The sequence below is a fragment of the Aotus nancymaae genome, unplaced genomic scaffold (assembly GCF_030222135.1).
Source record: "Aotus nancymaae isolate 86718 unplaced genomic scaffold, 86718_ANA_hifiasm-v0.15.2.pri h1tg000119l, whole genome shotgun sequence".
Lineage (NCBI taxonomy): Eukaryota > Metazoa > Chordata > Mammalia > Primates > Aotidae > Aotus > Aotus nancymaae.
The window spans coordinates 286,227-358,315 of record NW_026988534.1 but is presented as its reverse complement, the minus strand read 5'-3'; the positions used below and the strand labels follow the sequence as shown (position 1 = coordinate 358,315).

At 43.7% G+C, this 72,089-nt stretch overlaps 4 non-coding genes and 2 pseudogenes across 4 annotated transcripts; 5 read left to right on the top strand and 1 right to left on the bottom strand.

Annotated features, from left to right (window-relative positions):
* Window positions 1–25,669: 25,669 nt before the first annotated feature.
* Window positions 25,670–25,776, top strand: LOC135272640 (U6 spliceosomal RNA). The gene has a single exon (XR_010340645.1). It is a non-coding gene; the product is annotated as a U6 spliceosomal RNA (small nuclear RNA).
* A 3,127-nt stretch (window positions 25,777–28,903) lies between these two features.
* LOC135272637 (U6 spliceosomal RNA) lies at window positions 28,904–29,010 on the top strand. Its single transcript, XR_010340643.1, has one exon. It is a non-coding gene; the product is annotated as a U6 spliceosomal RNA (small nuclear RNA).
* Window positions 29,011–36,186: 7,176 nt separating this feature from the next.
* On the top strand, window positions 36,187–36,293 carry LOC135272641 (U6 spliceosomal RNA). The gene has a single exon (XR_010340646.1). It is a non-coding gene; the product is annotated as a U6 spliceosomal RNA (small nuclear RNA).
* A 2,280-nt stretch (window positions 36,294–38,573) lies between these two features.
* LOC135272639 (U6 spliceosomal RNA) lies at window positions 38,574–38,680 on the top strand. Its single transcript, XR_010340644.1, has one exon. It is a non-coding gene; the product is annotated as a U6 spliceosomal RNA (small nuclear RNA).
* A 17,279-nt stretch (window positions 38,681–55,959) lies between these two features.
* LOC135272633 (UBX domain-containing protein 6-like) lies at window positions 55,960–59,534 on the bottom strand (annotated as a pseudogene).
* An 8,778-nt stretch (window positions 59,535–68,312) lies between these two features.
* Window positions 68,313–69,050, top strand: LOC135272632 (ribosomal protein uL30-like; annotated as a pseudogene).
* The last annotated feature ends 3,039 nt before the right edge of the window (window positions 69,051–72,089 follow it).

Below are 72,089 nucleotides of genomic sequence, written 5' to 3'. Positions count from 1 at the left end.
GGTAGATGAAGGAACTACAGAGAACAGCCTCATGCTGTATTTTGGGAGAGAAAGATAACTGAGAGATGGAGAGGGAAGGCCAGAGAGACCTTGAAGCTACTTTTTTTTTTTTTTGAGGTGGAGTTTTGCTCTTGTCACCAGGCTGGAGTGCAATGGCACGATCTGGGCTCACTGCAACCTCTGCCTCCTGGTTTCAATCTGTTCTCCCCCCTCAGCCTCCCGAGTAGGTGGGATTACAGGCACCCAACACCACACTGAGCTAATTTTTATAATTTTAGTAGAGACGGTGTTTTACCGTGTTGGCCAGGCTGGTCTTGAACTCCTGACCTCAGGTGATCACCTGCCTCTGCCTCCCAGTGCTAGGATTACAGGCGTGAGCCACCACACCCGGCCTACCTTTGTTTTTTGAGACAGAGTCTTGCTCTGTCACCAGGCACCAGGCTGGAGTGCAGTGGCGCGATCTTGGCTCACTACAACTTCTACCTCCCTGGTTCAAGCAATTCTCCTTCCTCAGCCTCCTGAGTAGCTGGGACTACAGGCGCGCACCACTATGCCCAGCTAATTTTGTATTTTTTAGTAGAGATGGGGTTTCACCATGTTGGCCAGGATGGTCTTGATCTCTTGACCTCATGATCCGCTCTCCTCAGTCCCCCAAAGTGCTGGGATTACAGGCGTGAGTTGCTGTGCCCAGCCTTTTTTTTTTTTTTTTTTTAAACCAGTCAAATTTAGCGGGGGTGGAAGGGGGTGTTGTATACTAACTTTAGTGACGTTAATGTTAATAAGTTCTGATAACCACTACCATTGGACTAGCTCCGGCCTACTTCTTTTAAAAAATATTTATTTATTGGTCGGGTACTTTGGCTCATGCCTGTGATCCCAGCACTCTGGGAGGCCAAGGCAGATCTAGACCATCCTGGCCAACATAATAAAATCTCGTCTCTACTAAAAATACAAAAATTAGCTGGGCATGGTGGCGCTCGCCTGTAGTCCCAGCTACTTGGGAGGCTGAGGCAGAAGAATTTCTTGAACCCAGGAGGCAGAGGTTGCAGTGAGCTGAGATCAGGTCACTGCACTCCAGCTTGACAACAGAGTGAGACTCCATCCCCCAAAAAAACCAAAAAACAAAAACAAAAAAATCATTTATTTTTGTGGGTATAGAGTTGGTATATATATTTATGGGGTATTGATATAGGCATGCAATAAGTAATAATTACATCATAGAAAATGGAGTAACCATTCTGTTAAGCATTCATCCTTGCATTACAAATAATCCAATTATACTCTTATAGTTATAAAATGTCCAATTATTATTAACTATAGTCACCCTGTTGCACTATCAGATACTAAGTCTTATTTATTTATTTTGGAGACGGAATCTTGCTCTTTCACCAGGCTGGAGAGCAGTGGTGCGATCTCAGCTCACTGCAACCTCCGTATCCTGGGTTCAAGTGATTCTCCTGCCTCAGCCTCCTGAGTAACTGGGATTACATGCACCACCATGCCCAGCTAATTTTTTGTATTTTTAGTAGAGACAGGGTTTCACCATGTTGACCAGGATGGTCTTGATCTCTTGACCTGGTGATCTACCCACCTCGGCCTCCCAAAGTGCTGGGATTACAGGTGTGAACCACCGCGCCCGGCACTTATTTATTCTTTCTATCATTTTCTTTGTACTCATTAATCATCCGCATTTCTCCTTTTCCACCACTACACTTCCCAGCATCTGGTAACCATTATTCTTTTCTTCTATCTCCCTGAGTTCAGTTGTTTTGATTTTTGGCACCCACAAATAAGTGAGAACATGCAAAGTTTGTCTTTCTTGACTGACCTGTTTCACTTAGCGTATTGGCCTCCAGTTCCATCCATGTTGTGAATAATATTTATTGATATTGTATATTTTATTCATTTCAAATTTATTTATTTCTGCTCTGATCTTTATTGTTTGTTCTAATTTTGAGTTTGGTTTGCTCTTCTAGTTCTAGATGTATTATTAGGTTATTTATTTGAAGTTTTTCTTCTTTTTTGATGTAAGCACTTAAAGGTATAAATTTCCTTCTTAGTACTACTTTCACTGTATCTCATATATTTTGGTTAGTTGTGTTTCCATTATTATTTGTTTCAAGAAATTTCTCAGTTTCCTTTGTAATGGTTTCATTGACTCACTGTTCATTCAGGAGCATATTATTTAATTTTCCTGTGTTTGTATAGGTTTCAAAATTCCTCTTGTTAGTGATTTGTAGCTTTATTCCATTGCAGTCAGAGAAGATGCTTGATATAGTTTCAGTTTTTTTGAATTTTTTATTTAGTTGGTTATATTTAGATGGAGTCTCGCTCTGTCACCTAGGCTGGAGTGCAGTGGCATGATCTCGGTTCACTGCAACCTCCGCCTCCCGGGTTCAAACGATTCTCCTGCCTCAGCCTCCTGAGTAGCTGGGATTACAGGCACCTACCACCACGCTTATCTAATTTTTTTGTATTTTTAGTAGAGGCAGGATTTCACCATCTTGGTTAGGCTGGTCTTGAACTCTTGACCTCGTGATCCACCCACCTTGGCCTCCCAAAGTGCTGAGACTACAGATGTGAGCCACTGTACCTGGCCAACTGTATGTCTTTTGATTAGAGAGTTTAACTGATTTACAATCAATGTTGTTATTGGTAGGTAAGCACTACTACCATTTTATTTGTTTTCTGGTTGTTTTTTGGTTTTCTCTTCCTTCTTTCCTTTCTTCCTGTCTTTGTTTTAGTAAAGATGATTTTCTCTGATGATAAGCTTTAATTTCTTTTTATTTTTTGTGTGTCCATTGTATGTTGGACATGCACACAGTGGACACACATAAAACACAACAGTTAGTATTTAGCTTGCAAATAGTATCTTGTAACCCATTATTTTAAATGGGTGACAACAGAAATAAACAAGCAAAAAAGAAAATGAATAAAATGCTATACACTTTAGCTTTGTCCTCCCCTTTTAATTTTTGTTTCTTTTTATGTCTTTTTTTTTTTTTTGAGATGGAGTTTCACTCTGCCTCCAGGCTGGGGTGTAGTGGTGTGATCTCGCCTCACTGCAGCCTCCAGCTCCCGGGTTCAAGTGATTCTCCTGCCTCTGTCACCTGAGTAGCTGGGACTACAGGCACATGCCACCTTGCCTGGCTACTTTTTTTGTATTTTCAGTAGAGATGGGGTTTCACTGTGTTATCCAGGAGAGTCTCGATCTCCTGACCTTGTGATCTGCCCGACTAGTCTCCCAAAGTGCTGGGTCAGGTGTGAGCCACCACACCTGGCCTCTTTTATGCCTCATTGTACTGTCTGTGTCTTGAAAAGTTGTTGTAGTTATTATTTTTGATTAGTTCATGATTTAGTCTTTCTACTTAAGAGTATTTCATACACCAGAAATTGCCACATTATATTTTGTGTTTTTCTTTGTGCGGTTACCAGTGAGTCTTGTACCTTCAGATGCTTTCTTATTGCTAATTAATGTTTGTTTGTTTTTTTCTTTTTGGTTGAAGTATCCTTTAACATTTTTTGTAGGACAGGTCTGGTATTGATAAAATGTCTTAGCTTTTGTTTGTCTGGGAAAGTCTTTATTTCTCCTTCATGCTTAAAGGATATTTTTGCTGATATACTTTTCTAGGGTAAATTTTTTTTTTCTTCAGCACTGTAAATATGTCATGTACTCTCTCCTAGCCTGTAAGGATTCCACTGAAAAGTGCTCGATGTATTGGAGCTCCATTGTATGCGCCTATGTTTATTACCTGGATGTTGCTGTTGATAATTCAGGGCCCTGGGGCTCTTTATCAGCAGGTAATAAATCCTGCTAGGTTTCCGCTGTGACAGGGCAGCACTGAGTCAAGTGTAAAGTCCTCCAGTCACTGCGATCTCCCTCTCGTAAATGCACAGATTTCTCTCCACCACGTGCCATTACTGGGGATGGGAGACGCATGGCAGAAGCACTCCCTTACTCACCCTGGCTGGTGTCTTAGTAGGTCCTGTGCCCCCTACCCCAGTCCACTGGCTGTGGGCCCATCTCAGCACTAGGACTTGCCTAGGAATTGCAGTCCTTGGGGTCTAAATCGCCCCTCAGGTCCACTTTAAGGCCCCAGAGCACTCTGACTTGCGATGGTGAGGCTTGTGGGAACTCAAGCTCTGACTGCTGTGGTGGGTGATTTTCCTCTGGCTAAGGCCAGTCCAAATGCTCCCTTTGTGGTTAGATGTCATCTTTTTTTTTTTTTCTTTTGAGACAGAGTCTAGCTCTGTTGCCAGGTGCCAGGCTGGAGTGCAGTGGCACGATCTTGGCTCACTGCAACCTCCGGCTCCCAGGTTAAAGCAATTCTCTTGCCTCAGCCTCCCAAGTAGCTGGGACTACAGGCACGCACCACCATGCCCAGCTAATTTTTGTATTTTTTAGTAGAGACGGGGTTTCACCATGTTGGCCAGGATGGTCTTGATCTCTTGACCTCGTGATCTGCCCACCTCGGCCTCCCAAAGTGCTGGGATTACAGGCATGAGCCACTGCGCCTGGCTGGTTAGATGTCATCTGAGTGCAGCCTGGTTCTGCTTTTCACTGACAGGGCAGCACTTTGATGGGCCCAGAGCGAGTTCGAAGCAAAACCTCACAACTGCTGTGCTCTCCCTCTCCCAAAAGCACAGAATCTGACCTCTGCTGGGAGATGGGGGAGTGCTGGAACTGGCACTTCAAGATGGTCTTTCCTATTCTCTTCAGTGTCTCAGTCATATGAAGTTAAAACCAGCTGCTGTGAATGCTCAGCTGATTTTTGGTTCTTTATGATGGGTGTCTTTTGTATGTAGTTAGTTGTTAAAATTTGCTGTTCCTCCTGGGGTGGGTGACAAACAGTGTAGACTCCTATTCCACCATCTTGCTCTGCCCCTGTGGCTGCTGCTTTAGTTCAGCACGCCAAAGTGCCATATTTTGGTGTGTTGTTTTTCATGCCCCAACAGTTCCTCGCGGCAGCTTTTGTGTATGTGTAATCTAATGTTTGTCTCATTGGTTCACGTTTGTTTACAAGGACCAAGCTGCCCTAAGTGCAAGCTCTTCCAGGAATGTCTTCCCATTCCCTTTCAATCCCTCTGGCTAAGCCCTCACCTCCCTAGCCCCTTCCAAAGCTGCCTTTTGTTGCTGACCTCTTTGCTCAGTCTTTCCTTCTCTGCTGTCTTAAGTAGCCCCAGCTTTATGTTTAGAAAGTTCCCTAAAACCTGAATTTCAACACAGACCCACCCAGTTTTCTGCATGAAGCCTGGCTTTCTCCCACATCCCTGATGGCCTGGTGACTCACATGACAGTTGTTCGTCTTTCATGACCCACATATCTCCTGGTTAGGACCTGAGGTCAGCCCTATTAAACTTTCCCTGACTAGAAACAATTTCTCCTGCTTTCACTCTTGTCAGTCACCTCAATTTCTTCACCAAGTTTCTCCTTGTTTTTCTCTGTGTCTACCCTATAGTCCCTAATTCTGTAGTCATCGATTGCTCCTCAAGGGCCTCTCAAAATCCATTCAGGAGATCAATAGATATCGAATAAACAGAAGAACCCCAAACTAGTTGGTACATTTTGGTTCAATGTAATAATTATTTTTTACTTTTTGTTTTTTTAAAGAGACAGTGTCTCCACTCTGTTACCTGGACTGGAATATGGTGGCATGATCATAGCTCACTGAAACCCTGAACTCCTGGGCTCAAGTGATCCTCCTGCTGTGGCCTCCCAAAGTGCTGGGATTACCAGCATTAGCCACCAAGCCCAACCAACGTAAGAATTTTCTACCAATACCATCAGAAAGTGGAGTTTGGGTCTTGCAGTGATCATGAGTTTCTTAATAATGAGGATATTCAAGGAGAGGCTGACTTAGTGGCTTGGTATAGAGCAGACGGAACATGAGATGTAACTCTTTCTGACCTGTAATCCCAGCTTGCGAACTAAGTAACATCAGTGGTACTCAGCTTTCCTTGTGTGTCTACACCATTCGTATACTCCCATCAGCAATGTGTAGCAATTTTGTGCTGGGGTGTATTAGGGAATAATATGCTTACTGTTCTCTCTGAGTATTCATGGACTGTACTTTATGTCCCTTTTAGTTTAACAGTTCTAATTTTCTTGGCATCCTTTCTGATGTTGTAGTGGGGCCTGATTTCACGAGCATGTTGGTCTACAGGACCTGTCTGCTCCTCCACTGAAAGCTGCTAGAATGTTTTGTTACGTTGTCAAGAATGTCTGTTTATCTTGTAGCTTTCTCTATCATATCCCATTTCCACTGTCCTCTCTTCTGTCTTTCACAACGTTTTTCTTCCTCTTTCTTTGTTCATTGTTTTTTCGCTATTGGGACTTGGCTTTTTAGGTCAAGAATTCTAATAAAAGTACTCCTTTCTTCTGCTGTTGACTTGCCAGTCACATACACGGTGCTGTCTCTGGTGGGCTTTGCTTTAAAAACAAAACAAAAAACAAACAAACAAAACAAAAGCAAAACAAAACCAGCTATGCATGTTTAGAAGCTGGATTTTAGTTCCCAGCTTCTATAGGAAAGATGAGACTATAAAATATCCGATGCTTGGAATATTGCTGTACTGTGTTCCATCTCTTTTACTCTCTACTTCATTAAATCTGAAATGTGCATTTTTTTTCACATTTTAATATCTCTGAAATTGGGAGCTTCTTACAATTGATGGTATTTTAAAAATTATATGACGTTGAAATGTAGATTGGCCTAAATTTTAAAATGTAATTGTACAATATTTACTGCAGCTAGATAATAGTTTATTAAATACTCTCCCAGACTATATAACTGAGAAAATACACTAACAAATTCCCTCCTTGCTTCTAAATTAAAAACATACTATATATGAATATCATTTTCATATATCTTGCTATTTCTTTTGCCTTCTTATTTATAAACTTGAGTCAAGCAGCTATCATTTGCTGACTACTTACATATTTAGATGCTGTTCTAAGTGTTTCACATGTATAAACTTACTTAGTAACCGCAAGTGGGAACTATTATCCTCATTGTTCAGAAGAGGAAGCAGAACCCCATACAGGTTAAATAATTTGTCCAAGTTCACATGACTAGTAGGTGGGGGAGTGAAGATTTAAACCCATGCTTTTAATCTCTGTACTTTTCTATCTCATTTAAATTTCTTATTGCCCATTTGTAATATCATTGAACATGAGGATATTGTTTATCTTTAGTAACGGAAAAATCATTTCCTCCTGATACTCTTTATCCAGTTTATCTAAAGTCTAAAAAACAAGGCAACTTTGATTTGTCACAGGGAGAACCCCCAAACTGGGATTCAGCCAGAGAGGCCACATGAAGTGGCTGGTACTGGTTGTTCCTTTCCTTTTTTAGTGCTTCCTTCAGGAGCTCTTGTAAGGCAGGCCTGGTGGTGACAAAATCTCTCAGCATTTGCTTGTCTGTAAAGGATTTTACAGACGAGGATTTTATTTTTTCTCCTTCACTTATGAAGCTTAGTTGGCTGGTTATGAAATTTTGGGTTGAAAATTCTTTTCTTTAAGAATGTTGAATATTGGCCCCCACTCTCTTCTGGCTTGTAGGGTTTCTGCAGAGAGATCTGCTGTTGGTCTGATGGGCTTCCCTTCGTGGGTAACCTGACCTTTCTCTCTGGCTGCCCTTAACATTTTTCATTCATTTCATTTGTTAGTTTTCCTTCTAACAGTCAGGCCCCTCTGCTGTAGGTCTGCTGGAATTTGCTGGAGGTCCACTTCAGACCCTGTTTGCCTGGGCATCACCAGTGGAGGCTGCAGAACAGCAAAGATTGCTGCTTGTTCCTTCCTCTGGAAGTTTTGTCCCAGTGGGGCACCCACCAGATGCCAGCTGGAGCTCTCCTGTATGAGGTGTCTATTGATCCCTGGTGGGAGGTATCACCCAGTCAGGCACGTGGGTCAGGGAACCATTTGAGGAGGCAGTTTGTCCCTTAGCAGAGCTCGAGCGCTGTGCTGGGAGATCCACTGCTCTCTTCAGAGCCAGCAGGAAGGAACATTTAAGTCTGCTGAAGCTGCACCCACAGCCACCCTTTCCCCCAGGTGCTCTGTCCCTGGGAGATGGGAGTTTTATCTATAACCCTTGATTGGGGCTGCTGCCTTTCTTTCAGAAGATGTCCTGCCCAGAGAGGAGGAATCTAGAGAGGCATTCTGGCTACCAGGAGTGTCTTTTAGCATGTTAATTAGTGTATATAACTATCATTAGATATAATTAGCAGTGAGGACAACCAGAGGTCTCCTGTATCGCCATCTTGGTTTTCGTGCATTTTGGCCCGCTTCTTATCCTGTTTTATCAGCGGGGTCTTTGTGACCTGCATCTTGTTGAAACAAATCCTGCCAAATTCCTTTCTCAGGTTTACTATAGTTAATGAGGAACAGAAAAAAAGAAGATGTTTTCAAGGAGAAACAGAAACATTGTTAGAAAAGATTCTGGGCTGGGTGCGGTGGTTTACGTTTGTAATCCCAGCACTTTGGGAGGCTGAGATGGGAAGATCACCTGAGGTCAGGAGTTTGAGACTAGTCTGGCCAACATGGTGAAATTCCAGCTCTACTAAAAATACAGAAATTACCCAGATGTGGTGGCAGATGCCTGTAATCCCAGCTACTCTGGAGGCTGAGGCAGGAGAATTGCTTAAACCTGGGAGGCGGAGGTTGCAGTGAGCCGAGATTGCATCACTACACTCCAGCCTGGGTGACAAAGTGAGACTCTGTGCCTGCCCCCCTTTCCCCCCACCAAAAAAAGAAAATATTCTTCAGGTGGAAACAAGAAATAGTTTCCTGATCTTCGCTGGGCAACCATACTTTTATTGGTAATACTTGATTAACTCAAGTCCTCTATTGTTTTCTAGGAACTTGTTTGACTAGATTATATCATATCTCATTAGCAGGGTGACAGTTACCTACTAAATTTTGAAGTTAAATGAATAATCTTTATTTCCAAGAATCCTTGAAATTTTATATGTTCTGCAAAAACAAGTAAAACTTCATTCCTCTTTTACCCTATGAATAAAACTAATAGATGGAGATATATATATAGATATATATAGATATATAATTGTGTGTGTGTAAAAGTAATATTAATATATCAATATCATGATCTTACTGGTATATGCTGGCAAACTACTTGAATTTTTCTAAGAGAATTAGGTAAGCCTGTCCCACTCTTTTAACATCTTAGTATAATAACAAATTGAGTGAGAGTATTCAATTTGGACAGAGATACTGTCCAAAGTAGAAGAACTAGCTGCTGGACTGGGAACTGACTAGGGTGCTAATTAGAGCCCCTCTGTAGTCCTTTTATAGAAAGTGGTAAACTTAGGCCATTGCCTATGAAAACATTGAAAAGAAGGGAAGAGAAGGGTTCTGGGGGAAGCAAGGAGAAAACTGCCAACGATGGCAGTCATTGTTCCGAAGTCAGTGTGGTGCCCAGTCTAAGCTGATTTTCATTGACAGCGAATGTCCAATTCCAAGTTTTGGAACTGAGTGAACAATGGTATGTTCTTGTTAACCTGGGAGACTTGACGCAGCCACGTAACGGGGATCGGGGAGGTTGAAAAAAGGAATAGGAAATTACCGGTTTTCTTTTTTTTTTTGAGATGGAGTCTCGCTCTGTCGCCCAGGCTGGAGTGCAGTGGTGTGATCTCGGCTCACTGCAACCTCCACATCCCGGGTTCAAGCAATTCTTCCGCCTCAGCCTCCTGAGTAGCTGGGAATACAGGCATGTGCCTCCATGCCCAGCTAATTTTTTGTATACTTAGTAGAGACAGGGTTTCATCATGTTGACCAGGATGTTCTCGATCTCTTGACGTCGTGATCAACGCGCCTTCGCCTCAAGCAGTGCTGGTACTACAAGCGTCAGCCACCGCGCCCGGAGGATTTTTTTTTTTTTTTTTAAGACGGAGTTTCGCTCTTGTTACCCAGGCTGCAGTGCAATGGCGGGATCTCAGCTCACCGCAACCTCCGACTCCTGGGATCAGGCAATATTCATGCCTCAGCCTCCTGAGTAGCTGGGATTACAGGCACGCGCCACCATGCCCAGCTAATTTTTTGTATTGTTAGTAGAGACGGGCTTTCACCACGTTGAACAGGATGGTCTCAATCCCTTGACCTCGTGATCCACCCACCTCGGCATCCCAAAGTGCTGGGATTACAGGCGTGAGCCATGACCCTCGGCCTTCTGTTCCCCAGGCTGGAGTGCAGTGCTGCCATCTCAGCTCATTGCAACCCCCGCCTCCCAGGTTCAAGCGGTTCTCCTGCCTTGGCCTCCTGAGTAGCTGGAACCACAGGCATGCACCAACACGGCCAGCTAATTTTTTTTCTTTTTTTCTTTTTCAGACTGGAGTGCAGTGGTGCGATCTCAGCTCATTGCAACCCCCGCCTCCCAGGTCAAGCGATTCTCCTGCCTTGGCCTCCCGAGTAGCTGGAAACACAGGAATGCACCACCATGGCCAGCTAATTAAAAAAAAAAAAAAAAAAAACGCCGGGCATGGTGGTTCACGCCTGTAATCCCAGCACTTTGGTAGGCCGAGGCGGGTGGATCACGAGGTGAAGAGATCGAGACCATCCTGGTCAACATGGTGAAACCCTGTCTCTAGCAAAAATACAAAAAATTAGCTGGGCATGGTGGCGCGTGCCTGTAATCCCAGCTCCTCAGGAGGCTGAGGCAGGAGAATTGCCTCAACCCGGGAGATGGAGCTTGCGGTGATCTGAAATGGCGCCATTGCACTCCAGTCTGGGTAACGAGAGCGAAACTCCGACTCAAAAAAAAAAAATTAGGTGGCCATGGTGGTGCATGCCTGTGGTTCCAGCTACTCAGGAGGCCAAGGCAGGAGAATCGCTTGAACCTGGGAGGCGGCGGTTTCACTGAACTGAGATCGCACCACTACAATCCAGCCTGGGGGACAGAGTAAGACTCTGTCTCAAAAAAAAAAAAGGCCGAGGGTCGTGGCTCACGACTGTAATCTCAGCACTTTGAGAGGCGGAGTCCGGTGGATCACGAGGTCAAGAGATCGAGACCATCCTGGTCAACATGGTGAAACCCCGTCTCTACTAAAAATACTAAAAATTACCTGGGCACGGTGGCGAGTGCCTGTAATCCCAGCTACTCAGGAGGCTGAGGCAGGAGAATTGCCTCAACTCGGGAGGCGGAGGTTACGATGAGCCGGGATCGAGCCATTGGACTCCACCCTGGGTAAGAAGAGCAAAACTCTGCTCTTTTTTTTTTTTTTTTCAGGCTGGAGTGCAGTGGTGCGATCTCAGTTCATTACCACCCCCACCTCCCAGGTCAAGCCATTCTCCTGCCTTGGCCTCCTGAGTAGCTGGAACCACAGGCATGCACCACCACGGCCAGCTAATTTTTTTTTTTTAGACGGAGTTTGGCTCTTGTTACCCAGGCTGGAGTGCAAAGGCGTGATCTCGGCCCACCGCAACCTCCGCCTCCCGGGTTCAGGCAATTCTCCTGCCTCAGCCTCCTTAGTAGCTGGGATTACAGGCACGCGCCACCGTGCCCATCTAATTTTTTGAATTTTTTGTAGAGATGGGGTTTCACCACGTTGAACAGGATGGTCTCGATCTCTTGACATCGTGATCCACCCACCTTGGCCTCTCAAGGTGCTGGGATTACAGGCGTCAGCTACCAGGCGCAGCCTTTTTTTTTTTTTTAGACAGAGTCTTTCTCTGTCTCCCAGGCTGGAGTGCTGTGGTGCGATATCACCTCATTGCAACCGCAGCCTGCCAGGTTCAAGCGATTCTCCTGCCTTGGCCTCCTGAGTAGCTGGAACCACAGGCATGCACCACCACGGCCAGCTAATTTTTTTTTTTTTTTTGTGACGGAGTTTGGCTCGTTACCCAGGCTGTAGTGCAAAGGCGCGATCGTGGCCCACCGCTACCCCCGCCTCCCAGTTTCAAGCGATTCTCCTGTCTTGGCCTCCTGAGTAGCTGGAACCACAGGCATGCAGCACCATGGCAAGCTAATTTTTTTTTTTTTTTTTTTTTTTTGAGACCGTGTTTCGCTCTTGCTACCCAGGCTGGAGTGCAATGACGCGATCTGGGCTCACAGCAACCTCCGACTCCCGGGTTCAGGCAATTCTCTTGCCTCAGCCTCCTGAGTAGCTGGGATTACAGGCACGCGCCACCGTGCCCAGCTAATTTTTCGTATTTTTAGTAGAGACAGGGTTTCACCATGTTGACCAGGATGGTCTCAATCTCTTCACCTCGTGCTCCACCCGCCTCGGCCTCCCAAAGTGCTGGGATTACAGGCGTAATCCACCACGCCCGGCCTTTTTTTTTGTTTTCTTTGAGACAGAGTCTTACTCTGTCTCCCAGGCTGGAGTGCAGTGGTGCCATCTCAGCTCATTGCAACCCTAGCCTCCCAGGTTCAAGCGATTCTCCTGCCTTGGCCTCCTGATTAGCTGGAACCACAGGCATGCACCACCACGGCCAGCTAATTTTTTTTTTCTTCTTTTTGTTGAGACGGAGTTTCGCTCTTGTTACCTAGGCTGGACTGCAATGGCACGATGTCGGCTCACCGAAACCTCCGCCTCCCGGTTTCAGGCAATTGTCCTGCCTCAGCCTCCTGAGTAGCTGGGATTACAGGCACGCACCACCGTGCCCAGCTAATTTTTTGTATTTTCAGTAGAGACGCGGTTTCACCACGTTGAACAGGATGGTCTCAATCCCTTGACCTCGTGATCCACCCACCTCGGCATCCCAAAGTGCTGGGATTACAGGCGTGAGCCATGACCCTCGGCCTTCTGTTCCCCAGGCTGGAGTGCAGTGCTGCCATCTCAGCTCATTGCAACCCCCGCCTCCCAGGTTCAAGCGGTTCTCCTGCCTTGGCCTCCTGAGTAGCTGGAACCACAGGCATGCACCAACACGGCCAGCTAATTTTTTTTTTTTTTTTTTCTTTTTCAGACTGGAGTGCAGTGGTGCGATCTCAGCTCATTGCAACCCCCCGCCTCCCAGGTCAAGCGATTCTCCTGCCTTGGCCTCCCGAGTAGCTGGAAACACAGGAATGCACCACCATGGCCAGCTAATTAAAAAAAAAAAAAAAAAAAACGCCGGGCATGGTGGTTCACGCCTGTAATCCCAGCACTTTGGTAGGCCGAGGCGGGTGGATCACGAGGTGAAGAGATCGAGACCATCCTGGTCAACATGGTGAAACCCTGTCTCTAGCAAAAATACAAAAAATTAGCTGGGCATGGTGGCGCGTGCCTGTAATCCCAGCTCCTCAGGAGGCTGAGGCAGGAGAATTGCCTCAACCCGGGAGATGGAGCTTGCGGTGATCTGAAATGGCGCCATTGCACTCCAGTCTGGGTAACGAGAGCGAAACTCCGACTCAAAAAAAAAAAATTAGGTGGCCATGGTGGTGCATGCCTGTGGTTCCAGCTACTCAGGAGGCCAAGGCAGGAGAATCGCTTGAACCTGGGAGGCGGCGGTTTCACTGAACTGAGATCGCACCACTACAATCCAGCCTGGGGGACAGAGTAAGACTCTGTCTCAAAAAAAAAAAAGGCCGAGGGTCGTGGCTCACGACTGTAATCTCAGCACTTTGAGAGGCGGAGTCCGGTGGATCACGAGGTCAAGAGATCGAGACCATCCTGGTCAACATGGTGAAACCCCGTCTCTACTAAAAATACTAAAAATTACCTGGGCACGGTGGCGAGTGCCTGTAATCCCAGCTACTCAGGAGGCTGAGGCAGGAGAATTGCCTCAACTCGGGAGGCGGAGGTTACGATGAGCCGGGATCGAGCCATTGGACTCCACCCTGGGTAAGAAGAGCAAAACTCTGCTCTTTTTTTTTTTTTTTTCAGGCTGGAGTGCAGTGGTGCGATCTCAGTTCATTACCACCCCCACCTCCCAGGTCAAGCCATTCTCCTGCCTTGGCCTCCTGAGTAGCTGGAACCACAGGCATGCACCACCACGGCCAGCTAATTTTTTTTTTTTAGACGGAGTTTGGCTCTTGTTACCCAGGCTGGAGTGCAAAGGCGTGATCTCGGCCCACCGCAACCTCCGCCTCCCGGGTTCAGGCAATTCTCCTGCCTCAGCCTCCTTAGTAGCTGGGATTACAGGCACGCGCCACCGTGCCCATCTAATTTTTTGAATTTTTTGTAGAGATGGGGTTTCACCACGTTGAACAGGATGGTCTCGATCTCTTGACATCGTGATCCACCCACCTTGGCCTCTCAAGGTGCTGGGATTACAGGCGTCAGCTACCAGGCGCAGCCTTTTTTTTTTTTTTAGACAGAGTCTTTCTCTGTCTCCCAGGCTGGAGTGCTGTGGTGCGATATCACCTCATTGCAACCGCAGCCTGCCAGGTTCAAGCGATTCTCCTGCCTTGGCCTCCTGAGTAGCTGGAACCACAGGCATGCACCACCACGGCCAGCTAATTTTTTTTTTTTTTTTGTGACGGAGTTTGGCTCGTTACCCAGGCTGTAGTGCAAAGGCGCGATCGTGGCCCACCGCTACCCCCGCCTCCCAGTTTCAAGCGATTCTCCTGTCTTGGCCTCCTGAGTAGCTGGAACCACAGGCATGCAGCACCATGGCAAGCTAATTTTTTTTTTTTTTTTTTTTTTTTGAGACCGTGTTTCGCTCTTGCTACCCAGGCTGGAGTGCAATGACGCGATCTGGGCTCACAGCAACCTCCGACTCCCGGGTTCAGGCAATTCTCTTGCCTCAGCCTCCTGAGTAGCTGGGATTACAGGCACGCGCCACCGTGCCCAGCTAATTTTTCGTATTTTTAGTAGAGACAGGGTTTCACCATGTTGACCAGGATGGTCTCAATCTCTTCACCTCGTGCTCCACCCGCCTCGGCCTCCCAAAGTGCTGGGATTACAGGCGTAATCCACCACGCCCGGCCTTTTTTTTTGTTTTCTTTGAGACAGAGTCTTACTCTGTCTCCCAGGCTGGAGTGCAGTGGTGCCATCTCAGCTCATTGCAACCCTAGCCTCCCAGGTTCAAGCGATTCTCCTGCCTTGGCCTCCTGATTAGCTGGAACCACAGGCATGCACCACCACGGCCAGCTAATTTTTTTTTTCTTCTTTTTGTTGAGACGGAGTTTCGCTCTTGTTACCTAGGCTGGACTGCAATGGCACGATGTCGGCTCACCGAAACCTCCGCCTCCCGGTTTCAGGCAATTGTCCTGCCTCAGCCTCCTGAGTAGCTGGGATTACAGGCACGCACCACCGTGCCCAGCTAATTTTTTGTATTTTCAGTAGAGACGCGGTTTCACCACGTTGAACAGGATGGTCTCAATCCCTTGACCTCGTGATCCACCCACCTCGGCATCCCAAAGTGCTGGGATTACAGGCGTGAGCCATGACCCTCGGCCTTCTGTTCCCCAGGCTGGAGTGCAGTGCTGCCATCTCAGCTCATTGCAACCCCCGCCTCCCAGGTTCAAGCGGTTCTCCTGCCTTGGCCTCCTGAGTAGCTGGAACCACAGGCATGCACCAACACGGCCAGCTAATTTTTTTTTTTTTTTTTTTCTTTTTCAGACTGGAGTGCAGTGGTGCGATCTCAGCTCATTGCAACCCCCGCCTCCCAGGTCAAGCGATTCTCCTGCCTTGGCCTCCCGAGTAGCTGGAAACACAGGAATGCACCACCATGGCCAGCTAATTAAAAAAAAAAAAAAAAAAAACGCCGGGCATGGTGGCTCACGCCTGTAATCCCAGCACTTTGGTAGGCCGAGGCGGGTGGATCACGAGGTGAAGAGATCGAGACCATCCTGGTCAACATGGTGAATCCCTGTCTCTAGTAAAAATACAAAAAATTAGCCGGGCACGGTGGCGCGTGCCTGTAATCCCAGCTCCTCAGGAGGCTGAGGCAGGAGAATTGCCTCAACCCGGGAGACGGAGCTTGCGGTGAGCCGAAATGGTGCCATTGCACTCCAGTCTGGGTAACGAGAGCGAAACTCCGACTCAAAAAAAAAAAAAAAAATTAGGTGGCCATGGTGGTGCATGCCTGTGGTTCCAGCTACTCAGGTGGCCAAGGCAGGAGAATCGCTTGTTGTACCTGGGAGGCGGGGGTTGCAATGAGCTTAGATCGCACCACTGCACTCCCGCCTGGGAGACAGTTTAAGACTCCGTCTCAAAGAAAAAAAAAAAAAAATTGCTGGCCGTGGTGGTGCATGCCTGTGGTTCCGCTGCTCAGGAGACCAAGGTGGGAGAATCGCTTGAACCTGGGAGGCGGGGGTTGCAATGGGCTGAGGTGGAACCACTGCAGTCCAGCCTGGGAGACAGAGTAAGACTCTGTCTCAAAAAACAAACAAAAAAAAGGCCAGTCGTGGTGGCTTACGCCTGTAATGCCAGCACTTTGGAAGGCCGAGGCGGGTGGATCACGAGGTCAACAGATCGAGACCATCCTGGTCAACATGGTGAAACCCCGTCTCTACTAAAAATACAAAAAATTGGGTAGGTACGGTGGCGCGTGCCTGTAATCCCAGCTACTCAGGAGGCTGAGGCAGGAGAATTGCCTGAACCCGGGAGGCGGAGGTTGCGGTGGGCCCAGATCGCGTCATTGCACTGCAGCCTGGGTAACGAGAGCGAAACTCCGTCTCAAAAGCAAAACAAAACAAAAATTAGCTGGCCATGGTGTTGCATGCCTGTGGTTCCAGCTAATCAGGAGGCCAAGGCAGGAGAATCGCTTGAACCTGGGAGGCGGCGGTTGCACTGAGCTGAGATCGCACCACTGCACTCCAGCCTGGGGGACAGAGTAAGACTCTGTCTCAAAAAAAAAAAAAGGCCGAGGGTCGTGGCTCACGCCTGTAATCCCAGCACTTTGAGAGGCGGAGTCCGGTGGATCACGAGGTCAAGAGATCGAGACCATCCTGGTCAACATGGTGAAATCCCGTCTCTACTAAAGATACAAAAAATTACCTGGGCACGGTGGCGAGTGCCTGTAATCCCAGCTACTCAGGAGGCTGAGGCAGGAGAATTGCCTCAACCCGGGAGGCGGAGGTTGCGACGAGCCGAGATCGCGCCATTGGACTCCACCCTGGGTAACAAGAGCAAAACTCTGCTCTTTTTTTTTTTTTTTTTTTCAGGCTGGAGTGCAGTGGTGCGATCTCAGTTCATTGCCAGCCCCGCCTCCCAGGTCAAGCCATTCTCCTGCCTTGGCCTCCTGAGTAGCTGGAACCACAGGCATGCACCACCACGGCCAGCTAATTTTTTTTTTTCTGAGGCGGAGTTTGGCTCGTTACCCAGGCTGGAGTGCAAAGGCGCGATCGTGGCCCACCGCAACCCCCGCCTCCCAGTTTCAAGCGATTCTCCTGCCTTGGCCTCCTGAGTAGCTGGAACCACAGGCATGCAGCACCATGGCCAGCTAATTTTTTTTTTTTTTTTTTTGAGACCGTGTTTCGCTCTTGCTACCCAGGCTGGAGTGCAATGACGCGATCTGGGCTCACAGCAACCTCCGACTCCCGGGTTCAGGCAATTCTCTTGCCTCAGCCTCCTGAGTAGCTGGGATTACAGGCACGCGCCACCGTGCCCAGCTAATTTTTCGTATTTTTAGTAGAGACAGGGTTTCACCATGTTGACCAGGGTGGTCTCAATCTCTTCACCTCGTGCTCCACCCGCCTCGGCCTCCCAAAGTGCTGGGATTACAGGCGTAATCCACCACGCCCGGCCTTTTTTTTTGTTTTCTTTGAGACAGAGTCTTACTCTGTCTCCCAGGCTGGAGTGCAGTGGTGCCATCTCAGCTCATTGCAACCCTAGCCTCCCAGGTTCAAGCGATTCTCCTGCCTTGGCCTCCTGATTAGCTGGAACCACAGGCATGCACCACCACGGCCAGCTAATTTTTTTTTTCTTCTTTTTGTTGAGACGGAGTTTCGCTCTTGTTACCTAGGCTGGACTGCAATGGCGCGATGTCGGCTCACCGAAACCTCCGCCTCCCGGTTTCAGGCAATTGTCCTGCCTCAGCCTCCTGAGTAGCTGGGATTACAGGCACGCACCACCGTGCCCAGCTAATTTTTTGTATTTTCAGTAGAGACGCGGTTTCACCACGTTGAACAGGATGGTCTCAATCCCTTGACCTCGTGATCCACCCACCTCGGCATCCCAAAGTGCTGGGATTACAGGCGTGAGCCATGACCCTCGGCCTTCTGTTCCCCAGGCTGGAGTGCAGTGCTGCCATCTCAGCTCATTGCAACCCCCGCCTCCCAGGTTCAAGCGGTTCTCCTGCCTTGGCCTCCTGAGTAGCTGGAACCACAGGCATGCACCAACACGGCCAGCTAATTTTTTTTTTTTTTTTTTTTCCTTTTTCAGACTGGAGTGCAGTGGTGCGATCTCAGCTCATTGCAACCCCCGCCTCCCAGGTCAAGCGATTCTCCTGCCTTGGCCTCCCGAGTAGCTGGAAACACAGGAATGCACCACCATGGCCAGCTAATTAAAAAAAAAAAAAAAAAAAAACGCCGGGCATGGTGGCTCACGCCTGTAATCCCAGCACTTTGGTAGGCCGAGGCGGGTGGATCACGAGGTGAAGAGATCGAGACCATCCTGGTCAACATGGTGAATCCCTGTCTCTAGTAAAAATACAAAAAATTAGCTGGGCACGGTGGCGCGTGCCTGTAATCCCAGCTCCTCAGGAGGCTGAGGCAGGAGAATTGCCTCAACCCGGGAGACGGAGCTTGCGGTGAGCCGAAATGGCGCCATTGCACTCCAGTCTGGGTAACGAGAGCGAAACTCCGACTCAAAAAAAAAAAAAAAAATTAGGTGGCCATGGTGGTGCATGCCTGTGGTTCCAGCTACTCAGGTGGCCAAGGCAGGAGAATCGCTTGTTGTACCTGGGAGGCGGGGGTTGCAATGAGCTTAGATCGCACCACTGCACTCCAGCCTGGGAGACAGTTTAAGACTCCGTCTCAAAGAAAAAAAAAAAAAATTGCTGGCCGTGGTGGTGCATGCCTGTGGTTCCGCTGCTCAGGAGACCAAGGTGGGAGAATCGCTTGAACCTGGGAGGCGGGGGTTGCAATGGGCTGAGGTGGAACCACTGCAGTCCAGCCTGGGAGACAGAGTAAGACTCTGTCTCAAAAAACAAACAAAAAAAAGGCCAGTCGTGGTGGCTTACGCCTGTAATGCCAGCACTTTGGAAGGCCGAGGCGGGTGGATCACGAGGTCAACAGATCGAGACCATCCTGGTCAACATGGTGAAACCCCGTCTCTACTAAAAATACAAAAAATTGGGTAGGTACGGTGGCGCGTGCCTGTAATCCCAGCTACTCAGGAGGCTGAGGCAGGAGAATTGCCTGAACCCGGGAGGCGGAGGTTGCGGTGGGCCCAGATCGCGTCATTGCACTGCAGCCTGGGTAACGAGAGCGAAACTCCGTCTCAAAAGCAAAACAAAACAAAAATTAGCTGGCCATGGTGTTGCATGCCTGTGGTTCCAGCTAATCAGGAGGCCAAGGCAGGAGAATCGCTTGAACCTGGGAGGCGGCGGTTGCACTGAGCTGAGATCGCACCACTGCACTCCAGCCTGGGGGACAGAGTAAGACTCTGTCTCAAAAAAAAAAAAAGGCCGAGGGTCGTGGCTCACGCCTGTAATCCCAGCACTTTGAGAGGCGGAGTCCGGTGGATCACGAGGTCAAGAGATCGAGACCATCCTGGTCAACATGGTGAAATCCCGTCTCTACTAAAGATACAAAAAATTACCTGGGCACGGTGGCGAGTGCCTGTAATCCCAGCTACTCAGGAGGCTGAGGCAGGAGAATTGCCTCAACCCGGGAGGCGGAGGTTGCGACGAGCCGAGATCGCGCCATTGGACTCCACCCTGGGTAACAAGAGCAAAACTCTGCTCTTTTTTTTTTTTTTTTTTTTTTTCAGGCTGGAGTGCAGTGGTGCGATCTCAGTTCATTGCCAGCCCCGCCTCCCAGGTCAAGCCATTCTCCTGCCTTGGCCTCCTGAGTAGCTGGAACCACAGGCATGCACCACCACGGCCAGCTAATTTTTTTTTTTCTGAGGCGGAGTTTGGCTCGTTACCCAGGCTGGAGTGCAAAGGCGCGATCGTGGCCCACCGCAACCCCCGCCTCCCAGTTTCAAGCGATTCTCCTGCCTTGGCCTCCTGAGTAGCTGGAACCACAGGCATGCAGCACCATGGCCAGCTAATTTTTTTTTTTTTTTTTTTTGAGACCGTGTTTCGCTCTTGCTACCCAGGCTGGAGTGCAATGACGCGATCTGGGCTCACAGCAACCTCCGACTCCCGGGTTCAGGCAATTCTCTTGCCTCAGCCTCCTGAGTAGCTGGGATTACAGGCACGCGCCACCGTGCCCAGCTAATTTTTCGTATTTTTAGTAGAGACAGGGTTTCACCATGTTGACCAGGGTGGTCTCAATCTCTTCACCTCGTGCTCCACCCGCCTCGGCCTCCCAAAGTGCTGGGATTACAGGCGTAATCCACCACGCCCGGCCTTTTTTTTTGTTTTCTTTGAGACAGAGTCTTACTCTGTCTCCCAGGCTGGAGTGCAGTGGTGCCATCTCAGCTCATTGCAACCCTAGCCTCCCAGGTTCAAGCGATTCTCCTGCCTTGGCCTCCTGATTAGCTGGAACCACAGGCATGCACCACCACGGCCAGCTAATTTTTTTTTTCTTCTTTTTGTTGAGACGGAGTTTCGCTCTTGTTACCTAGGCTGGACTGCAATGGCGCGATGTCGGCTCACCGAAACCTCTGCCTCCCGGTTTCAGGCAATTGTCCTGCCTCAGCCTCCTGAGTAGCTGGGATTACAGGCACGCACCACCGTGCCCAGCTAATTTTTTGTATTTTCAGTAGAGACGCGGTTTCACCACGTTGAACAGGATGGTCTCAATCCCTTGACCTCGTGATCCACCCACCTCGGCATCCCAAAGTGCTGGGATTACAGGCGTGAGCCATGACCCTCGGCCTTCTGTTCCCCAGGCTGGAGTGCAGTGCTGCCATCTCAGCTCATTGCAACCCCCGCCTCCCAGGTTCAAGCGGTTCTCCTGCCTTGGCCTCCTGAGTAGCTGGAACCACAGGCATGCACCAACACGGCCAGCTAATTTTTTTTTTTTTTTTTTTTCCTTTTTCAGACTGGAGTGCAGTGGTGCGATCTCAGCTCATTGCAACCCCCGCCTCCCAGGTCAAGCGATTCTCCTGCCTTGGCCTCCCGAGTAGCTGGAAACACAGGAATGCACCACCATGGCCAGCTAATTAAAAAAAAAAAAAAAAAAAACGCCGGGCATGGTGGCTCACGCCTGTAATCCCAGCACTTTGGTAGGCCGAGGCGGGTGGATCACGAGGTGAAGAGATCGAGACCATCCTGGTCAACATGGTGAATCCCTGTCTCTAGTAAAAATACAAAAAATTAGCCGGGCACGGTGGCGCGTGCCTGTAATCCCAGCTCCTCAGGAGGCTGAGGCAGGAGAATTGCCTCAACCCGGGAGACGGAGCTTGCGGTGAGCCGAAATGGCGCCATTGCACTCCAGTCTGGGTAACGAGAGCGAAACTCCGACTCAAAAAAAAAAAAAAAAATTAGGTGGCCATGGTGGTGCATGCCTGTGGTTCCAGCTACTCAGGTGGCCAAGGCAGGAGAATCGCTTGTTGTACCTGGGAGGCGGGGGTTGCAATGAGCTTAGATCGCACCACTGCACTCCAGCCTGGGAGACAGTTTAAGACTCCGTCTCAAAGAAAAAAAAAAAAAATTGCTGGCCGTGGTGGTGCATGCCTGTGGTTCCGCTGCTCAGGAGACCAAGGTGGGAGAATCGCTTGAACCTGGGAGGCGGGGGTTGCAATGGGCTGAGGTGGAACCACTGCAGTCCAGCCTGGGAGACAGAGTAAGACTCTGTCTCAAAAAACAAACAAAAAAAAGGCCAGTCGTGGTGGCTTACGCCTGTAATGCCAGCACTTTGGAAGGCCGAGGCGGGTGGATCACGAGGTCAACAGATCGAGACCATCCTGGTCAACATGGTGAAACCCCGTCTCTACTAAAAATACAAAAAATTGGGTAGGTACGGTGGCGCGTGCCTGTAATCCCAGCTACTCAGGAGGCTGAGGCAGGAGAATTGCCTGAACCCGGGAGGCGGAGGTTGCGGTGGGCCCAGATCGCGTCATTGCACTGCAGCCTGGGTAACGAGAGCGAAACTCCGTCTCAAAAGCAAAACAAAACAAAAATTAGCTGGCCATGGTGTTGCATGCCTGTGGTTCCAGCTAATCAGGAGGCCAAGGCAGGAGAATCGCTTGAACCTGGGAGGCGGCGGTTGCACTGAGCTGAGATCGCACCACTGCACTCCAGCCTGGGGGACAGAGTAAGACTCTGTCTCAAAAAAAAAAAAAGGCCGAGGGTCGTGGCTCACGCCTGTAATCCCAGCACTTTGAGAGGCGGAGTCCGGTGGATCACGAGGTCAAGAGATCGAGACCATCCTGGTCAACATGGTGAAATCCCGTCTCTACTAAAGATACAAAAAATTACCTGGGCACGGTGGCGAGTGCCTGTAATCCCAGCTACTCAGGAGGCTGAGGCAGGAGAATTGCCTCAATCCGGGAGGCGGAGGTTGCGACGAGCCGAGATCGCGCCATTGGACTCCACCCTGGGTAACAAGAGCAAAACTCTGCTCTTTTTTTTTTTTTTTTTTTCAGGCTGGAGTGCAGTGGTGCGATCTCAGTTCATTGCCACCCCCGCCTCCCAGGTCAAGCCATTCTCCTGCCTTGGCCTCCTGAGTAGCTGGAACCACAGGCATGCACCACCACGGCCAGCTAATTTTTTTTTTTCTGAGGCGGAGTTTGGCTCGTTACCCAGGCTGGAGTGCAAAGGCGTGATCTCGGCCCACCGCAATCCCCGCCTCCCAGTTTCAAGCGATTCTCCTGCCTTGGCCGCCTGAGTAGCTGGAACCACAGGCATGCAGCACCATGGCCAGCTAATTTTTTTTTTTTTTTTTTGAGACCGTGTTTCGCTCTTGCTACCCAGGCTGGAGTGCAATGACGCGATCTCGGCTCACTGCAACCTCCGCCTCCTGGGTTCAGGCAATTCTCTTGCCTCAGCCTCCTGAGTAGCTGGGATTACAGGCACGCGCCACCGTGCCCAGCTAATTTTTCGTATTTTTAGTAGAGACAGGGTTTCACCATGTTGACCAGGATGGTCTCAATCTCTTCACCTCGTGCTCCACCCGCCTCGGCCTCCCAAAGTGCTGGGATTACAGGCGTAATCCACCACGCCCGGCCTTTTTTTTGTTTTCTTTGAGACAGAGTCTTACTCTGTCTCCCAGGCTGGAGTGCAGTGGTGCCATCTCAGTTCATTGCAACCCTAGCCTCCCAGGTTCAAGCGATTCTCCTGCCTTGGCCTCCTGATTAGCTGGAACCACAGGCATGCACCACCACGGCCAGCTCATTTTTTTGTGTGTGTGACGGAGTTTGGCTGGTTACCCAGGCTGGAGTGCAAAGGCGCGATCTTGGCCCACCGCAACCCCCGCCTCCCAGTTTCAAGCGATTCTCCTGCTTTGGCCGCCTGAGTAGTTGGAACCACAGGCATACAGCACCATGGCCAGCTAATTTTTTTTTTTTTTTTTTGAGACGGAGTTTCGATCTTGTTACCCGGGCTGGAGTGCAATGGCGCAATCTCTGCTCGCCACAATTTCCGCCTCCTGGGTTCAAGCAATTCTCCTGCCTCAGACTCCCGAGTAGCTGGAATTACAGGAGAGAGCTACCGTGCCCAGATGATTTTGTTTTTTTGAGACGGAATTTCGCTGTTGTTACACAGGTTGGAATACAATGTCACGATCTCGGCTCACCGAAACCTCCTCCTCCTGGGTTCAGGCAATTTTCCTGCCTCAGTCTCCTGATTAGATGGAATTATAGGAACACACCACCATGCCCAGCTAATTTTTTATATTTTTAGTAGAGACGGGCTTTCAACATGTTGACCAGGATTGTCTCGATCTCTCCACTTCGTGATCTACACGCCTCAGCCTCCCAAAGTGTTGGGAATACAGGCGTGAGCCATGACACTCGGCAGATTTTCTGTTTTTTAATAAGATGGGGTTTCACCATGACGGCCAGGCTGATCTTTAACTATTGACCTCAGGTGATCCACCCACTTCGGCCTCCCAAATTGCTAGCATTACTGGTGTGAGCCCCAGCATCCGGTCCAATCTCTCTGATTTTTAAAACTAAAGTTGACCGGGCATGGTGACTCATGCCTATAATCCAAGCACTTTGGAGACCAAGGTGGGCGGATCACCTGAGGTTGTGGGTTCAAGACCAGCCTGACCAACACGGTGAAACCCCGTCTTTTAAAAAAATAAATAAATAAATTTAAAAATAAATAATGTTAAGGCTGGGTGTGAGGGCTCACACCCATTATACATGGACTTTGGGAGACTGAGGTGAGTGGAACACCTGACGTCCGCAGTTCCAAAGCAGCCTGGCCAACATGATGAAACCCGTCTCTTCTAAAAATACAAAAAAGTTTGTTGGGCATTTTGGCAAGGACCTGTAATCTCAGCTCCTCAGGAGGCTGAGGGAAGAGAATCATTTGAACCGGGGAGGCAGAGTTTGCAGTGAGCCAACATCCTGAAACCATACAGCAGCCCAGGCAACAAGAAAAAAACTCTGTCTCCAAAGTAAATAAAAAAAGAAATAATTAAATAATAAAGTTTAGACTGGGCACACTGGCTCACCCCTGAAATCCCAGCATTTTGGGAGACTAAGAAAGGAATATCGTTTGCGGCTAGGAGTTTGAAACCAGCCAGGGTGACAGAACAAGATCCCATCTCAAGGAAACTTTAGCTGGGTGTGGTGCTGTGCGCCTGTAGTCCTAGCTACTCAGGAAGCTGAGGTCGGAAGATTGCTTAAGACCTAGAAGTGGGAGGCTGCAGTAAGCTATGATTGCACCACTGTACTCCAGCCAGAGGGACAGAGCAAGATCATTTCTGTAAAAAAAAAATACACAAATATAATCTTTCTTTTTTTGAGACAGACTCTTGCTCTGTTACCCAGGCTGGAGTGCAGTGGTGTGATCTCGGTTCACTGCAACCTCCGGCGTCCGGGTTCAAGTGATCCTCCTGCCTCACCCTCCTGAGTAGCTGGGATTACAGACGCACACCACCATATCTGGCTAATTTTTGTATTTTAGGAGAGACAGGCTTTCACCATGTTGGTCAGGCTGGCCTTGAACTCCTGACCTCGTGATCCACCCATCTCTGACTCCCAAAGTGTTGGGATTACAGGCATGACCCACCGCGCTGGGCCATAATCTGAATTTTTGAGAAGGTTTGTAGATTAAAAGATTTACAAGGCTGGGCATGGAGGCTCTTGCGTATAATCCCAGCACTTTGTGAGGCACAGGGGGGTGGACCACCTGAGGTCAGGGGTTCAAGACTAGCCGGACAACGTGGTGAAACCTGGTCTCTAATAAAAATACAAAAATTGGCCAGGCCTAGTGACTCAGGCCTGTAATCCAAACTCTTTGGAGGTCAAGGCAGGTGGATCACCTGAGGTCGGGAGTTCAAGACTAGCCTGACCAACATGGTGAAACCTCGTCTTTAAAAATAAAACAAAAATTAAGTTGGACACGGTGGCCCACACCTGTAATCCTGGCACTTTGGAATGCTGAGGTGGGCGGATCATGAGGCCAGAAGTTCGAAACTAGCTTGAACAACATAGTGAAATCCATTCTTTGTAAAAAATAATAATAATAATAATAAAATAAATTTAAAAATTACCTGGGTATGTACTCGCTTCGGCAGCACATACACTAAGATTGGAAAGATACAGAGAAGATTTGCATGACCCCTGCGCAAGGATGACATGCAAATTCATGAAGCGTTCCATATTTTCTTTGTTGTTCTTAAAAATCAAATAAAAATAAAGTTAAAGTTAAAAAAAAAAAAAGAAAATTAGCTGGACACAGTGGTGGACACCTGTAAACCCAGCTACTTGGGAGGCTAAGGCAGGAGAACTGCTTCAACCAAGGAGGCAGAGGTTGCAATGAGCCAAGATCCCAGCATTGCACTCCACCCTGGGTGACAAGAGGGAAACTGTATCTCATGAAAAGGCCGGTCAGGGGGGATTTATCCAGCACCTCGTTTTGACAATTGTAGACACTGATCTCCCTGATTTTTTTTTTTTTCAGAAGATGCTTTACTCTGATTACCCAGGATGAAGTGCAATGGCGCGATCTCGGCACACCGCACCCTCCGCCTCATGGGTTCAAGCAACTCTCCTGCCTCAGCCTCCCGAGTAGCTGGAATTACAGGCGTGAGCCACCGTGCCCAGATTTTTTTTTTCTTTTCTTGAGAAGGAGTTTCGCTCTTGTTACCCAGGCTGCAGTGCAATGGCGTGATCTCAGCTCACCGCAACCATCGCCTCCTGGGTTCAAGCAATTCTCCTGCCTCAGCCTCCCGTGTAGCTGGAATAACAGGCGTGAGCCACCGCGCCAGGAAGATTTTTTTTCTTTTATTTTTTTAGAGACGCAGTTTCGCTCTTGTTACCAAGGCTGGAGTGCAATGGCACGATCTCGCCTCAACGCAAACTCCGCCTCCTGGGTTCAAGCAATTCTCCTGCTTCAGCCTGCGGAGTAGCTGGAATTACAGGCATGAGACACCGCGCCTGGATGATGATGATTATTATTTTTTTTGAGACGGATTTTCGCTCTTGTTACCCAGGCTGCAGTGTAATGGCACGATCTCGGCTCACCGCAACCTCCGCCTCCTGTGTTCAAGCAATTCTCCTGCCTCAGCCTCCTTAGTAGCTGGATTATAGGCACACGCCACCATGACCACCTAATGTTTTGTATTTTTACTAGAGATAGGGTTTCACCATGTTGACCAGGATGGTCTCGATCTCTTGACCTCGTGATCCACCCGCCTCAGCCTCCCAAAGTGCTGGGATTACAGGCGTGAGACACCGGACCCGGCAAATTTTTTTTTTTTTTTTTTTTTTTTTTTTTAATAAGACGGTGTTTCACCATGACGGCCAGGCTGATCTTTATCGACCTCAGCTGATCCACCCACTTCTACCTCCAAAACTGCTAGGATTACTGGCGTGAGCCACAGCGCCCGGCCCAATCTCTCTGATTTTTAAAAATAAAGTTGCCTGGGCATGGTGACTCATGCCTGTAATTGAAGCACTTTGGAGACCAAGGTGGGCGAATCACCTGAGGTTGTGGGTTCAATACCAGCTTGACCAACACGGTGAAACCCCATCTTTTAAAAAATAAATAAATTACTTAAAAAATAAATAAAGTTGGCCGGGCGCAGTGGCTCATGCCTGTAATCCCAGCACTTTGGAAGGCCGAGGCAGGTGGATCACGAGGTCAAGAGATCGAGACCATCCTGGTCAACATAGTGAAACACCATCACTAGTAACAATACAAAAAATTACCTGGGCATGGTGGCGCGTGCCTGGAATCCCAGCTACTCAGGAGGCTGAGGCAGGAGAATTGCCTGAACCCAGGAGGCAGAGGTTGCGGTGAGCCGAGATCGCGCCATTGCACTCCCGCCTGGGTAACGAGCGAAACTCCACATCCAAAACAAAAAATAAAAATAAAAATAAAAATAAATAAATAAAGTTAAGGCTGGGTGTGGGGGCTCACGGCCATTACACATGCACTTTGGGAGACTGAGTTGAGTGAAACACGTGAGGTCAGCAGTTCGAAAGCGGCCAGGCCAATGTGATGAAACCCGGTCTCTTCTAAAAATACAAAAAAATTAGTTTAGCATGCTGGTGAGGACCTGTAGTCTCAGCTGCTCAGAAGGCTGAGGGAAGAGAATCACTTGAACCTGGGAAGCAGAAGTTGCAGTGAGCCAAGATCCTGAAACCATACTGCAGCCTAGGCAACAAGAACAAAACTCTGTCTCAAAAATAAATAAAAAAAGTAATGATTAAATAATAAAGTTTAGACCGGGCACAGTGGCTCACCCCTGTAATCCCAGCATTTTTGGAGACTGAGAAATGAAGATCGTTTGAGGCTAGGAGTTTGAAACCAGCCGGAGTGACAGAACAGGATCCCATCTCTACAAAAATTTAGCTGGGCATGGTGCTGTGTACCTGTAGTCCTGGCTACTCAGGAAGTTGAAGTGGGAAGATTGCTTAAGACCTAGAAGTGGGAGGCTGCAGTAAGCTATGATTGCACCACTGTACTCCAGCCAGAGGGACAGAGCAAGATCAATTCTGTAAAAAAAATATAAACAAATATAATCTTCCTTTTTTTCAGACAGACTCTTGCTCTGTCACCCAGGCTGGAGTGCAGTGGCATGATCTCGGCTCACTGCAACCTCCACCATCCAGGTTGAAGTGATCCTCCTGCCTCACCCTCCTGAGTAGCTGGGATTACAGATGCACACCACCATATCTGGCTAATTTTTCTATTTTAGTAGAGACAGACTTTCAGCGTGTTGGTGAGACTGGCCTTGAACTGCTGACCTCGTGATCCACCCATCTCTTCCTCCCAAAGTGCTGGGATTACAGGCGTGACCCACTGTACCTGGCCATAATCTTAATTTTTCAGAAGGTTTTTATACTAAAAGATTTATAGGGCTGGGCATGGAGGCTCTTGCCTATAATCCCAGCACTTTGTTAAGCACAGGCGGGTGGATCACCTGAGGTCAGGAATTGAAGACCAACTGGCCAACGTGGTGAAACCTGGTCTCTAATAAAAATACAAAAATTGGCCAGGCATACTGACTCACGCCTGTTACCTTTGGAGGGCAAGGCAGGCGGATCACCTGAGGTCGGGAGTTCAAGACCAGCCTGACCAACATGGTGAAACCTCGTTTTTTAAAAAAAAAAAAAGACACAAAAATTAAGTTGGACACGGTGGCCCACACCTGTAATCCTGGTATTTTTTAAGGCTGAGGTGGGAGAATCATGAGGCCAGAGGTTTGAGACTAGCCTGATCAACATAGTGAAACACATTCTCTGTATAAAAAAAGAAAATAAAATAAATAAAGAATTACCTGGGCATGTGATCACTTCGGCAGCACATACACTAAGATTGGAAAGATACAGAGACAATTAGCATGGCCCCTGCGCAAGGATGACATGCAAATTCATGAAGCGTTCCATATTTTTTTGTTGCTATTGTTTTTAAAAATCAAATAAAAATAAATTTAAAGTTAAAGTTAAAAAAAAAAATTAGCTGGGCATGGTGGTGGACACCTGTAAACCCAGCTACTTGGGATACTGAGGCAGGAGAATCACTTGAACCAAGGAGGCAGAGGTTGCAATGAGCCAAGATCACACCATTGCACTCCAGCCTGGGTGACAAGAGGGAAACTGTATCTCATAAAAAGGCGGGTCAGGGGGGATTTATGCAGCACCTCGTTCTACAATTGTAGACACTGATCTCTCTGTTTTTTTCTTTTCTTTTTTTTTTTTTTTAGAAGGAGTTTCGCTCTTGTTACCCAGGCTGGAGTGCAGTGGTGTGATCTCAGCTAACCGCAACCTCCGCCTCCTGGATTCAGGCAATTCTCCTGCCTCAGCTTCCCGAGTAGCTGGGATTATAGGCACGCACCACCATGCCCAGCTAATTTTTTGTATTTTTAGTAGAGACGGGCTTTCATCATGTTGACCAGGATATTCTCCATCTCTTGATGTCGTGATCGACCCGCCTTAGCCTCAAACAGTGGTGGGATTACAGGCATCAGCCACTGCACTCGGAAGATTTTTTTTTTTGGGACGCAGTTTCACTCTTGTTACGAAGGCTGGAGTGCAATGGCACGATCTCGGCTCACCGCAACCTCTGCCTCCTGGATTCAAGCAATTCTCCTGCCTCAGCCTCCCGAGCAGCTGGAATTACAGGCGTGAACCACTGCGCCAGAAAGCTTTTTTTTTTTTTTTTTTTTTTTTTTTTGAGACGCAGTTTCTCTCGTTACCCAGGCTGGAGTGCAATGGCACGATCTCGCCTCAACGCAAACTCCGCCTCCTGGGTTCAAGCAACTCTCCTGCCTCAGCCTCCCGAGTAGCTGGAATTACCGGCGTGAGCCATGGCGCTTGGATGATTTCTTTTTTTTTTTTTTTTTTTGAGACGGAGTTTTGCTCTTGTTACCCAGGCTGGAGTGCTATGGCACCATCTCGGCTCACTGCAACCTCCGCCTCCTGGGTTCAAACAATTCTCCTGCCTCAGCCTTCCGAGTAGCTGGCATTACAGGCGTGAGCCACTGTGCCAGGAAATTTTTTTTTTTTTTTTTTTTTTTGAGGCGCAGTTTCTCTCTTGTAACCCAGGATAGAGGGTAATGGCACGATCTCGGCTCACCGCAACCTCTGCCTCCTGGGTTCCTGAATCAGCCTCCCGAGTAGCTGGAATTACAGGCGTCACCACCGTGCCAGGAAGATTTTTTTTTTTTTTTTGAGACTCAGTTTCTCTCTTGTTACCCAGTCTGGAGTGCAATGTCACCATCTAGGCTCACCGCAACTTCCGCCTCCTGGGTTCAGGCAATTCTCCTGCCTCAGCCTCCTGAGTAAATGGGATTACAGACACGCCCCACCATGCCCAGCTAATTTTTAAAATTCTTAGTAGAGACGGGGTTTCAGCATGTTGACCAGGATGTTCTCGATCTCTTGACATCGTAATCGACCCGCCTTAGCCTCAAACAGTGCTGGGATTACAGGCATCAGCCCTTTCCAGATGTTCCCCAGAGTCTTAGGAGCTTCTCCACCTGCAGTGGGGAGGACAGGAGACTTCCAGGCTGCACTGCCGACCTTCAGAGTGGGACAAATCCAGGTTTTATTCACTTTACATATGAATAACCACATACAGTTTCTAATCACTGGGTTTGTGGCTGTGAATTTTGTAAAGCCTAAATTTTCTTTTTTGACTCTAATTCATCTGTTATTGTCATTCATTTTATAAGTTTCTTTTTTTCCCCAAGTGATTTGGGAGTGGAACTTGAACAGAAATCCTATAAGACTATTCATTCATTCATTCAAAAAATATTTATGGAGCACCTGCCAAATGCCAAGCCCAGGCTAGGTGCTGGACTGAGAGTTTTGTGAACACAGAAGACAAAAATCCTGCTTCCATGAGGTTCCCACCCCAGTGCAGGAGCACTACCAACAGACAGTTGTAAGGGCAAACTGGTCATATGTCACAAGGTGACCTAGAGGAAAATAAGGTGGGGGTGGGGGCAGTGCTGGAGGTACAAGAGGGAGGTGTACAACCCTCCTTAGCATCATCAGGGAAGCACACTGCAGGTGAGGGAGCAGATTGTGCAAAGGTCCTGAGGTGGGTACAAAGGAGCCAACTAGGTGAAGAGAGTGCTGGGAAGGGCGGGTGGAGGGATGTGCCACCCAGACAGCAGTACCTAGCAGCGGCCTCTGTTAGAAATCTGACACTTATTCTAAATAAGACTGGAAGACACTGGGCACTCTCAGCATAGGAATGACACGATCTGATGATGTTTTGGAAGGATCACTCTGGCAACTGCGTTGGGGATCGAGGCAAGGGGAGGAGGAAGGGAGAGTTGGCTTGGATCTGGGAGGTGCTGGGGAGGTGGTGGAACATAGCCAGATCATGGAAACATTTGGAAGGTAGAAGGGAGAGTTTTCTAACAGAAAAAAAAAAGACTAAACAAGTATGCCAAGGTTGTTGTCCCTGGCATCGGAAGCAAAGAACACCAGGGAAGGGAAAAATTACACAAAAAGATGAAAAGGTTTTTTTTTTTTAGATGAGTGCAGTTGAGGGGCCTGTTTGACATCTGAGCAGGGACGCAACTTAACACATGAGGATGAAGGTCAGGTGAGGTGTTGGCTGGAGAAGGAAATTTGGGAGTTGTCAGGAAGCAATTAAGATTTTTAGGTTGCAAAGGAATCTGGATAAGATTTCCTAGCACGTGAGCATAGACTGAGAAGAGAAAAGGTCTGGAGACAGCCTGGGTCCTTCTGCCACATAGAGAAGCTAGGCGTGGAGATGGAGACAGTCAGTCGAGGATGCAGGAGGAGCCCAGGGAAGGTCGCAGGAGCTGAGTGACGTGCGGATAGGCGTGGATGAGTCTGTGTCAATGCCGGGCTCGGACGCCAGAGGTGAGGAGTAAGACTCCACATGTGGAGGTTGAGGGGCTGGACAGTTGGAGAGGTGTCTGCTGTCTGCGTTAGCCACACCAGGCCAATCTGGTTCAACTTTTACATAACAAAGTTGTGAGCTGTTTTTCAGTTGCCATGGACCCTCAGGTCACATAACCCCAGCATGCCCCAATGAACCAGTGTGCAACCACAGAGGGAGGCCGAGTGCTTAGACTGAGGAGTGGGGACTGAATTAAGAAGCAGACACTGCGGGCCGGGCGCGGTGGCTCAAGCCTGTAATCCCAGCACTTTGGGAGGCCGAGGCGGGAGGATCACGAGGTCAAGAGATCGAGACCATCCTGGTCAACATGGTGAAACCCCGTCTCTACTAAAAATACAAAAAATTGGGTAGGTACGGTGGCGCGTGCCTGTAATCCCAGCTACTCAGGAGGCTGAGGCAGGAGAATTGCCTGAACCCAGGAGGCGGAGGTTGCGGTGAGCCGAGATCGCGCCATTGCATGCCAGCCTGGGTAACAAGTGCGGAACTCCGTCTCAAAAAAAAAGAAGCAGACACTGCATGGCAGGATCCAGAATCCAATTGGATTGAGCTCTGGCATCACCCATGGCAGGATCCAGTCAATCAAACCCTCATTACACTATGTTTATAAAGCCTCACCCAGTCCCCAGCTTGGAGGCACTACTTTGGGAACCAACCCTGGTGTTCTCCTTACTCGTTACAAGTAATAAAATCCCATTACTAAATCCTCCTTGGTTGTGGTCATTGGGTTGGTACCCGCCAAGCAACGGAACCCATGTATCGTGTGGGTAACACCTGAAGGGGTCTCACAGGGAGTGGTCAGCTCAAGCCGGTCTCTCCATTTTCTGTCATGCGGCAGGACTCAAGGGTACAGACTTCTTTCCTTTCTTCACTTAAGTTTCTGCTGCCTGCTCTATCGGAGGAGACACAGCCCTCTTCCAGCCTTCCCTCACCCACTGTCCCTCATGTGCACAGACCGCATTTATTGTCTGAATGTAACCACAGCAAAGCAGAAAGGAAAAGGATGGCAGCAAACTCAGGCAGAGCATCTGTAAGGCAGAGAGATGCCTAGGTCCAGTCTCAAAACTCCAAGCTACATGTACATTTCTAATAACAGTCATAGAAGCCTTCGGACTTTCACACTCTGCTTTTTTTTTTTTTTTCCTGAGCGTGAAGCTCTAACCTTCCCCAGTTCTTTCACCAAGCATTTCACAGGCTCGATATTCTCCTTCCTCCAAAGAGATCCCTTTTTGTAGCATACCAATGCACAGATACAACTAGGTCAGAACAATAGACATAAATGAGTATTCCCTTAGGGGCCAACTCACTCCTGAGAACATAGATCGAATTAAACCCATTGCACGGGGGCTCTGCCATGGAATATTCCCTCATAGCAAAAAACATCTAGTTCATAATTTGTAACTGCATGCAAATTAATTTTCATTCAATGCATTTATAATATTCCTGCTGTGTATGTTATGATTAAATTTAACAAAATAATAATTTTGACATAGAAAGGATTATAAAGTAGAAAAATGCACATTCTACCCCAGTAGCAAGGACCGCTAGAAGAAAAATTCCAAGTTTCTTCAGCACAGGTGTTCCAGGCTCCAGGTAAGGAGAAACATCTAGCACAAAGGTAGAGATTGACATTGATCAGGCTATACTTTTGGGACTGGGTAAAAGCACCCCATGGAAAAGGCAGCACCTATCAGGCTCTTCTTCTCTGGCTAGATCAGGCCTGGAATCAAAAAACAGTGGCTAAGTGTACACAGGTAGACCCAAAGGTCTAGATCTGGAGAGACAGTAGGAAGCCCCCGCCCAACCTGAAATTCCAGCTGCATTCTCCAACTCAGAGTATCCCAGGAGATACAGTGGACACTTGCTGTCATTTTTAAAATTTAATTTCGGCTGCCCATTCATCTCTTTATTGCCACTTTCTTTTTTTTTGAGACGGAGTTTCGCTCTTGTTACCCAGGCTGGAGTGCAATGGCAGGATCTCACCTCACCGCAATGTCCGCCTCCTGGGTTCAGGCAATTCTCCTGCCTCAGCCTCCTGAGTAGCTGGGATTATAGGCACGCACCACCATGCCCAGCTAATTTTTTGTATTTTTAGTAGAGACGGGCTTTCACCATGTTGACCAGGATGGTCTCGATCTCTTGACCTCGTGATCCACCCGCCTCGGCCTCCCAAAGTGCTGGGATTGCAGACGTGAGCCACTGCGCCCTGAAGATTTCTTTTTTTTTTTTTTTTTGAGACGGAGTTTCGCTCGTGTTACCCAGGCTGGAGTGCAATGGCAGGATCTCGGCTCACCGCAACCTCCGCCTCCTGGGTTCAGACAATTCTCCTGCCTCAGCCTCCTGAGTAGCTGGGATTACAGGCCTTAGTCACTGTACCCAGAAGATTTTTTTTTTTTTCTCTTTTTGAGAAGGAGTTTATCTCTTGTTACCCAGGCTGGAGTGCAATGGCACCATCTCGGCTCACCGCAACCTCCGCCTCCTGGGTTCAGGCAATTCTCCTGCCTCAGCCTCCTGAGTAGCTGGGATTACAGACACGCGCCACCATGCCCATCTAATTTTTTGTATTCTTAGTAAAGACGTAGTTTCACCATGTTGACCAGGAAGTTCTGGATGTCTTGACATTTTGATCCACCCGCCTTAGCCTCACATAGTGCTGGGATTACAGGCGTCAGCCTCCACGCCCGGAAGATTTATTTTTTTTCTTTTTTAGAGACGGAGTTTCGCTCTTGTTACCCAGGCTGCAGTTCAATGGCGCGATCTCGGCTCACCGGAACCTCCGCCTCCTGAGTTCAGGCATTTCTCCTGCCTCAGCCTCCCGAGTAGCTGGAATTACAGGCGTGAGCCACCCCGTCAGGAAGATTTTTTTTTTTTTTTTTTTTTTGAGACGCAGTTTCGCTCTTGTTACCCAGGCTGGAGTGCAATGCCACGATCTCTCCTCAACCCAAACTCCACCTCCTGGGTTCAAGCAATTCTCCTGTCTCAGCCTCCCGAGTAGCTGGAATTACAGGCATGAGACACCGCGCCCGGATGATTCTTTTTTTTTTTCTTTTTTGAATCGGAGTTTCGCTCTTGTTACCCAGGCTGGAGTGCAATGGCACCACCTCGGCTCACCTCAACCTCCGCCTCCTGGGTTCAGGCAATTCTCCTGCCTCAGCCTCCCAAGTAGCTGGAATTACAGGCGTGAGCCACCACGCCTGCATGATTTCTTTCATTTATTTATTTATTTATTTATTTATTTATTTATTTATTTATTTGACGGAGTTCTGCTCTTCTTACCCAGGCTGCAGTGCAATGGCACGATCTGTGCTCACCGCAACCTCCGCCTCCTGGGTTCAGACAGTTCTCCTGCCTCAGCCTTCTGAGTAGATGGGATTCCAGACAGGTGCCACCATGCCCAGCTAATTTTATGTATTTTTAGTAGATACGGGCTTTCACCATGTTGACCAGGATGATCTCGATATCTTAGCCTCGTGATCCACCCGCCTTAGCCTCCAAAATTGCTGGGACTGCAGGCGTGAGCCACCGCGCCCGGATGATTTTTTTTCTTTTTTTTGAGACGAAGTTTCGCTCTTGTTACCCAGGCTGGAGTGCACTGGCGCGATCTCGGCTCACTGCAACCTCCGCCGTCCAGGTTCAAGTGATCCTCCTGCCTCACCCTCCTGAGTAGCTGGGATTACAGATGCACACCACCATATCTGGCTAATTTTTGTATTTTAGGAGAGACAGACTTTCACCATGTTGGTCAGGCTGGCCGTGAACTGCTGACCTCGTGATCTACCCGTCTCTGCCTCCCAAACTGTTTAGATTACAAGCATGACCCACTGCGCCGGGCCATAATCTTAATTTTTGAGAAGGTTTTTAGATTAAAAGATTTACAAGGCTGGGCATGGAGGCTCTTGCCTATAATCCCAGCACTTTGGAGGCCAAGGCATGAGGATCACCTGATGTTGGGAGTTCAAGACCAGCCTGACCAACATGGTGAAACCTCGTCATAAAAAAATAATAATAAAACCACAAAATTAATTTGGACACGGTGGCCCACACCTGTAATCCTGGCACTTTGGATGGCTGAGGTGGGTGGATCATTAGGCCAGAGGTTCGAGACCAGCCTGACCAACATAGTGAAACCCATTCTCTGTAAAATAAAATAAAATAAAATAAAATAATAAAATAAAGCATTACCTGGGCATGTGCTCGCTTCGGCAGCACATACACTAATATTGGAATGACACAGAGAAGATTAGCATGGCCCCTGCGCAAGGATGGCATGCAAGTTCATGAAGCGTTCCATATATTGTTTTTTTAGATCAAATAAAAATAAATTTAAATTTGAAGTTAAAAAGAAAAAGAAAATTAGCTGGGCACAGTGATGGACACCTGTAAACCCATGTACCTGGGAGGCTGAGGCAGGAGAATCGCCTGAACCAAGGAGGCAGAGGTTACAATGAGCAAAGATCGCACCATTGCACTCCAGCCTGGGTGACAAGAAGGAAACTATATCTCATAAAAAGGTGGGTTAGAGGGGATTTATCCAGCACCTCCTTTTTACAATTGTAGACACTGATGTCACTGATTTTTTTTTTTTTTTTTTTTTGAGAAGGAGCTTCTCTCTTGTTACCCAGGCTACAGTGCAATGGCGCAATCTTGGCTCCCCGCAACCTCTGCCTCATGGGTTCAGGGAATTCTCCTGCCTCAGCCTCCTGAGTAGCTGGGATTACAGGCACACGACACCATGCCCAGCTAATTTTTTCTATTTTTAGTAGAGACGGGCTTTCACCATGTTGACCAGGATGGTCTCGATCTCTTGACCTTGTGATCCACCCTCCTCAGCCTCCCAAAGTCCTGGGATTTTTTACCGGCGTGAGCCACAGCGCCCGGCAGATTTTTTTTTTTTTTTTAATAAGATGGGGTTTCACCATGACTGCCAGGCTGATCTTTAACTATTGATCTCAGGTGATCCACCCACTTCGGCCTCCCAAATTGCTAGGATTACTGGTGTGAGCCACAGCGCCCGGCCCAATCTCCATAAGTTTTAAAAATAAAGTTGGCCGGGCATGGTGGCTCATGCCTGTAATCCAAGCTCTTTGGAGACCAAGGTGGGTGAATCACCTGAGGTTCTGGGTTCAAGACCAGCCTGACCAACACGGTGAAACCCCGTCTTTTAAGAAAATTAATAAATAAATTTAAAAATTAATAAAGTTAAGGCTGGGTGTGAGGGCTCACACCCGTAATACATGCACTTTGGGAGACTGAGGTGAGTGGAACACCTGAGGTCAGCAGTTCGAAAGCAGCTTGGCCAACATGATGAAACCCGGTCTCTTCTAAAAATACAAAAAATTAGTTAAGTATAGTGGCGAGGACCTGTAATCTCAGCTACTCAGGAGGCTGAGGGAATAGAATCACTTGAACATGGGAGGCGGAGGTTGCAGTGAGCCAAGATCTTGAAACCGTACTGCAGCCTAGGCAACAAGAACAAAACTCTGTCTCAAAAGTACATAAAAAAGAAGTAATTAAATAATAAAGTTTAGACCGGGCACACTGGCTCACCCCTGTAATCCCAGCATTTTGGGAGACTGAGAAAGGAAGATCGTTTGAGGCTAGGAGTTTGAAACCAGTCAGGGTGACAGAACAAGATCCCATCTCAACAAAAATTTAGTTGGGCGTGGTGCTGTGCACCTGTAGTCCTAGCTATTCAGGAAGCTGAGGTGGGAGGATTGCTTAAGACCTAGAAGTGGGAGCCTGCATTAAGCTACGATTGCACCACTGCACTCCAGCCTGAGGGACAGAGCAAGATCAATTCTGTAAAAAAAATAAACAAATAAAAGCTTCTTTTTTTTGAGACAGACTCTTGCTCTGTCACCCAGGCTGGAGTGCAGTGGAGCGATCTCGGCTCACTGCAACCTCCGCCATCTGGGTTCAAGTGATCCTCCTACCTCACCCTCCTGAGTAGCTGGGATTACAGATGCACACCACCATATCTGGCTGATTTTTGTATTTTAGTAGAGACAGGCTTTCACCATGTTGGTCAGGGTGGCCTTGAACTGCTGACCTTGTGATCCACATGTCTCTGCCTCCCAAAGTGTTGGGATTACAGGCATGACCACTGCACCGGGCCATAATCTTAATTTTTCAGAAGGCCTTTAGATTAAAAGATTTGCAGGGCTGGGCATGGAGGCTCTTGCCTCACTTTGTGAGGCACAGGCGGGTGGATCACCTGCGGTCAGGAGTTCAAGACCAGCCAGCCAACGTGGTGAAACCTGGTCTCTAATAAAAATACAAAAATTGGCCAGGTGTAGTGACTCACGCCTGTAATCTAAGCACTTTGAAGGCCAAGGCAGGCAGATTATCTTAGGTCGGGAGTTCAAGATCAGCCTGACCAACATGGTGAAAGCTCGTCTTTAAAAAGAAAAAACAAACACAAAAATTAAGTTGAACATGGTGGCCCACACCTGTAATCCTGGCACTTCGGAAGGCTGAGGTGGGCGGATCATGAGGCCAGAGGTTTGAGACTAGCCTGACCAACATAGTGAAACCCATTCTCTGTAAAATAAAATAAATTAAAAAATTACTTGGGCATGTGCTCGCTTCGGCAGCACATACAGTAAGATTGGAAAGATACAGAGAAGATCATCATGGCCCTTGCGCAAGGATGACATCCAAATTCATGAAGCATTCCATATTTTTTTTTTGTTTTTAAAAATCAAATAAAAATAAATTTAAAGTTAAAGTTAAAAAAAAAGAGAATTAGCTGGGCACAGTTGTGGACACCTGTAAAACCAGCTACCTGGGAGGCTGAGGCAGGAGAATCACTTGAACCAAGGAGGCAGAGGTTGCAATGAGCCAAGATCGCACCCTTGCACTCCAGCCTGGGTGACAAGAGGGAAACCGTATCTCATTAAAAGGCGGGTCAGGGGGGATTTATCCAGCACCTCGTTTTCACAATTGTAGACACTGATCTCTCTGATTTTTTTTATTTATTTTTTTGAGAAGGAGCTTCGCTCTTGTTACCCAGGCTGGAGTGTAATGGCGTGATCTCAGCTCACCACAACCTCCGCCTCCTGGGTTCAAGCAATCCTCCTACCTCAGCTTCCGGAGTAGCTGGAATTACAGGTGTGAGCCACTGGGCCCAGAAGATTTTTTTTTATTTATTTTAGGGACAGAAAACACCTTTTCTTGCTTGAACTAGTGTCTTCTGAAGGAGCTACAGCTAAGGATATTTATATTAGAAAGCAACACTAATTAGTGATGATCTTTGTGATATGGTTTGGCTGTGTTCCCACCCAAATCTCATCTTGAAGTGTAGTTCCCATAATCCCCACATGTTATAGGAGAGGCCAGGTGAAAGGCAATAGAATCATGGGGGCGGTTACCCACATGCTGTTCTCTTGGAGCTGATGATTTTATAAGAGGGCTTTTACCCCTTTGCTTGGCACTTCTCCCTCCTGCTGCCTTGTGAAGAAGGACATGTTTGCTTCTCCTTCCACCATGATTGGGTAAGTTTCCTGAGACCTTCCCAGCAATGTGAAGCTGTTAATCAATTAAACCTCTTTCCTTTATAAATTACCTATTCTCAGGTATTTCTTCAGAGCAGTATGAGAACAGAGTAATACACTGTTACTCAGATTATATGCAAAAGTTCATTGAAAAAAGAAAACATTTGCACAGATCATTAGTTTGAGAAAAGGTGATTCTTTCCCTTTAGCACTTAGGAAGATAAAAGGAAGGAGCTGATGGGCACATAAATAAAAAAGTTGTGAGTACAAGGATTTTTACCACAGAGACCAGCAATAGAGCAGTTTCCTGAGAACAGCCCAAGAGAAGCACAGAAGGAAATTTATATGAAAATTCTGGTGTATTTCCCAGATGTTTCCCACATCTAGACAGTTAGTGAACAGAGATGAATATCTTTAGTCTTACTTAATGTAGCAAAAACCTCCCCCTTTTAAAATGTCTGCCTAGACTTCCAAAGTGGGTGTGACCTAGGACTGATAGTCAAAGTATGACTCAAACAATAGGAAGCTAACATGAATTCATCTAATTTTTGTGTTTTGTTTTCATAGGGACAGCTGATAGTTTCCTTGGTATCAACACCTTTTTTAAAAGGAAAAAAAAAATAAGAAAATGGAAAGCAAAAAAAAAAAAAAAGTTGATTTGATTCTGTGACCTGACCAAAATACCTGGTGTCAAATGCTTTTGTAAAAAAATTCAACTTTCTTGGAATTGTTTTGTGACATTAAGATAGTGTTAGTTCCCATATCCTATCTCTCATATGTTGCTTGATTGAATTCCAGCATAGGAAGAGACTCAAGAATTCAGCTACTCCTACTTTTCACTGCAGAGCTATGATGGAGCCCAGGGAGTATTTTTAACGAGCCAATAACCTTATCCTAATGCCAAAAAAGCTCTCTGTAGTTATTTTGAAAATGCAAGATGGTCACCATCTAGTCAGAGAAGGAATGTATAGGTACAGATTAATGAAATACACAGATGAAAAAAATCCATGCCACTTTCTCAGTGTGGTATAGAACTTTCATGCCCACTGATTAATACAATACTTTGATTTATTGTAACTAAAAAAAAAAATTTAAAGAAAAATTGTTTCTGAAAAAGGCAGAGGTAGATTAGTTTGAGAAGAATTTAAGCCTGAGGAAAGAAGCATTATCACTGCTACATCCTTGGCAAACTAGCAGAGAATTCTGGTAGCTGTTGCATTTAAATTTCCATTCCGGGGCTGAGAACCTGCTTTCTTACAGGTTTTGCTTAGGGAAGTACAGCACATCTGATGACTTCTGCTTAGAGGTTATCACATTTTGAAAACATTTCCTTCATGTAGAGTGCATAGGACTCGACTTTAAAATACTCAAGTTTGGCATAGATATGTTAAGTAACTTTAGCACTGTACCAATTGGCTCTCTAGTGTCTGGAGACGTGGAGCATGCATACTTCTGAGTTAAGTGATTATTAAATTAAAGCCAATCAAAGATGCCTACTTATGCAGTACAAACTGCATTGTTTTTCAATTTAAATTTGGTGTTCTCATAGATATAAACATGAAAAAATCTGGGGAGAGAATCAGCATGATAATTCTAACCTTTAAAATACTGGAAGAGTAGACAGTGGTACCTGAGGCATGATTGGATTCTTTACATCCTCACTGTTCCTGCTCTCTAATGGAGCTCCAGCTTCATGGTCTGAAGAGGCTTCAGAGTTCAGAGAACCATCTTATGACATCCCTGCTGCTATTTTCTAACAGAAAACTCTCTCTTCAAATCACTTATATCACAGGAACATTAAAAAAATACAAGTAGGCCGGGTGCGGTGGCTCACGCCTGTAATCCCAGCACTTTGGGAGGCCGAGGTGGGTGGATCACGAGGTCAAGAGATCGAGACCATCCTGGTCAACATGGTGAAACCCCGTCTCTACTAAAAATACAAAAAATTAGCTGGGCATGGTGGCACGTGCCTATAATCCCAGCTACTCAGGAGGCTGAGGCAGGAGAATTGCCTGAACCCGGGAGGCAGAGGTTGCGGTGAGACGAGATCGCACCATTGCACTCCAGCCTGGGTAACAAGAGTGAAACTCCGTCTCAAAAAAAAAAAAAAAAACAAGTAAACTCAAAAAAAAAAAAAAGCCCGTAAGCGATAATTACTGAAACAACACACAAAAACGCATAGGGTTTTATTTCCATATTAGTATTAAGTAATTATCTTACTTAATTTTCTCATTATGTGGTGTTAAGATATCCATGACAGAAATGTAATGCAAAAATACAACCAGAGTCCTTAATCCTAATTCCTGTAATGTTAAGATACTGTGAGAGCACGGAAGAAAAAGTCAACAAAACTAGGATAGTAACATCATCCTAGGAATTCTTTAGATAATTGAATAAGTAAAAATGTATTACTATGTAAAAACATTTTACATCCAGCCCATTGATGATATTAGGCCCTCGGTAATTGTTGAATTGCAGATTTGTAAGACTGTTGTTATTGGTTTTTGTTCTAAAGCTCTGGTTCTGCCAACAGTCACTCGAAGTTTCTTTTGAACTTTGCCAGGAGAATTTCCTTTACTTCTGTTCTGACTTCGATTCTGTTTCCCTGGGCCTGTGCCTTTCTCTCTCTCTGGGATCACTTTTCAGCTTAGGGTAAAACATATTCCAGAGTTCCCTGAGAGACTGTACTTGGCAGGTCAATTTTCTGAGAATTCACATATCTGAAAATGTCTTTATTATACTCGTTATTTTGACTCCCCCCACCCTGACACCCTCCTTCCCCACTCCCTCTTCCCACCCTATTTTTACCCTTGATCTACCCAAAAATATTTTTCCCCACCATAGTTTTCCCACCTTTTTTCCTCACTGCCTTCCCCCTACTCCCTCCTGTCACAGACCTTGCCTCTTTGCCCCAGACCTTCTCCCCATTCCCACTGGCCACCCTCATTCCTCCCTCCCCCCCACCACTTCCTCTCCCAACCCTTTCTCTCTCCATCTACCCAAAAACATTTTTCCCACTGTCTTCTTCCCCCTCTTGTCATCCCTCCAGTTGCCACCCTCTTCCTGCCTCGCCCCTGCTCCCTTTCCCCACCCTCTTTTCCCCCTCCTCCTATCCAAATGCATTTTTCCCTCCATCTTCTCCCTGCTCCCTCTCGCCACCCTCTTTTCCCCTCTTTTCCTGCTGCCACCCTCTTTTCCCCTCCATCTACCCAAAAACATTTTTCCCTACGGTCTTTACCCCACTATCTTTTTCCCACAGTCTATTCCCTCCTCTCACTCTCCACTCTCTTCCCCGCTCCCCTATTTTCTCTCCTTCCCCTCTCCACCCTCTTTTCCTTCTCCATCTCCCAAAACCTTTTTTCCCACCCTCTTCCTTCATCTTTTTCCCACTCCCTTTTTTCAATCTTGCCCCTTCTTTTTTTCATCTCCCCCCACTCTCTTACCACCCTCTTTTCCCCCTCCAACTACCGAAAAACTTTTTTCTCACCGTCTTTTCCCCTACCCCTCTTGCCACCTTTTTTCCCCCCTCTGGCTCGCTACCCTATTTTTCTCCTCCGTCTAATGAAAAACTTTCCCCCCAAGTCTTTTCCCCACTCACGCGACCCCCTTTTCCACCTCCATCTACCCAAAAGCTCCTTTCCCCACCGCCTTCTGCCCCTCTCCTCCCCGCCCCTGCTTGCCACCCTCTCCTATTGTACTCATTCTTGATTTATGGTTGGCTGCGTATAAAAGTCTGAATTTCTTTAGCCTTTCAAAGGTTTCACTCGATTGCCTTTCAGCTATCTGCACTGCTATTGAGAAATCCACAGCCATTCTGGCAATTTACTCTCCAGGTGATCCGTTTTTCTACTTGTTGACACTTTTAGTTTTTTTTAACTGCCTCTTTCCCAAGACCCCCTCCCCTTTTTAAAGGAATCATTAGTCATATGCAAATTACAAAAAAAACTTCAGTCTCTTACTTATAAATGATGCGGTGCAACAGAATGGAAATTGCATTGAAATAATAAATTGTGAAATGTTGTGCCATGATAATATTGCCATTTTTGTTTTTTAGTTGAAGGCAAGTGTCATCGGAATGTGTGACCCTATCCCCATAAACTAAAGGAGTTTCTAGTGAGCCGCTTATCTCAAATCCAATAGTCTTTTTTTAGCTCTTGCTCCCTTGAACCTTTCTTCAGCTTGAAATCACCTCTCCGACAGACCTTGAATGGTCTCCTGTTTTGTCTCGCATAGTATCCTGGTTCTCCTCTTCTCCTGCTATTTTTTCTTGGCCTTCTCATGTGGTCTGTGCTTCCTATATGTGGAAATGCCTTTAAGTCCAGTGCCAGCTGTTCTCCTATACTTTGTGATACTATGGTAAGAGGCTTATTCAGTCTTAGGATACCAAATGTTACCATTATGATAGTTACTTTCTAAATGAACCTTTAGTGTTCATCTATTTTATAAGTATTCGCATATTTCTACCAATATTGTTTCAGTGTAGGATACTGAAGAGAAAACTGAAGAGAAATCCTACAGTTGGGGCTGACAAACTTTTTATTTAAAGGTCAGATCGATGTTTTAGGCTTTTCTGGATATGTAGTCTTTGCCAAAAATTATCAACTCTAGTATTGCAGTGTAGACATTGCCATAAATAAATACGTAAGTAAATGAGGATGGCTGTGTTCCAATCAAATCTTATTTCCAGATCAAACAGTGAGCTCTAGTTCACCCCTGGGCTATAACTGGCCAACTCTCAGTCTAGAGAGTTTATCTGTGTCTTGAATTTTGTACTAAGTAGTTGTTTGACCTTAGGTGAATCATTTAACTTCTTTTGGCAACAGTGTCACAAAACTACTGCATTAAGAATGATTTCTTCTTTTCGTTTGTTTTTGTCTTTGTTTTTGTTTTTGTTTTGAGACGGAGTTTCACTCTTGTTGCCTGAGCTGGAGTGCAATGGTGCCATCTTGGCTCACTGAAACCTCCGCCTCCCGGGTTCAAGTGATTCTCCTGCCTCAGCCTCCCATTTCAGAGTAGCTGGGATTACAGGCTAGCACCACCATGCCAGCTAATTTCTTGTACTTTTAGGAGAAATGGGGTTTCACCATGTTAGTCAGGCTGGTCTCTAACTCCGGACTCAGGTGATCCTCCCACATTGGCCTCCCAAAGTGCTGGTATCACAGGCGTCAGCCACTGCACCCCTCCAGAATGATTTCTTTAGGATTTTCTTCTTCTCACCTGCTACCTTAAGAGCATGCCGAACTCATCTTACTTTTTAGACCCAGCTGAAATGTGATCTCTTCTGTGACTCCCGCCTTCTTTCATGTTGATATGGCTTGGAGATCTGCTTCCTTTAAATCTAATCTTGAAATGTGATCCCTAGTAGTGAAGGTGGGAGGTGTTTGAGTCATGGGGCAGATTCCTCATGAATGGCTTGGCACCCTACCGTGGTAATGAGTGAGCTCTTACTCTGTTAGTTGATACAAGAGCTGGTTGTTTAAAGGAGCCTGAGAACCTCTCCCCTCTCTCTTGCTCCCTCTCTCACCATGTGGTGCACTGCCTCCCCCTTTACCTTCCGCCATGATTAGAAGCTTCCTGAGCCCCCACCGGAAGCAGATGCTGGTGCCATGCTTCCGATATAGCCTGCAGAACCATGAGCCAAAATGAACCTCTTTTCTTTATAAGTTACCCAGTCTCAGGTATTTCTTTATAACAGTGCAAACAGGCAAACACACATACATTCAAGATTATGTTTTAAGTGTCAGGTATTTGAACCCATCCCTAGTCAGAATTATTGAAATCTTCTTTTATTCTCATGTAGTATGTTTTTATGAATTGATTAAAAAACACTCTTCATTTTGTACTGTAATTGTGTTTTACATGCCTCTCTTCATCCCTTGACTATGAGCTTATTCTTTAAGCCTCAATGTAACTGTTAGGTAATTTATGCTCATTAAATGCCTGGTAAACATTTGTGCAATATAATGGCCTACATGTTCTGTAAATTGTTTTTCAGCTCAAAAATAAATTGTATTGCTTAAATTGTACATGTTGCAAATGAAACCCATCCTCTTTCTTCCCAAATCTGTTTCTCTTATTGCTAATGGCATTCACAGTCTTAGTTACTCAGGGCTTAAAATTAAATGTACCTGCATGTGGTGTGGATAAGAGAATAGAATTTGAGTCAGACAGATAAGAACTTGAAGTCCAGCTCTTTCACTTGACTCAAAATGGGATCTTGGGCACATTTTTAATATCTTTAAGACTCAGTTTTTTCATCTGCAAGAAGATTAAATAAAATATGTACAGCCCAAGGTTTTTGCAAACCTTACATAAATCTTGTGTTTTGAATGTGTAGTTGACACTTTACAAATGTTTCCTCTTATCTCTTACTGCACTCATTCTAACATTCCTGGTAGCATGGTCTGAGCAAACTTTTTAGAAAGAGTAATTTTCTCTCTAACTTTTATCGGTTTGCAATTAAGCTACCTGGTGCCCTTTACTCCTAACACATGACATGCCTAGAAAATTCAAAGTGAGCTAATTCCTATTGGAGACATACAGTCTCTATTTAATACCCAAGTACAATATGTTGAACTACACTTTATAGCCTAAATTAGTTTATAATTGAGTGATGATATTTAATTGGATGTGACCCTTTCTAAAACCATATATTTTAAATATACAAGGGAAATATGTATCTAATTTATATTTTTAGATGTTTTGGAAAAACTCCAATATGCTCTGGCCTACTGTCTTTTAAATGCATTTAAACATATTTTACTGCTTTTGACTTTCAATATATTGGCCAATGATATTACCAATAAACATTTTTTAAATAAAGATTTTTTTTACTTTTTATTTTACATTAGTAGTCTGCAGACAGCTGTTAATCTAGTGTCTGTGCCTTCTGTCTTTATGTCCAATATAAACTCATTTTCATACTCCACATCATATTCTTTAAATTTTTTTGGATCCTAAACGTGTATTTTCCTGTGATAGCTCTGCTATTCTGGTTTTCAAAAATATTTTAATTTTCAGTGTTAATTAATTCTGTTATTTTATGTTTTTAAAACTAAATTATAAGTGCTATGTATGAAATAAAATTGTTTTATTGTTTTTATTTTCATACAATAAAATATGATGTAGTTCTACCCATTACAGTCATTTCATTATTTTCTTATAACTCTGTATCAATGTAATATAAATTATAATTTAAAAAGCTGAGCAAAGCATGAGCTTTGTTCCATACACCAACTGAACAAATATTTCTTGATTACAAATTATAAACGTTGATTTTAGAGTAATACTATTTTTGAAATATATATGTGAGTAATATTCTCTGAGTGTCTAAACCCTGAGTAGATATATTCACTTAAAGCATATGATATGCTACTATGACCTAAAAATGCCTCTCTTTTACAAATACAGTCATGGACCTCATAGCAGTATTTCAGTCAACAATGCAGGTCCCCTAAGATCATAATGAAGATAAAACATTTCTATCACCTAGTGACAAATGGAGAAGTCATAGCGCTGTACTGCAACACACATCACCCACGTGTGCATGATAATGTGGCGTGAACAAAGCTGCTGGGACACCAGTAACATAAAATAGAGCACAATTACGTGCAGAACGTAATACATGATAGCGATAGTAAATGGTTTTGTGATTGGCTTATCTATTTACTACGCGTACTTTTAATCATTATTTTAGAGTGTACTCCTTCTACTTATTTAAAAAAGAGTTCACTGTAAAGCAGTTTTGGGTTCTTCGGGAGGTTTCCAGAATAAGGCATTGTTGTTATAGGAGATATGTGTGTTTACCCAAGAAGACCTCCCAGTGGGTCAAGACATGGAGGTGGAAGATGGTGATACCGATGATCCTAACCCTGTGAAGGTTTAGGCAAATGTGTGTGTTTGATTCTTACTTTCTAATGAAACTTTTTAAAGGTAAAAATTTTAAAAGAAAACATTTTTAAAATAGAAAAAAGCTTATAAAATAAGGGTATAAAGAAAGAAAATATCTTTAGAACTGTACATTTGTGTTTTAAGCTGTTAGCAAAAAAGAAAAAACAAAAAAATTCAAAGTTCATAAAGTAAAAAGTTACAGTAAGCTGTGATTAATTTATTATTCAAGAAAGAAAAATATTGTAAGTTTAGCATAGTTTCAGGGTACAGTGTTTCTAAAATCTACAGTAGTGTCCAGTAATGTTCTAGGCCTTCACATTCTCTTACCACTCACGACCTGACTCACCCAGAGCAATTCCCAGTCCTGCAAGCTCTATTCATTGTAAGTGCCCTGTACAGGTGTACCATTTTTAATCTTTTATGCATCTTTTTACTGTACCTTTACTATGATCAGATATGTTTAGGTACACAAATACTTACCATTGTGCTACAGCTTCCTACAGTATTCAGTAATTTATATACAGTATACAGTAATGTGCTGTACAGGCTTGTAACCTAGGAGCAATAGGCTGTACCGTATAGCCTAGGCATGCAGTAAGCTATACCATCCAAGTCTGTGTGTGAGTACACTTTATGATGTTCCCACGATAACAAGATCACTTAACAATTCATTTCTCAGAAGTTACTCCCATCATCAAGGGACACTTGACTGTATCTGTATAGCAACTGAGGTTGCAATGTGGACAGTACGTCCCATAATTCACCTTTGAAAAATATTATCTCTCATTGAAAAATCATTATGGCTATTATTTATTTTTGCAACTCTTTAAGAACTAAGAAGCTGATAAGACTGGGTACAAGAATTTTAAATCGAAATACTAAAGCAAATAGTAAATTTCACAGGAAATTTATCAGACTTAACATAGTAATAAGCATTATAAAAAATAACATCTCACGCATAGCAACCAGCAAAATAATAAAACCTTTAAGAGTCAAACTTTGTCCACCAGCTCCACCATATGGCATTGTGAGAATTTACACTTTATGTTCAAGGGAAAAAAATCTTCCTGAATATCAAAAAACACTTATTCTATGGTGAACTGAAAGTTTTACAGCAAAAAAGTAATTTAAAGTGATAAAAAAACAGGTAATACTTTATGAATAATGAATGTGCATTTCTTTACCTCATTTTATGTTTCAGAGGTCCTCAGAATATGGTATTTTTTTCCATGGAAAAGCATATGTTAAGGTAAACTAACTTTTAATTTTAAACCTAAACACATTTAAAATGCTTTGCAATCTTATTTTGCCTTGCAATGTTATTTTTCCAATGCTGAATTGGAGTTCATGGTTTTCTTCGTTTTATCCAATAAAATTTTATCCAACAATATTTATATGATAGTCTAGATATTTACTGTATTTTATATAATAGTTCATATGTCCATGAAAATTGCATCATTTCAAAAATATAGGAAGATGTATAAAAAGTTATGGCTAACACTTAGAAATCTATGAATGAACCTCTATAAAATTAAACAATTTCCTCACTTTAACTTTCTACTTCCCTTTCCTCCCACAGCTTTGATCTGTTTCTTAAACTGGAGCATACAAGTATATTTAAAAAATAAACTCCACAAAGCTATAGTGTGAATAGCAAAACCCAAAGCTAACCAGTGTGAGCATAAGAAAGGGAGGCTTTGTAAGGAATTTATGCACAACTGGAAGAGGAGTTGGATAACAAAGCTGGGAAGGGTAGCGATGGGTGTGTGTTCTCGGGTACCCGGTTTCCATGCTGCAGTCCAGATGTGAGTTCTAGGGTCTTCTGGATCAATCAGGTGTCATCTGCAGAAGCTGTAATTGGACTTGCTTAAACTCATCAGCCAGGGCAGAGTTAGAGTCACACATGTTTACCAACACCAAATAAAGTGTGCAAATTACTAAGTGTCAACTACAGGTAGTTGGTGTAGATCCAAACAAAACAAAACATCGGTCTAGAGGTCATGGTGCTAGTTGTGGTAGAGTATCATTTTCAATCCTAGTTGTATAGATTCATTACTAAAGTGATCCAAATGTAAATTGTGTTATTAACCAGATAACTGAACATTTCTAGCCCCACAGATTTAGGTCAAACTTTACATGTATCGATTTTAGATACAAATTGTGTACAGTGGGGACTATTATAAGTTTCTCTATATGAATGTGGTCTTCTTTCTCGGGGAAGATCATAGAAGTAGCTAGCTAAATGAAAAGAAGGCATAGATCATAAAGTATGTCTCACTAAGTGTTAAAGAAGATGAGAAGAAATCTGAAAATATTCTGGATTGAAAGACTTTTTTACAGCAGGGAATAAAGGTATTAGCTATTGCCATGAGTAAGTCAGTGGGTAACAGTGGATCACTATGGCCATGAGAATAAGGTCATTTGCAGACAGGGTACCAACACAAATCTGTGGGAAGTGATAAATTGCAAGGATATAAAGGTAATACATTGGCATGTGTGCACTTCTTAAGTCTTTTCTATATCCTGACATCAATTTCTCAGTAATAAAGTAATTAGACCTATCCTTTACTGAGCATTAATTACATGTCAGTCGTGTATCTGTTTTACATCCAGTAACATATTTAAGGTTTACAACAACCCTGTGAAGTAAATATTATTATCGTATCTTTTTTGTACAACTAGGAAACCAAGACACGGAGGAGTCAAGTAATCCACTCAAGATCACACATCTAAAAATGATTTGATCTAACTTTGGAGTCTACACAAGGATAAATTTTTCTACAAAGCATATTCGTTAAACAACACACACACACAAACAACTAGATATGGCAGACATGTACACATCACGCTACCCAGTGAAAACAGCATGCACGTTTTTCTCAAGTGCACATGGAACATCTTCCAGGACAGATCATAAAGTAGGCTACAAATTAAGTCTCAATACATTGAAACAGGTAAATACCATACAAAATGTCTTTCTTGACCACAACAGGATTAAGTAGAAATCAATAACAGGAATAAAACTGAGCCAAGCACAGTGGCTCATGCCTGTAATACTAGCACTTTGGGAGGCTGAGGAGGGCGTATCACTTGAGGTCAGGAGTTCAAGATCAGCCTGGCCAACATGGCAAAACCCCATCTCTACTAAAAATACCAAAATTAGCCAGGCATGGTGATGCACACCTGTAATCTCAGCTACTTGAGAGGCTGAGGCAGGAGAATTGCTGGAATCCAGTAGGTGGAGGTGGCAGTGAGCTGAGATTTTGCCACTGTATTCCAGCCTGGGAGACAGAGCGAGACTCTGTCTCAAAAAATAAAATAAAATAAAACTGATCAAACTGGAAAATTCATGAACTTGTGAAAATTAAACAATGCAGTCTTCAACAACCAGTCAATCAAAGAAGAAATCATAAGGGAAATTAGAAAATGTTTAGAGACAAAAATAAAAACAAAGCATACCAAAATTCGTGGGACACAGTGAAAGCTGTGTTAAGGTGAAATTTATAGCTCTAAATGCTTGCATTAAAAAACAAGAAAGATCTCAAATCAACAATCCAACTTTAAAACTTAAAGAACTAGCAAAAGAACAAACTAAACCCAAAGCTACCAGAAGGAAGGAAATAATGAATATCAGAGCAGAGATTAATAAAACAGAGAATAGAAAAATATCAATGAAACAAAAGATTTTTGAAAAAATAAATGAAATTAACAAACCTTTGGCTAGATGAACTAAAAAAAAAGGAAGACAAATTACTAAATTCAGAAAGGAAAGTGGGGACATTATCACTAATTCTACAGAAAGAAAAAATTGCATTTTTTGGCTGGGCACAGTGTCTCATGCCTGTGATCCCAGCGCTTTGGGAGGCTGAGGAGGGTGGATCACAAGGTCAGGAGATCAAGACCATCCTGGCCAACATGGTGAAACCCCATCTCTACTGAAAATATAAAAATTAGCTAGGTGTGGTGGCACGTGCTTGTAGTCGCAGCTACTCCAGAGGCTGAGGCAGAAGAACTGCTTGAACTTGGGAGGCAGAGACTGCAGTGAACCAAACTCGTGCCACTGCACTGCAGCCTGGTGACAGAACAAGACTCCATCTCCAAAAAAACAAAAAAATTGCATTTTTGTACCCTAAAAATGAACAGTCTGAAAATTCAATTACAAAAACAATTTCTTTAAAATATCTTCAAAAAGAATAAAATACTGAGGAATTAATTTAACCAAGCAGGTGAAAGATGTGTACAACAAAAACTAAAAAACATTGCTGAAAGAAATTGAGTAGGATAAATAAATGTGTTTCCGTGGAAATGGACTAGGTTACTTAATATTGTTTAAGATGTCAACACTACCCAAAGCAATCTACAGACTCAATGCAATTTCTATCAAGCGTCCTCAAATTGATATGGAATCTCAAGGGACCTTGACTACCCAAAACAATCCTGAAAAAGAACAAAACTGGAGGACCCACATTTTCTGATGTCAACATTTACTTCAAAGCTACAGTAACCAAAATAATGTAGTATTGGCACAAAAACAAACCTTATAGACCAAAGGAATACAATAGAAAGCACAAAAATAAAGCACCTCATATATGGTGAAGTGATTTGGGTAAGGGTCACAAGGCTATTCAATGGGGAAAGGGCAGTATTTTCAACAAATGGTACTGCAAAAACTGGACATCCAGGTGCAAAAGAATGACGTTGGACCCATACCTAACACCATATATAAAAATTAACTCAAAGTGGATCAATGGCCTAAATGTAAGACCAAGGATTGTAAAACTCTTAGTAGAAAGCATGAGGCAAAGGCTGCATGAGGGTGGCTTCAGCAATGATTTCTTGATATAACACCAAAGGCGCAGGTGACAAAAGAAGAAATAGACAAATAAGACTGCATAAAAATGTAAAAATTGTGTGCACTGAAAAACACTATCAACAGAGTAAAAATGCACTCTACAAATTGGGAGAAAATATTTACAAATCATGTATTTGAGAAGGTATTACTATGTAGAATACATAGAGAACTCCTAAAACTCAACAACAACAAGCTTGATTCAAAAATAGGCAAGGGCTTGAGTAAACATTTCTCCACTGAAGATCTACAAATGACCAATATACACATGAAAAGATGCTCAACAACACCAATCATCACTAATCATTAAGAAAATGCAAATCAAAACCATGGCGAGACACCACTTTGCACGCATTAGGATGACTGCTATCTAAAACACACACACACACCCAGAAGATAGCAAGTGTTGGGGAGGATGTGGAGAAATTGGAACTCTTGCGCAGTTGCTGGGACTGTAAAAGGATACAACCATGATGAAACACAGTATGAGAGTTCCTCAAATAATTAAAAACAGAATTATCAAATAATTCAACAATTCTGCTTCTGACAGAAGGATTGAAAATGGGGTATCAGATAGATATTTATACATCCATGTTTATAGCAGCATTATTCACAATAACTAAAACGTGGAAGCAGCACACTGACAAATGAAAGGATAAACAAAACCTGGTCTATACAGATATCGGAGTCTTATTCAGACTCAGAAAGGAAGGAAGTTCTGACAGAAGCTACAATATGGATGAATCCAGAGGACATTGCGCTAAGTGAAATATGCTAATCACAAAAAGACAAATATTGTAAGGATTTTATTTACATGAGGCACTCAGAGTAGTCAAAATCATAAAGACAGAAAGTAGAATGGTGGTTTCTGGGGACTGAGGGGAAGGGACATGGAGCATTATTATTTAATGATTATAGAGTTTCAGTTTTACAAGGTAAAAAGAGCTACGAATATGGATGGTGGTGTTGATTGCACAATATTATTAATATATTCAATGGCCCTGAACTGTGCACTTAAAAATGGTTAAGATGGTAAATCTTATGTGTTTGTTTTGTTTTGTTTTTGAGATGGAGTCTCACTCTATCACCAGGCTGGAGTGCAGTGGCGCAATCTCAGCTCACTGCAACCTCCGCCTCCTGGGTTCAAGTGATTCTCCTACCTCAGCCTCCCAAGTAGCTGGGACTACAGGCGCCTGCCACCACACCCAGCTAATTTTTGTATTTTTAATAGGAATGGGGTTTCACCATGTTAGCCAGGATGGTCTCAATCTCTTGACCTCGTGATCTGCCCACCTCAGCCTCCCAAACTGCTGGGATTGCAGGTGTTATGTGTATTTTCAACACAGTAAAAAAGTTGGAAAAAAATCCTTGGAAGTTTTTTCAAAAAATTAAAGTGCATATAAGGTTTATTCTGAGAGACAAATTACGCTTTCTTCAAACTTAACTAAAATTGTAAACAGTGTAGAGAATCAATAGCAGTATAAATTCAAATTGAAGAGGCAGATTCTAAATACCTACTCCATGCCTTGTTCTGTGTCAAGTACTAGATATATGAAGATAAATATATCCGTTTTCTCATGACACCAAATGATACCCCTAGAAAATTAATTAAATTTCACCTGCTTAGTCTCATCTCCCCAGTCACAGAAGCGAGCTATAGATTACTGTGACATTCCCATGAAATGCATCCTCACAGGAAGGGCAATTATCACTGGTTACCATAGGCAGCATGGCTGACTTATCTGCAATATTTTGGGGCAGTTACTCTTTGCATCACCCAAATCACAGCACAGAGAAGTTACTTGCTCTGCAAACACATGGCTATCTCGTTGAAGATTTGTCTAAGCAGTCAGGAATAATCGCTGCAGAATTACAAAGCAATTTCTTTTGATGTTTCCATCAAAGATTTCTCTGTGTCAACAACATTCTACGCCATTAAATCACAAGCAAGGATAATGGTACCAGATTTCACTTTGGTTGTAAGTAGCATAATAAATGGTCTCCTTAAATGGGTGAGAAGTGTGTGTGTGTGTGTGTGTGTGTGTGTGTGTGTGTGTGTGTGTGTGTATTTTAAAGAGATCTTTCAGCATGTTTATTCTTTGAAAAAGGTTCTTGGTACTTCTTGCCAAAGCTTTGGGTTTCTATCTTGAACAAAAGTAACTTGGCTTTCACACGGGTTTGCAGGAGGTCTGAGCACTTAATTACAGTCCATTATCCGCTTTCATTATCTTTCCTCCTGCCTGAATGAGTTCAACAGTTTCCAGACATTTCTACTTTGATACAATTTTTCATTTTCTCTGATGTCATCATTTTATCACCAAGTTTTTGATCTTTACAGTTCATCTAAGTTTTATACATTCACAGAGGCACTTCATTGTAAAAGCACCTTAATTTTTTTCCACCTTAAAATTTAACTCTTGCTTTACCTTATATTTCCTTTTCACCAAAGTATTTAATTTCTTTTAAAAACATATTAAAATATAATTCCTTGAAACTAATTTGAAAATGTCTGCTTGTACCCATCCTAATTTGGAAATTCTAAAAGTGTGAACTCAGTGCTAACTTATTTTCCTCTTTTTGGACAATAATAAATATTCCATATTGGAAAATGCTGTGTAGATACCAAAGAGGTGTCTATAAATACTCTTCCCAGACACTAACATCGACTCCTGTCTAGACAGATTCATTTTAAACTAGTTTTGAAGCCATCTAACTCTACTAATATGCATTCTTTCCAGGGTCCTCCAACCCCTGTTACAAAATCATTCAACTCAGTGATTCCCCAGGCAATTACCTTAACCCACCACAGTCTTGGTATCTACTGGGGTTGTTATCTTATCTGAGAATTACATTTAAATTTGGTGGAGATAACCTTTTTTAGACAAACTTTATTGGTTTGTACTTAATATGTTATGGTATTCAGGCACTAATTCACCATTTCCCCAAGAATGTTTTGAAATATTTGCCCTGATACGTTAAGCAGCATTGTATTTTTATTTAAAAGGATTCTAGCATCCTTTCCTTGCAAATTCTTCAGAATGAGTTATTAATATTTTGAGATATTGCATTTCCATAGAAGGATACAAAAAATATTAATAGAGAACTATGAAAATATGCATACATAGGTGTGTGCAGACACACAAGAATAAAAGAAGAGGAATATAGAAAGAACACATGTGAATACAACTCACCACAAGCTATAAATTTCAAATAGACTACAACAATACACTAATACTGTGCACCACATAGAAAGTAAAGTTTTTTTTTTTTTTTTTCAAACACCCTGTTTATTTGGGTTCATAATTTAGTAACTGCAGGTCTGTGCTGGAAGGCCAGTGTCCCCTCCTGCTGTCGTCACCCACATCCACAGACCAGCCCCAGCGTCAGGTGCAGCTGCTGCCACCCACGGCACACGGGAACAGGACCTGTGCCATGGGCCTGCTCTCTTGTCTAGGGAGATGCTCGTTTATGTCTGCCCAGGGGCTTCATGACACAGTTACCGCAGCTAGGGAGGGCTTCGATTTGGTGGTGTCCCCAGGCCTCTCCCTTGGGAGCTGGGATCTCTGCCACGGGGCCCGGTTCCATGGCTCCACAGCCGCCGACACCTTTCCTTTGCCCATGGGGAAGAGCAAGTATTTCCAGAGGTGGCTTGGAAGCCCTGGGGAGGTAGGGACAGGGACAGGGAGAGCATGAGACAGACCCACAGGGCGGAGGCCAACCCTGCTTTTATTTCACGAGAGCTTCTCGATAGCCGACAGGAGCTCAGGTTTCAGGATGGAGTACGGCTCGGCCCCGGCGGCCTTGATGTCCTCCAGCACGGGCACGTCCCACGAGAAGGTCAGGAGGGCAGAGGGCACCAGCCCGCACTCGTTCAAGGCCGGGTTCTCATCCTCTGACAGCTTCTGCCCTCCCAAGGCCAGCAGCTCAAAAGGCAGCCAGTCGTGCTGCAGGGCCTCCCGGACGAACCCGTACACTGCCCCCAGCCGCTCTCGGGCGTAGAAGGTGCCCTGCAGGAGGCAGCCATCGGGGAGGCGCACGCGCAGCGGCGTAGAGGGTCCTCCACAAGAGGCAGCCATCGGGGAGGCACACGCGCTCGGGCGTAGAGGGTCCCCCGCAGGAGGCAGCCATCGGGGAGGCACACACGCTCGGGCGTAGAGGGTCCCCTGCAGGAGGCAGCCATCGGGGAGGCGCACGCGCAGCGGCGTAGAGGGTCCCCCGCAGGAGGCAGCCATCGGGGAGGCACACACGCTCGGGCGTAGAGGGTCCCCTGCAGGAGGCAGCCATCGGGGAGGCGCACGCGCAGCGGCGTAGAGGGTCCCCCGCAGGAGGCAGCCATCGGGGAGGCGCACGCGCAGCGGCGTAGAGGGTCCCCCGCAGGAGGCAGCCATCGGGGAGGCGCACACGCTCGGGCGTAGAGGGTCCCCCGCAGGAGGCAGCCATCGGGGAGGCGCACGCGCTCGGGCGTAGAGGGTTCCCCGCAGGAGGCAGCCATCGGGGAGGCACACACGCTCGGGCGTAGAGGGTTCCCCGCAGGAGGCAGCCATCGGGGAGGGGCACGCGCAGCGGCGTGTAGGTGTACTTCCGCAGCCCCCGCTGCTCCTCCTTCTCCCGCATGGCCTTGGTCCGCAGCACGCTCAGCCGCTCCACCGCGTCAGACCTGAGCCTCTGCTCCCGTTTGATCTCCTCGGCCGTGAGGTTGAAGAAGTCCCCAGGCAAGTCGAACTGCGAGGCCAGGGGCGAGGGCTGGAAGACCCGGCGCTGCCGGTCCAGCTTGGCATGCACGGGCTCTGCGGCCAGCAGCTGTTCCTTGTGCCTCTCCAGGCTCTGGGGCTGGGCCAGGGTGGCCTCGCTCAGCACGCAGAACTCCTCGGGGTCCTCCTGATCTGGGATGGGAAGCATCACCTTCTGGAACCCAATGGCCTCAAAAAACTGGTGCGTCCCTTCCAGGCAATGTGCTCCCGGAACACTTTGTTCTGCAGCGTGATCTTCCGGTACTTCTCCTCCTCGGGGTGCAGGTGGATGTTGTCCAGGTACTTAGCGATGGTGTCCACGCCCAGCTTCACCCGGTCCCGGTCTTTGTTGAACGTGTGGATCTTCATGATGGAGGCTGCCACTGGGTCAGTGGAAAAGCGTGACAGAATGGCCTCCTTGATGCAGGCATCCTGCTGGTCCTTCCTCAGGGTTGCCCGGTGAGCGGACAGGTGAAGTAGATGCCAGGCACGGCCAGGTGGGCAGAGCCTTCCTCTCTGGGCTGACATACCACGTTGGTCCCTGGGGACTCAGGACTCCTGCTGACGGTGGCTTCGGCTTGAAATTGCTTTCTCACCTGGTTTCGGATGGTGTCCTGTGACGTGGGGCCCCAGGACTGGGACTGCTTCTGCTTCTTCCTTTTTCTTCCTCTCCTTCATTTTTTTTTCTTTTTTCCTTAAAAAAAAAAAAAAACAAAGTAAAAAAGAAAAGAAGGGAATGAGGATCCAAAATTAAGTCTCTTACTTGGCCCGTAACTATGAACCAAGGTACTGATAAGACTCATTATTTCTTTCTTTAATGAGCTGGTAGTACTCTGGTGTTAATGGAAAGTGCATCGAGAAAGCACAATCTTTCTAGATTATCAGAATAACAAACAAGAACTGGGTGAAATTAACCTGAAAATTTCAAACATTAATTCTTTCAAATCTATATTATAAATGACACACATAATTTATCTGAAATATTGTTGGTTAATGTCTCATACTATTCTGTTCTTTGTACTTTGCAGAGAAAGTATACATTCAAAATCCATCGTCTTTAAAATATAAAATTGCATTTCCCTCAAAAACTGTGGCATCTCTAGGCCACAAATAAGAATAAAATATGATATTGAGTTTCTATTCAGGAAGAAATCTACAAGTTATGACCAGATCTTGCTAGGGATTCCAGTGATAACAATGGTGTGTGCTTATATTTTCTTTATAATCTTTTATTTATTTGATTATTATGTAATGTTTTTCTTTATAATTTTGCATGTATTTGTGTTTAACAAAAAAAATTATTAATTAAAAAAAAAAAGAAAGTAAAGTTTATGGGAAGTTCCCCCTTACATTTGCAAAAGATTGTTGTGACGTAAAAGAAAACTTTTAAGTTGCAGAAAGCAAATTATACTGTATTTCAAATTGTAATATTTAATTGCTAAAATATTTGAGCCTTAGAGGTAAACTAAACCAAAGGGAATTCATGCCCTTTTCATGAAGAGAATTGAGCAGAATTTACCTAATCTATACAAATATAAAATATATACCTTTTTTTATTTTTTTATTTTCATGTATTTATTTTTTTATTTTGAGACAGAGTCTGTCTCTGTTGCCCAGTCTGGAGTGCAGTGGCACAGTCTCAGCTCACTGCAACCTCCACCTGCCAGGTTCAAGTGATTCTCCCGTCTCAGCCTCCCAAGTACCTGGGATTACAGGTGCCTACCACCATGCCCGGCTAATTTTTGTATTTCTAGTACAGACAGGGTTTCTCCATATTGGCCAGGCTGGTCTCAAACTCCTGGCCTCAGGTGACCTGCCCGCCTCGGCCTCCCAAAGTTCAGGGATTACAGGTATAAGCCACTGAGCCCGGCCAGAATATATACCGTTTCATTTTAATTATTTGTGGATCATGCTGTGTGCCTCACACACAACCCATGCATTGTCCCCTCCCCAGGTTTCATGCATCAATGTTGCTGCTACTGGCTTCTTTCACATTCTCTCAGGATAAAGAGCATAGCAGAAACTCTTAAAGGTGGTTTCCAAGAGCTGACTTAAACACAAAATTCAAAGAATAAATAATTACTCACCAGACTTATTTTATTATTTGACTTTCAAGAAACACAGACCTTTCTTAGAACTTTATAGCATATTGCCTACATCACAATTGACGTCCATTTAGACAAAACTGACAATGTATTTGTTCATCTGCAGTAAAATGTTTTCTTCAAACTCTTCTGAATCCTCCTAATCAGCCTAATCAATACCCAGCTAGGATACTGCAAAGCAGCTGATAGCTGCAGCATCTTTTTATTTGCCCCACACCCCGTTTTTAGAAGCAAACTCTCCTTTCCCTTCACCAGTCCAGTTTTAATAGCAGACTCCTGGAGATGCACTCCTGACTCACTACTGACCTGCCATGACCCAGGCAACTCACTGATTCTGTTTAATCCACCAAGGTCTTGTGAAATAATTCAACAAAATCAGATAAACAACGTTGCAACTAGAAGTGAAAGTCTCACTGCCTGAATTTATTACCTTTCTGAGGTCGTATTTCCAGATTTTCTCCCTCTTAACATTATGTCTTTGTTTTCTTGTTTCTTTGTTTTGTCTTGATTTGTTTTGTTTACCAAATCTATTGCAGATGAAATCTGATTTTTCACATTTTGTGAATGTTATCAAAGCTAACTATACACACTTATACTCCCTTAATTTGGATATCATTTAAAATGAAATGTAACTAAATTGGATTAAGCTTGGAGAAAATAAAAAAATCATTAAACTGATTAAATAATTAAAGTCAACATATTAGTATCCAGAGATAGCAACTATTACATTTGGAATAGTAATTCTGTGATTTTTCTCTATTTATTCATACCTATATAAGCATGTAGGCAGTTTATGATATATTGTTTAACCATCAAACTGATAATATTCACAACTGATAGAGTAGATAATTATGCATGTAATAAGCAAAGAGAAAATAGTAGAAACTATTTGATAACATGCCAATTATCTATACATATGTCATAACTGTATAAAGTCCATATATTTCTGTTGTGTACAGAAAATTGCCATATGTATAATGCACAAAAGTTTTATCTGAGTGCTTTCTATATTATATCATGAGCATTTTCCTAATTTATCAAGTGGTTCTTAATGTTGTATAATATATCATCTTTTGGAAATACTGCCAGTTAATTGTTCATGCCTTTGAAAAAACTTGTATACTTCAAAATGTTAATACTATTATATCTTTCATTGACATTGCCATTCTCGAACTTGGATTTTAGACCAAATCTCCCATTATTACCTTGAATTCTGGGACATGACATTATTGGGCTGAAAACTAAAGATATTAAATTTTTTTTTTAAGATGGAGGCTTGCTCTGTCACCCAGGCTGGAGTGCAGTGGTGCGATCTCGGCTCACTGCAACTTCCGCCTCCTGGGTTCAAGTGATTCTCCTGCCTCAACCTCCCGAGTCCCTAAGACTACAGGCACGTGCCACCACACCAGGCTAATTTTTTGTATTTTCAGTAGAGACCGGGTTTCATCATGTTGGTCAGGCTGGTCCCGAACTCTTGACCTCAGGTGATCTACACACCGCAGCCTCCCAAAGTGCTGAGATTGCAGAAGTGAGCCATTGTGCCTGGCCAAAACAGAACTCTCATGCTGCAAGAAAAGTAACACAATTTGGTGGTAGGGAGAATTTTGTATTAACCATCATATGCTTTAAAAAAATGTTGACATTTTGAATGCAAATCTACTTCTAGAAATTTTCAAGAAAATAAGGGTGCCAAACTTAAGAAATGTTTATGAGAAACATTGTTTGTAATTGCAAACAGTGGAAACTACCCCAAATAACAAACTTTATTTTTTTTTTTTTGAGATGGAGTTTTGCTCTGTCACCCAGGCTGGAGTGCAGTGGCACGATCTCGGCTCACTGCAACCTCCACCTCCCGGGTTCAAGCTATTCTCCTGCCTCAACCTCCTGAGTCCTTAAGACTACAGGCACGTGCCACCATGCCAAGCTAACTTTTTGCATTTTTAATAGAGATGAGGTTTCACTATGTTAGCAAGGATGGTCTTCATCTCCTGACCTGGTGATACAACCACCTTGGCCTCCCAAAGTGCTGGGATTATAGGCGTGAGCCACTGTGCCTGGCCAACATTAAAATATTTTAACACACACTGCCAATGTGTTTCTCTAGAAAGCTTTTATCAAATTATCAATGATGTTAACTCCATACTCCAGTGACCATAACTTCGTTATATTTTGTTTCTTATTTCCTATATTAAAACATTTCATGCATATAGTTTGCATTCTGTTTATTACAAATCAGTTGCATATTATTAGATTTTGTGTTGATCTGCCATTTGTAGGTAATTTGTGAATTGACCTTAGTTCATTTTTATTGGTGCTTTTGTTTAGGAACTTTCTGTCATTTATGAAAACCTATCATGATATTACAGTAATTAATACTTTATCTGGCATTTACATTGCAAATTATTTTCTTAGCTCTAATGATTTTGACCTTTTGACTTAAGAGTATTAAATGTGCTGTTGATAATTTTCTCTGCAATCTCAATTCTTTTCAATACATTATGATCTAGTGTTTTACTTTGCACATTTTGTTTTGGTATGTGATATAAGATATGAACAAATATACAATATAGAGTTTCTCCAAATACTCAAGATAATGAGAAGATCTTCCCAATACCATTAATCAAAAAATCCATTACCCCATTGGTTTAATAGTTTCTCTTTATCACATACACACACACACACACACACACACACACAAGTATGCACACATAGACAAACACACTAGAAAGAGAAGCAAGTGATGCTTTCTTCAATTCTTCCATCTGTCAAAGCTAGCAACAGAACCACAATGTTTACAAGGAAATATCATTGTCTATCCGCTATGGTCAAACTACCCACATTCTTATTCTTCTTTATTCTCTGCATTCATTCTCATTTGTTTCTAAATGATATTTTGTAACTTGTATTAAGCCCTCACTTGGCATCCTTACCAAACCTTATTTCTTTCATTCCATGGCCAATAATTTTATTAAAACCAAAAATTAATTGGGGAAGAATGTGCACCTGTTACGCAGTTCAGTACTCCCTCAAAAGATCATGGCACATTTCCTTATTGTTAAAATTCACTTTTAAGTTTCCTAGTATGTTTTTCTCTAGGAAGATTCCTAGCAGTGATTTGAATTTTATTTAATTTTCTTTTTCCTCTAGTTTTTAGTTAGTATCATATTTCAAGCATTTTCTCATCCCTGTGTCATCAAACATTGATAATATATGAGAACATTTTATTTCTCTGTTAGCATTCATTTACTTTATTGAATACTCATTTATTTCTAATTTCTTTTCTAATTGATTCTCTTACATTTATTATTTACACAAATTTAAGTAATGCAAAGTTGTCTATTGAGCAATAACTTATGTCTCCTTTTTCTATTTCATGTCTTACTTATTGCATTGACCAAAATTTCAACAACACTGTTGATAGGTCATGTGGTACATTTGTAAATATATATTCTAATGATATCTCACTGTTATCTGTGCATATGCTTTTTTGAGATAGATTTAATTAAGAGTTTCCTCTTTGTCCTATTTTCTGGTACATATTTATTTTGAAATTAACAATGGGTATTGTACACTAACATGCCATTCCTAATATAAACTATTTGGTTATAGTGGCTAACTTTTCTAACTTATTATTATATTTCATTTCTGACATCTTAATTAGTTTTTAGAAAGCTCTTATATAAGTAGGCAATATGGTAAAGTGGAGTAGAGTATGACTTTTACTCAAAAGATTTCTATTCAAGTTCTGAAATTCATTAGTGATGTGACCGTGATGGAAGTTATTTAAACCATATGAAACTGAGTCTCTTGATCTGTAAAATGGGACTAATATTATCTAGTCCATTATATTGCTTAATTCAGTGCCTGACAAAAACCACAAATAAGTAAAAATAAATATTGTGAGTGGTTGGAATTATATAGTTTCTTACATAATGTTGATGAAAAGTTAAATATATCCATACCTTTTTTAGAAAGCGTTATCTTCATTTAGATTTTAGATCTCATATGGCACATACTTATTCATGTTTTAGATAATTTTATTTGATTCTTAAGTTTTTAAAATTAATCATTCTCCACACTAAATTATATATATTTTATATATATACATATATATAGTACATACATGAGAATGATGTGCTTATTAAATCTGGGGAACTGCATTTCTAGATCCTGACCTTGGAAATTTTAGTACAGAGAAATCTTCAGAAACTTTCTTCAGTTTTTTTTTATTGGTTTCTTAAAAATGGCCATTTCAAAAAAAACTTCATTGTTTTACTATAGAGTAATAATATGTACATTTATGAAATTAATTTGTATCTAGATAATTATGTATAGTTGCCATTGAATTTGCATTTGTCTACCTTGAGTGTTCTATCAGTTTACCTATTTTGTTTCTGAAGCTCTTCCTTTATGAAAAGGAAAGCAAAGCATTCTTGCATTTCCTAACATATTTTATTAGGGTTTTTTTTTTCTAACTTACTTTTTTCCCATTTATTATATTCTTCCATTTAATATTCTTAGTTTTATTTCAGGTTTTCTTACCAGACTTTCTGAGTGAATATTTCAGTCTTATGTTTTTTTCATATATAAAGCAAAGCATTTAATAGTATGAATTTTCCTAAGGATGGCTTGTCTAAATTTCATATCTTGTTGTAAGATGCCATTTCTCACATCATTTCAAAATAGTCTATAACTTTAATTTTTATTTCCTTTTCTTGACCCAACAGATATTTGGTTTTGTTTGTTTCTTTTGAATTTTTAAAATAATTTAGTGTAAAACTTCATGTTAATTTTTATGAATTTTTATCATTGTGGTCAGATAATAAAACTTTACAATTTTTGAGTCATAGAATTTATTTTCAGCTTCTTAACACTTTTCTAATATGAATAGCTGTGTTATTTGTTAAGATTCAAAGTTATGTGTGTTTTAGTCACAATTTCCTGGGCTATAAGCATCCTCCCCTGCTTGAATTCTGAATTTATCAAAGCAAGAGGCCTGAGTTCTGTTTTTCTTTCTTTCTTTTATACATCCAGCCAGTAAGTCGCTTAACCACTCTGGTTCTGATTCACCTTGACCATACTTAATCTGTCTGGGCCTTAGTTTTTAAATCTTAATGAAGAAATGATCATTCTACCTCATAAAGCTTCCTCAAGATATCATTAGTGTAGGAAAAAGCAGAACCAAAACTTAGCTCTCTTTTTTATGTAGGAGTAAGGTGCTGCTTTCATCTTCCAAGCAAATTTTCTATCTTTAAATTAACTTTACTGATGGGTTATTTACATTAAAAATGCACCCATTTAAAGTTTGATGTGTTTTTACAAACATTTACACCTGTGTATCTACAATCCCAAACAAGATAGAGAATATTTCCATCACCCCAAAAAGTCCTCATGTGCCCCTCACCAAGAAATGTATTTCCTGAACAGACACTGACTTCTAATTTGTTTCCACTGGCAGAAAAAGCAAATGGGAGCAGAGATATCACCAGATGAGACATCACCAAAACCATGAAACACTAAAACCCAATTAACAAGGAACAACAGACTGAACAGTGGAGGAAGTTTAGACCTAACTTCATCTAGGAGTGAAAAATGAAGAGAAAGTAATGGATAGGCAAAGCATGGAGGACTCCAGGACAGTAAAACTATTCTACATGATGCTATAATGATGCACATGTCATTAAGACAGAGGGTCCTTTCCTTGCCACTTCCCCGGCCGGAAATCTCCATGGCCAGAGGTGCCTCTGCCCCGGCTCACTCTGCCCATGTGGCCCAGCAGGCAAGCTTGGTGCCTGCTATGGTCCTGGATCCCATACCTGCTGCTGCTCTATGCCCAGCCCACAGTGGGCACGGGCATGCCACACCAGCTTCCACCTTGAGTTCTGGCATCTGAACAAGGGGGACGCAGCAGCACCTGAAAACAGAAGTGCTATCAACTGGAGAGCCCCAAGAGTTGTTATAGCTTTTGCTCAGCGAGTCTCAACGTCTGAGCCCCCAGGAAGTGTTACAGCTCTCTCCCATTCTTGCCACCCACAGTCTGCTAATGGGGGTGCGTCACAGCTCATTTGGTCCCACTGCCCAGAGCTTGGTGAATGGGGGCATGTGACACCCAGCAGTTTTTTCGCTCTTGTAGCTCAACCAGCAGGAGCGTGTTACAGCTGTTTTCATATTCACTCTTTGGCAGATTCCAGGTTCTTGTCCCATGACCAAGAGGAATAAGGTACCGGACACCAAGAGTAAGCAAGGCAAAGAAGATTTTTACTGAATGACAGAAAAGCTCTGAACAAGAGGTGACCCAAGGTTCTTAGTCCTCTGTGTCACAGGTGACCTAAAATGGGTAGCCATGTGTGAGGATGAGTCTGGGGTTTATATTGGCTCAGAATTGGGGAGTGTGCACTGATTTGTGCATGGGCAGGCCTTGTAAAACCACCATTCAATTGACTAAAAGGCATTGAGGACATTTTTACTCCAGTCATGGACTCTATGCATAGGTGTATTATACGTGTGTTTGGGATGGTGGCTAAGAGAATGAAGAATATAGGGAAACTTACAATCTATAAATGAGTAATTAAAAATAGTAATTTAAGTCTACTATTCTTTTTAAATGTTTATTATCATTATTGTTTTAGAGACAGGGTCTTGCTCTGTTGCTCACTGCAGCCTCAACAACCTGGGCTCAAGCATGCCTCCTGCTTCAGCCTCCGGAGTAGCTGGGACCACAGGCACACATCATCCTGCCCAGCTAACTCTGTCTTTTGTAAAGGCAGGGTTTCACTATGTTTCCCAGGCTGGTCTTGCACTCCTGGCCTAAAGCAAACCTCCCTCCTCTGCCTCCCAAATTGCTGGGATTACAGGCATGAACCAGCAAGCCCAGTCAACCATATTACTTAAAACATAAAAATAAAGCAGCTATAAAACGGAAAGTGATTGGATGCAAGGAATGGGACATGGGAAAGGTGGGAGAAACACTGTTGCTTTGTTTTACATTTAGTTTTTAATATGTACAAATACTACTTTGATTAAAACTTTAAAGATAATTAAATTACATGGAAAAAAGGAATTAACAATGCATTATCATGCAACTTTACCCCCTATGTTTGACTTAACCTCCAGTCACGTTCTGGTGTCTTCCTAAGGACCAGAATAATGCTTCTCTCATAGTGCCTTGCATCTAGAAGGTGTTCAATGAATACATTGAACACAATATATCAAACTGGTTAATATGCAATGAGCTGTCTTTTCACAAAAAGAAAAAGGGTATAATATGCAGAACATTAAAGCATTATTAAAATTATCATGAATGGGGTATGTGGCAAGAGAGTACACTTTGAAGCCAGACCTTGTTTAAAGTCCCTCTCTGCCAAATATTATTTGTGAGATACTGTGGAATATTCTTAAACCTCTAACATCATCATGTTCTCATTTTTAAATGGTGACTATCACAGTTCACTCGTTGGTTTGCTATGAAGATTAAAGGAAATTACATGTAGCACAGTTTGTGGCTTCTACATAACATATATTAAGTAAATGACAGTTTCCCTTTTCAGAACATTGGTAAGTGGCATAAAGGCTTTAGTGAAAAAACAATTCATGAGCTAATATTTCTTGATGGAAAGGAACTAGGGAATAAACTGGGTGGTGTAACATAAAAAATGCACTACAAAGTCAGGGCTAAGGCTATAAAAGTAATACATGCCCATCCACAGAAACAGACACATAAATATTTCCACCAGTTCTGCAAAATCTCTGGTTCTGGATTTGATAGAATCTTGGACTTTGATTGGAGAGGTTAATACCAGGACACTATCTCTCTCTGTGCCTTTACCAAAGCCAGAACTTGTCTCAGATCCCTTGAACAGTCAAAATCAGCCTAATCAAAGACAGAAACAAAGAAGAAACAAAATAACCAGAATAGAAACTCAGATTTTTTTTTAATCAAGATTGGTTCTTACAAAGTTGAGTTTCTCTGCCTCAAAGGTTTGTCTGTGTGCTTTGTACCTCCACACTGACCTCTGCAGTCTCAGAGCAGTTGCAAGCTTCAAAGAGAGTCCTATACATGAAGGAAACACATAGTTCTGCTGTTAGAATTAAAAAAAAAAAAAAGCATTCCTTAAAGATGTCTCTTATCAATTACAACTCAAGTGTTGATTACAAAGAGAAATAATTTCCAATTCAAGACCGCTTAAATCTGGTTTAGTTTAATATATTCATTTAATCTAAGTTGACTCTCCAAAGTCTTCAGTATGGTGTGCTGGCATCCCCTCCACCAGCCCCTGCCCCCAAACTCTGAAAGGAACATATAGGATATTGGACAATACACAATGGAACAAGCAGAGAGACAGAAACAAATGGCTGTTGTGATGAGAAGGCCAAGAGATTCTTGATGCAGGCTAAGGGTCCGGGAAAAGGCGGCCAACAGTAGATGCCAACAAGAAAGCCTTGTCTCCTCAGAAAACTGCACTTTGTTTATTGGGGGGGAATCAAAAGCATTGTAGAAATTGCTCTAATTTCCCATAACACAAATGTTATAAAACCAAGAATAGCTGAATGAAAAGGCAGCTGATCCAGCAAACAAGTCTAGATTGATGAAGTCTAGTCATGGTCAACAGTTAATTAAATTCAACATACAGTTTTTATCATCCTCACGCTTTGACATTCTGACATTTACATTCCCCGTTCTCTTGTTAGGGAGTCTCTTCCTGGCTGAAATTTCTGAATAATAATGATAATCTTTCATTTAGCTGAAAGGGGCAATAAATGGGTATTTTGATCATCTTCAGCTAATATAGGAAAGGAAAGCATCAGGAAGCCCTCTTGCCTTTCCAGTGTGAACTGTATTCCCATTCTTCCCAGTCAGTTATGAGGGGTTATAATGACTTGTGGCTTATCATTAGAGAAATTGATATTTTCACAGGTGTGTAGGTAAGAAGAGAGCTAGGAGAAATGGTGAGGCGAATAAAGTGAGAAAAGAAGGAGGGGTGGAAAGAGGCAGCACCTTCCTGCCACATCCTTGACCTAGATGCATTTCTTTTTTGGGACTGAATGAGGATACATAACTACCTGTTTTGAGGGTTTCACAAAAAAGCACCTGTTCTATTGTGATGGTGAGTCAATCTTTGTATAGAACTAAATATAGGAGCACACATGCAATGGCATCATGGCATATACTTTATTCACCTGCAAGTTAAAAAAAAAGGATGTTTCATAGGTCCATAAAAATATTTTCCGAGTAGCTATTACACCGGAAAGATGGCGGAGCAAGAGCAAAGAAAAATCCCTTTGGTTCCAGAAAATCTCCTGAAAAAGAGGAAGGCTTATCAAGCCCTCAAAGCCACTCAGGCAAAGCAGGCACTTTTCGCAAAGAAGGAGCAGAAGAAAGGAAAAGGGCCCAGGTTTAAGCGATTGGAATCATTCCTACATGATTCCTGGCAGCAGACGCGTGACAAGGTGTGTATCAGATGACTAGAAGTGAAGCCTCACGCCTTGGAATTGCCAGATAAACATTCTTTGTCCTTTGTCGTACGCATTGAAAGGATTGATGGTGTGAGTTTACTGGTGCAGAGAACCATTGCAAGACTTCGCCTAAAGAAAATTTTTAGTGGTGTCTCTGTAAAAGTCACTCCCCAGAACCTAAAAATGCTGCGCATAGTGGAACCTTATGTGACCTGGGGATTTCCAAATCTGAAGTCTGTCCGGGAACTCATTTTGAAACGTGGACAAGCCAGGGTCAAGAATAAGACCATCCCTCTGACAGACAACACTGTGATTGAGGAGCACCTGGGGAAGTTTGCTGTCATTTGCTTGGAAGACCTCATTCATGAAATTGCCTTCCCGGGGAAGCATTTCCAGATCTCATGGTTCTTGTGCCCTTTCCACCTCTCAGTGGCCCATCATGCTACCAAAAATAGAGTGGGCTTCCTCAAGGAGATGGGCACACCTGGCTATCGGGGTGAACGCATCAATCAGCTCATCCACCAGCTGAACTAGAACGAGGTGCCAAACTGCAATAAATTTTTATCAACAAAGTGGAAGCATGTGTTTTTGGATTTGGAGAATTTGTATCAAGTATCTTCAGAGAAGATTATTTCCTGCTTTATCTTTCAAAACTGGAAAGGAGGGTCAAAGAAAAGACAGTAGCTGGCCAGGAGTGGTGGCTCATGCCTGTAATCTCAGTACTTTGGGAGGCTGAGATGGGAGAAGTGCTTGAGGCCAGGAGTTTGAGACCAGCCTGGTCAACATAGTGAGACCCCCATCTCACATGAATTAAGAAATAATAATAACACAACAGATAAACTGCATGATCACCTCATAGTCTCCCCAGGTTTTGCCTGAAGGCTTTTTCTTGCTGCTGAACAGAAAGTAGAGCCCAGTGTTCAAGTAGTCTTTCTGAGATGATGAGACAAAGATCAGATTCTTTGGTTTCAGAAGCAGTTGGAGTTTTCTAGGCAAAGTATTAAAGAAAACAGAGCTGTTCGAGCCGGGCGCGGTGGCTCATGCCTATAATCCCAGCACTTTGGGAGGCCGAGGCAGGTGAATCACGAGGTCAAGAGATCGAGACTATCCCGGTCAACATGGTGAAACCCTGTCTCTACTAAAAATACAAAAAAATAGCTGGGCATGGTGGCGTGTGCCTGTAATCCCAGCTACTCAGGAGGCTGAGGCAGGAGAATTGCCTGAACCCAGGAGGCGGAGGTTGCGGTGAGCCGAGATCGCGCCATTGCACCCCAGCCTGGGTAACAAGAGCGAAACTCCGTCTCAAAAAAAGAAAAAAAAAAAAGAAAACAGAGCTGTTCAGGGAGGAGGAGAGACAGAATATGCATGGGGATGTACCATAAGTCCTCAACCAAGGTTCAGGTTACAAATGCACAAGGTTAGATTTGGTGAGACCTAGAAATTGCATGTCAGAATGAGGAGAGCTAAAGGATAATACCAAAGCTTATACAGTGCCAAGAGAACCTGGACTTTAAGCCAAGGCAGAGTAAAGAAGCCTCACTGATGATCACCATTTCAGCTGGGATCACCAGGAGGCCAGACCTTAGGAAGACCATTCTGTAGAGCAAAGGACAGGACGTGCCGTAGGGCTAAATTTAAAAGGGAAATCTATTTACTCTAACAAAAATTAAAACCAAGGATGACAAGATGCAAAGCATTCACAAATACTTGAACTCCTGCTAGACACAAAACTAAATAACCATTATGGGAAAAAGACACAGTCCAGACCTCCTACCACATATAAACCATGATGTCCAACATAGAAAAAAACTACTAGACACGCAAAGATAGAGGAAAATGCGATCTATAGTAAAGAGAAAAGCAGTCTGTAGAAATTGGTATTGAAATTATCCAAGATGTTATAATTAACAAGAACATTAAAGCCACCATTGTAAATACATTTAAGAACAAGAAGAGAATAGCTAGGTAATCCGAGTGGCAAAATGGACATATAAAAATAGCAAGTTATATGTATGAGTTAAATAGACATTCTCAGATAAGAAGTTTGAGAGAATTTGTTGCCAGCAATTGTGTGCTACAAAAAATGATAAATAATTTAGGCAGAAGAGAAATAACATCAGATAAAAACTCAGATGTATCAGATGCAAGAAGTGAATTAGAAATAAATTTATGAATAAAAACAAGAGATTACATTTGCTCTTCTATTAATTTCCTCAGGACACAATTATTTAAAGCAAAAAGAGCATTCTTTTGTGTTTAAATACAGATTTAGACTATACTATAGCAGATTCTTACATTTTTAAATAATGAAACATAGAATTAAATCAAAATAGACATTATTAAATGCATATTACATATTATATATTCCCTAGAAATATCATTATAAAAACAATACAAATATTTTATTTTAAAAATGTGAAGTTATTACAAAAGAATATTGAGCAAATATTTAATTAATTCCAAAGAAGATAGAAAGAACAGAAGAACACAAAAACTGATGGGAAATCTAGAAAATGTCATATATTAGTAGGCCAGAATCCAACAATATCAATATCTATAATCAGTGTAAACACTTGAACTAAAAGGCAATGATTTAAAGAAAGTTAAAACAATAAAATCAAATTAATGCTTACAAAAGAAGTGTGTTAAAAATAAGCACACATTTGAAAAAATCTAGTACAGCAAACAGGGTATAGATGGGAACTTTTTCTTCTCAATAAAGAATATCTACAATGAACCATCATACTTATTGATAATGAGAAACTGGAAGCTTTACCACTAAGATCAGGAACAAGACAAGGGTGGCCTCTCTCATCATTCCTTTCAACAACGTACTGAAAATCTTAGCTAGTGCAGTAAGACGAGAATAGGTCCTCCCTTAAGACGTACTAAGAAGCCACAGTAATTGGGGGAGTGTGTCATCAGAGAAAAACTAGACGCATAAGTAAAGGAAACAGAATAGAGAGCTCAGAAATATATCCGCAAATAGAGTTAACTGTTCTTTGAATAAGGATCAAGGCAGTTCACTGGAGAAAGAATAATCTTTCTACCTAGTGCACAATTATTCCAACAGAGCTGAAACAACCACACATCTACAACAAGTGTTACGTCTACATGCAAAAGAAAAAAAAGGAATGTAGACTTAGACCTTACGCCATTCATAAAAATTAATTTCAAATTGGTCATATATCTAAATGTAAACCACAAAATTATAAAATCCCTAGGAGCTAAAATAGAATAAATCTAGAGGGCCTTGTATTCGGTGATGACTTTGTAGATACAATGCTACAGGCACAATCTATGAAAGAAATTATTGATAAGCTGGACCTCACTGAAATTAAAAATACCCACTCTAAAAAAAAAAGTGTTATAAGAATGAAAAGACCCACCACAAACTTGGAGAAAGTGTTTGCAAAAGACATATCTGATAAAATTTGATCTGGCAATATAGAAAATGATATCACCTGACCTGAGGTATTTATCCAAGAAATGTAAGGTTTGGTTTAATCTTGTAACATTGATCAATGTAATTTACCATGTTCATATAATTTTAGGTACACACATTTACAAAGA